We start from the raw sequence: 72,089 nt of genomic DNA on the forward strand, positions 1-72,089 counted from the left end.
GTACTTGCGTTGTTCCTTGCCCTCTACCTCTCCATATTCTTTGTGCGTGTTGCTCGCCATGCCTCTGTCTTCCCCTCTCTTTCTCTGTATCACTTTGTATTTCACACACCTCATACAGTTTCCCAGATATCATTACAGAGTGCTGAGCAGGATCTAATCTGAATCATACTTAATGAGGAGTGACGTCTATAGGAACACACCGACACAGAGGTGGGCTAGGGTGAGGGTGAGAGGAAAGGAAGGTGCAGACTGCAGGAAGACAGGAAATTGTAGAGAACGTAGTAGATAGTAGAGGAGAAAAGAAAAAGGTGTAAGACAAGGATAGATAGATAGATGACAGCAGTAATGGTTGTTGTTATTAGAGTTTTGCACAAAATTCTATGTGTTGACTTTGTAAGATTTGTAAGTTGTTATAATAAAGGGTGAATGTTATCTAGATTACACCGGATCTGTGGATGGGAATGACCGATTGACAAGTTAATCTAATGCGGGCCGTGGCCCTACACAAGGGGGGGCCACTGGCACCTACCTTACTTCCTACCCCCCCCCTACTTCTGGCACCCTTGCTAGGACTACACCCATCTCTGAATTCTCATCTTTCTTCGTCATTTCATCTTACCTACACACCTGCAGAGTTTCATGACTGCATCTTGCGCAGTTATGACAGACAGACATGTATAACACACACACACACACACACACACACACACACACACACACACAGAGACTCAAGGTGAAAACAATACAATAATGCCACGCTGTCACAGCTGTTCAAAACAGGAGCAGCACCATATTTCACTTCAGCTACACCTTAGCTATCTGTGGCAAAAATGTCTTAGTTATTGTGACTCTGGACCACAGTTAGGGCTTTGTGGTTCCACTCACCATTGCAGACACGAGTTCTCATACTGCCCGCAAGGTGTCTGTTAGTTAGGAGAGGCAAATCCTGTGCTTTGATTTCATTTTTGATCTGTGAAAATGCCACCTTACAGAGGGAGTCATTGTAAGGCTTGACCTTTAGTGCAGAGGAGAAGTGAAAATCTTTCCCTTACTTACAAATTCCAAGAAGTCGTTGCCCCTAACTATAACTTACCACCTCGTGCCGCTGTGCAGTTCAGTCATGTCCACTGAATGAATAAAACTGTTTAAACATCCTCCTTTACAATAAGTTGTCAGAATGAGCTTTTCTCACATTCCGCTCCATCCTCTCCAGCTTCGGGAAGCGCGTCAGTCTCCCGCTTCTCTGTTGTGAGGTCCACAGACCCAACCTTGCCTTGACTGCTGCTGACAGTGCTGATCATGTTTTTGCCGTGTCTGGGGCCTCAAGTCTGGAGGAAATCCAAAGTCTAGGAGCACTTCTTTGTGCCCCGCGATACGTGACTCCTCAAAGGAGCTAAATAACACACTGCTGCATGAGGGGAACAGGCCAACAGAAGCTGCTGCTTCGGCTCTTTTGTTCCATAACAGTAGTTAACAAAGTCCACAACTTTGCTTTCAAGTGCTTTTGAATAATTCACACAATAATAATTGGCTAATTTGCAGCACATAGCCAGAAAACTAAAGAACATAGACGTCGCTGTCATTATGAAAGAAGGTCCTGTCATGTACTACATTCACAGGAAGCCCTGACACATGTCAATGTTAAAAATTAGCTACATTTGTTATTAGCTGTCCTACACATTTAGACTATTGTTTTAATATACTACGACTATATGTTAGTGTACCACATTCAAATATAGTCACTGAAATGTTGCTGAAACAACCTTGAAAGGGAGAAGACCTGGAGTCGCAGTTGTCCTGTTAAGCTACTATTTCGAAGGTCAAGTATGAACTCTTAAGCCAACACGGGTAAGAAGTCTTAAAAGCGCCATGGATGAAATCACCGCAGCCTACAGAGCCTGCACGGCAACCCATTCATGTCCATGACAAATGAAACAACTTCGTCTGCTGATGAATGCTTCATAGACGGTACAGTCAAAAGCTCTCAAACAAGCTTGTAATTACGGCTTAAGTTGGAATTGTTTTGTCAAAGTACTTTTCCAAAGGTTGAGTGAATGTACATTTACAAAAAATATCAGGTTTCAATGCTTAGTTTTACTGGCTTTTGGAAGTTAACACTTTAGTTCTTAGAGGTTTGTAGTTCTTTTTTTAAAATGTTTGTTGAACCAGCAGGACCTCCAGACTACAGGCTGGTTTAACATTCTGCCTCATTGGGCCATTTTCCCCCTGCAGTGCCCTTGCTACTTTAGGCTATTTTTGATGTTATCCTTTGCTATATTTTGCTATATTAATGTGATCCCTGCTACTTTTGGATGTGTTCTTTGTGTTCTTAGCTGCTATTTGCTCCACCACTGTCTAAGGAAATCAGGACATAGCATTAAAGCTCCTAAGTGTGGTGACAGGAGGCTTAGTAAACTGGCCGCTCTGTCGTAAAGCATAATGCTGTCTGGTGGATTAATAGTGAGGAAAATACAGTACAAGTCTTGTTATAAACCTTTGAGACACACATTGAGACACACACTGATCCAATAATAAGCCGGCGAGATCCTACAAGACCCAAAAACAGACTGAGAGGGATTGGGAAGTAAGCAGAGAGGAAGGAGGGAGACAGGAGGTTCATTAGCCATGAAATCTGTGTTAGATTAGTACATAACAAATATGTACATGCCCTGTTAGAAGATCCCAGAGAGAGGAGGAGGAAACGGAAGCGGATAGATTAGCCACAAAATCTGTGAAGAACTAGCAGCAGCTCAAAGGTAAAGCAGCAGAATTTTCACAGGGAGTTGGTTTTTATGGAGCTAAACAGGTGTCTGCTCGTGTTTTCAGCTGGGACACAAAAACATGAGGGCCAGATTGTGCTTCGCGGAGGTAATGCTGTGCAACCAGGCCGACGAGAGAGAGCGGAAGGCAGTTTTTAGCTGACGTGAGTCGAGCACAAAGTAAAAAAAAAAAAAAAAAAAAAGAAATCCATTTGGGACACGGTCAAGGCCAAACCGACCGTACCGTCCTTCACATCTTTTTGCTGTGATTTAGTAATTTCATGACACATGACTTTTGAGAGATTTCTGAATGTGTATTTGAGTGAGTGTGTGTGTTTGTGCGTGTGTGTGGGGTGAATTTTTACTGGCCCCTCGTACAATGTGACCATCAAAACTGAATACTTGGAGCAGTGAAATGAAAGCATGGGGGGTGTCTTTCTTTTTTGCCTGCCAAAGTCCACTTCCTTGTGCACTAAGCTGTGATGATCTCCCAAGTTCCTTATACACCTAACCCTAACCCTAACCCCCAATTTTGTAAAAGCCTGAATACACAGTTTGCAAAGGTTCATTGTGGTTTAAGTTTTACTGTGATATGTTTGGAAGAGTTTGATCAATAAAGTTGAGAAGATAAACACTTTATTTATCAAGAATAAATCACATTGTCACAATCATTTCATGAGAACATTTTATTCCAACTTCATGGGCAACAGTGTATATGGTGGAGAGCATGTTGCAACCACTGGTGCTGTTCTGTGACATAACTCTATTTTCTAATGGCATCAAGTGTATTATAAGAGCCAGCACTAGATTGCTGTAAAAATGTAGACGAAAGTCATCGCGCACGTTTGTTTTATGCTCATTTCACTTTGTAATGTTGAGATCTAAGAGTAAATTACAAAGCTTACATGGTAATTAAGTTGGTTGCATGCCATCAATTAGATTCTAGTGATTCTAGTACTTCTACAAGGCCATTGGAGATAAGTGATGTGGAAGTGCTTGACCTGGGAGTTGTGAATTATTGTTAAATTATCAGAATACCTGACAATAACGCAGAGCATCAGCAGTAGAAAAACCTACTTTTGTGGAAGTTATGTTCGTATAAATGTTCAGAAAATCATCAAAGACGCAGAAAACGTGCTGTACTGAGTGTACGTGATGGATTGTGATGGTTTGAGAACAGCGTCAGGGGAATTTCTTGTAATTGTTGAGGCTGCAGATGATGGCGGGTAGCATGTCACTTCATATCAAAATTAGAAACTGAATCAATATGACTCGATATTTATGTATGAAGCACATATACAGCAGGTATACAAAGCAAACAGAGTACAAGTCAAAAGTTTGGACACACTTTCTCATTCGATTGTTTGTCTTTATTTTTTATTATTTTCTACATGGTAGATTAACATTGAAGACATCATAACTACTACCAGTGGGTGATCTCTAAAAACATTAGTTATCTCAGTCAGAACTTAATAAGAATTAATAATAATAACTAATCAAAAGGAAGCTTGATAGGGCTGACCCACATCTACTGTAGTGCCAGTTAAGCTCTTTTTTATTGTATAGATATATACAGTTGTACTCCCCCCATTGTAAATTAGGTGTATCGGCCACATTTACAAACTTCCAGCTGTGTTCAATGAACAACTCAAACGATAAAAATTGAAATAGATCAACACAACTAATATTACAGGTGGTTTCTACAAATTCAACACAATATGCCACTTTTAGTGAATACAGCAGTCCTAAAATTATTTAACCCTCTCTTGACAAACATCTTTGGAACATAGTAGAGCACCTTTTTGCTGTTATGATGAAATGTGATGCATAGCCAGACACCAAACACTCATATGTTATATAGTATTATAGTATATTATATATAGTATCATCCAGGACTTCTTCTGAAGCCAAGCCTTGGTGGACTTTGAGGTATGCATGGGATCATTGTCCTGTTGGAAGGTCCAATGACGCCCAAGCCTGACGTTTTCTCCTCAGATTTCCTGATACTCGACTGAGTCCATCTTGCCCTCCAAACGCTGCAGGTTTCCAGAGCCAGAAGAAGCGAAGCAGCATCACTGAGCCACCGCCATGCTTCTCTGTAGAGAGGGTGTTATTTTCAGCGTACGCCTCATTCTTCCTCCTCCAGACGTACCGCTGATCCACAGACCAGAAAAGTTCCAGTTTTGTTTCACATGTATGCAGCACTGTGCCCCATAGTGTAAATCACATCACAGGGGAACCTGCAGTGAGAGGGTGAAGCTCCTGTCATTTATTCGTCTTGAGTTGTTGTATGCACAAGAATCTGTCAAAACAGCAGGGAGAAGCGTCATCGATGCACCATGAGGAAAAAATAAATATAGAAAACACCTCAAGCGATATAGTTGAGCGACGCATGCAATGCATGATTGGAGAAGTTTCTATCACTTAAAGGAAGAAGTCATCCTAAAACAATTTAATTTTGCCAAGAAGTCGCTAATAGCAAAATACTTACGCATATCTGGGCCCATTTTGTTAGGGCCAAAGTAAAGGGAATAATCCACCAAAAAATCTATATTCTATAATATTCTTATTATAAACAAATCCTATGAAAAACCAAAGCTAATAATGAACTGATCCCTGCACCAAGTAGACAAAGCATGATATATGTTGTTCCCACATGGACTGCCCTGCTGATGGAAATACTCCATAGACCACCAAACGTGTATTAATGTGCAGTTGAAAATAGTCCCAGTTTACTCCTTATATTACCAGTGGTTTCATGGCTTGAAAGGTAGCATTTTGTGCCCAAGTGACTTTTAGCAAAAATATTATTAACATTACAATATTCAGCCAAATATTATTTTATTCCTGCTTCTTCAATATAAGAAATGCTGCTTTTCTCTGTCATATTTATTCCTCATAGAATATATATATATATATATATATATATATATATATATATACTATTTGATAAAACATCACCTTGGCAATAGTCAATTTTGTCATTCTATTTTCTAATATCTTTAAGGCAAAAACAATTAATAAATGAATTGAGAAAATAATTGGATTCATTGGCAATGAGAATAACTAACAAAGGGCTGAACAACAGATTAACGATGCTGAAGTGGATTAAGAAGTTTCTGTGGAAAATACAGGGAGAAATCCTTTTGAGTGGAAGCAAAGTGACTCATTTCTTTTGCTAAAGGAGTTTCAACCATCTGGAATTCAATGCAGCCATGGGAACTGTTGAGTCGTGTAAAAAAAAGTGATGAAGTGGGCGCAACAAAAATTGCTCCAATTCATCACAAAATCCTTTCTTAAGTGCACTGAACATTGTTGATTGGTGTTTTTCTCCACATGTAAAATTGACCCCTTGGCCAATTTCTCAAAAACATGTCCTGATCCTAAACACGGGGAGTGATTTCAGCGAGAGCTTTCAGCTATGATGGTCTTGTTTCTCTTACCCATTTCTCTCATGGGGTCTCCGAGAGCAATCCATTGCCCAAAGCAAAACACAGGCTGCGCTTGTCAGTGCAGAGTTGGTGAAGGTTAGATGTTGATTCTTGGACTGCTCAATATGATGCCTCATCGAAAAGTGTGTGGTATCGACTGCTTGTTCCTCATACACTGTCTGACTGGTTGAGCTCCCACATGTGCGATTGTGTGTGGCTGAGTGAAAGTGTGATGTGTTGCCTTCTGCATTATGATGTGGTTTTATTATTGAGCATGGATGGAATGGACTACATGTACTGGTGTATGGACTGTTGATGAGTCTGTTTTTGAGTGAGGTCTTGCTTAAGATCACAAGCCAGTGAAATTTAAAGTGAGACTATTAAACTTTTGGCCTCTGCTGCCACACAATAACAGCACACTAGCCAATGTAATCCTGGCAATATGTGGTTACTGTTAGAGGTAACGTTTTGACAAAAATAATCCCCAGGTGTGCTTGACTAAGAGGTGGCTTGTGTAATTTAGTGTTACCTGCACTTCCTCTAAATGAAGCTTATACTTTAATGTTAGTTTACTTTGTATACTGCTATTTCAACATGGAAACACATAATGGTAAACGTTACACTTACATGGAGGACTCCATCTCTAAGGGTTTTTCTAGGAAACCCAGCTGCTGCTTCACTTCTACCGTCTATCATCTAATTGTAGACGGGGTTATTCTTGTCATTCTCCGCCTTGTGTCACTTTTATTTTTTGGCCTCCTGTCCCTTTACTGATCTGACCTCTTTTTACTTGTTAACGCTCAATACTTCAGTAGATGATGGCAGCCTAGTCCCACATAGAACCCATTATCATTCTGGTATAAGAAAAACACTGTGGCTTGTTTGCATTTCTTTAAAGCAGTAACAATCATCTTGGTATTGTCATGTAAAAACAGTAAGGAAGTATGTTGACTATGTGATTCAAGCCCAGGAGGCGCTCACTGGACTTAAAAACCATAAGTGATATAATAGTTATGTTAGTATATGTAGCTCTTGCCGAATGTCATTGATCTGATATCACAGAAGCTTGTGAAGTGGAACAACACTGGCACATTGCAAGACTCTCACGCCTGTTGACCCCTTTTGTAACCATCGTCAGCCAGAGTTGATGTCGCACATATTTTAAAGACAAAAAGAGCATGCAACTTATTTTAGAAGCACCTTTTGTTATATTCATTGAAATTATTATTGAAACAGCAATCAATAAATGAAATACTGTCACAAAAAGAAAATAGAAAATGGTGTCTGTAATAAACTCCTGACCCATCTGTCTACCTATGTACCTGCCTACCTGCGCCCTTACTGCAAGTGCACCCATTGTGCATGACCGGAGTCTTCCACAAGGCTAAAGCTAGCGAGCTTGTCGCACAAGAAAGGCAGAGAAAGTGCGGCCTAAATTGAAATTACAGCTCAGTGACAGGCCGCTGTGGATTAGCAGCGCTAAGTGCACACACCCACTGAGCCGAAGAACGACAGAGAACCTCTGCAGAACGCCACAGACCGTCGTTTAGTGAGCTAACAGCACAAAGCTCAGCCTCTGAGACCAGTGAGCAGTTTGCTATGAGCTAAATGCAATGTTACATTTGTGTCGGCTGTTTTGCTCGAGTTAATGTCATTGCGGCATTTAACAGAGTTGTTTGTTAAACTGAAAAACTACGAGAGGCTGTCAGTCAGTGGTGGTGTAATGAATGAACGAGGGACGAAGGCTTGAGGGGAAAGGGTGGGATATTTTCCAATGGATATTGGAAAATCTTGCTACTCTTGCTCATTGCAGACTCTGCGTTTGACTCTGACAGCAGCATGTAACACTGACACTGACTGTACCAATGTACAAATCTGTTTCATATCACACAAGTATCTGTGAAGTTATCACGTTCTGCTTGATAAGTTAACCATGAGAAAGATTGGAATTTGTACACTGACCTCCAGATATAAAGATGAAAATGTACACTTTTGCTACCTCCAATCTCTGATCCAATGAGTTATTCAGAAGACTGGCTTCATTCCTTATCTATCCCCATCTATACATCCATCAATCCATGCACTCATTCTGTTGTCCTCAAGAGAGAGAGGCTTTGTGGCCTCTACTAATTCACCTGATTCCTCCATCCAGACGTCCAACCATGCTCTCTATCTCATCCCTGAGGATAAGTTGAAAGCAGAGAATATATTCTCTTCTATCATGGAGGATTTAGGAGACCATCTCAAGTTAATGAGGGGTTTTAAAAGTTGAGAGTAAAAAAGAGCAGACGATAATAGAAAAGAGTTATTCTAGGGGAGAAAAGTGTACATATGTGCAGTTATGTGTAGGAGAGTACGGCTGATGCATTGTTATACACTGTGAGTTTTCAAACTTTGAAATTAGAGGTGAGCATTTGTATTCTGATTCTAAAAGTGATTCACATTGATGATCGCAGCAAGTCCCATGCTCAATACACCAAATTACACATGGCCATGTCCCATCTTATACGACGAGGTGATCCATATCAATACATTTGATGCTCATTCAAACCTACCCTCATGCTTACACTGCTTATTGACACTTCTGCTCCGTGGAGAGAAGGTTTCAATTCAAACCTCCCCCTTCCAAGTGCTTCAGTATTCAGCGGTGGTTTCAGGAGTTGTCGCTGCTCATGTTCATTCAACGTTGTGTATCTCAGGCTCTGCCGGAGAGTTTGTGAGATCAACTTGCTGAAATCAGTTCCAGAGCATCGTATCAGTGTATCCATGCGGCCAAAATGAAATATGTATCATGTTGCTATAAACATTTGCGATCTTGACATCAGTGTCTTGCTGTGAATAAATAATATGATGAATTGAACACAAACAGAGCACCAAAAAGGGGTGAAATAAAGTTTGTTCAGATATGTGGTCATTTGTAAGGCATGCTGACATGTTCACAATCTTTGGTGTTTAGCATTGCTAACATTTTATAATCAGCACTAAACACAAAGAACTGCTGTCAGTATCAGTAGTTCTGCAGTTGTTAGTTATAAACTAAAGTTTTGGACCAATTGCTATTTTTGGTAGAACTAGAGGAAAAGTCAGAGGATCATCAAAATCATCTCAGTTCATCCCGTGGAAGACATGAATGTGTGTTCCAAATGTCATGGTTATTCATCTATTTAACATAAATGTGAAAGTCAGGTTGGAACTGGAGGTGGCACTAGAGGAAGAGTCCAGGGATCATTTTCTTCGGGAGGATACATCTGCTGGGGACCAAGATTGTCTACAAAATTCTAAGGCAATCCATTTAACATTGTCATACTCAGAATTGCCAGTGTTGCACAAAACTTACTTATATCCTTGACTTACTGTTCAATCATCCATCCTTCCATTGTCTATAATGCTTATCCTTAAGGGATAATCCCAGCCCACACTGGGCGAGAGGAGGGGTACACCCTGAACTGGTCGGAAATCAATCGTAGGCCCAACGCATGGAGACAGACAACCATTCATGTTCACACTCACATCAACGTGCTATTTAGAGTCACCAATTAACCAAACCTGCGTGCCTTTGGACTGTGGGAGGAAGCGGGAGTACCCTGAGAAAATCCATGCAAGCGCGGGGAGAACATGCAAACTCCACACAGACAGACCGTAGGTTCAAACTGCAAAACCTTGCCTCAATCAATGGCAGTTTAAAATTCTGGACGTAGGTTCAGATTTGATCAAAAATATCTTATTACAATAGTTGCACGTCCATATGTAAATTGGTTAGTGTTATTGGACAATGTAATCTGTATTTATGGCTACTCGTCCTTGATACGTGTCTGGACATAAATAAAAGCTTCTAATGTTTAATTTCATTTTTTGCATGTTTCCATAATTGTACAATCTTGATGCTTATTTGAGGTTAATGACGCACTGAAAATCTGGCTTAGATTTATTTTAGTGCTGGCACTTGGTAATGCATGAATGTCTACAGAGAAAAATCATTGGACTGGACTACACAGAGACAGGGGAAAGAGAGAAAGAAGAGCGTGAGAGATCACCCATTCGGGCGAGACAACAAAGTCATACAGAGGAGTAATTCTGGTTAGGCCAGAGAAAACAGAAAGGAAATGAGTGCCAGCATCTACAGATGGTAATAAAGAGCTTTTTGTGAGTCAGAGCCGTTGATTTACAGTCTGGTCAGTGCAGTTTAATGCGGCTGCCACATTAGTGACGCTGCTTACTCAGTGCTTTTGATTAGTAACTCATTGTTTTTAAATTTTAACAAATTCAGTTAATATTTAGTTGCGATGTTGCTGACAGGACTACAGACAGTGACAATCAATGCTTGCTGTCGCAGACGTCTACAGACATTACATTATACTGCACTGATTATATGTCACTGTTGTGACAACAATCTACTGAATCCGAATTCAAAAGTCAATAGATGCAAAAATCATCCAAAGAGGCTACATAGGTTTTCCTTAAATGAGGGCCTGTGGATTTTATGTTGATTTTTGAGGAAGCAAGTGGTTTTTAGAGGGAGCAATGGATAATCAGCAATGATTGATCTTAAAACACTGTGGATGGATCATGTGTCTGAAGTGAATATCAAACAAGTGCAGTGAGTGACAATATAGACAATTAAATCTGTGGGTGAGTTGGACATAAGTGGAAATCAGACAATCGTCTTGGTATAGAAGACATAGCATAAAAAACAGTGAACTGTAATGTTTGCCTTGTGGTGTCAAAGTCACAAAGACACAAAAACCTTCGCTGCAGATTTCTCTCCCGCTAGCACAGACAATGACAGCACATACTGTATGATTACAGGGGCAGAGTTGAAGGTTCTGGTCTGCGACATGTACAAATGTAATCAGAATCAGTCGATTAGTTTAGCAGATGTGAAAGAAGCTAACAGTATAAGTAAAATCAACCAACAGGCCATAAAAAATATAATATAACTTAACATGATAATATAATATTCAATGAACAGCATAGCTCAACACAATTAATATTACAAGTGGTTTCTCCAAATTCTACACAATATGCCACTTTTAATGACTACTGCAGTAAAACAAAATTATTAAATTATAATAATTAAAAATTATTCAACCCCTTCTTGACAAACATCTTCAGTACTTAGTGGATCATCCTTTTGCCGTTATGACCTGCTGCAAATGTGATGCGTCGCCAGACACCAGGTTCTGACAACGTTCCTGAGGAACCCAGTGCCTCCAGTTCTCTAATATTCTTGGGTTTGCATGCTGTAACTATCTTCTTCAAATCCCACCCTTGGTGGATCATTGTCCTGTTGGAAGGTCCAATGAGGCCCAAGCTTCAGCTTCCTCACAGACGACATGATGTTTTCTTTCCTAGGATTTCCTGATACTTGACTGACGCCAAAGCAGCATCACTGAGCCACGGCCATGCTTCTCTTTTCAGTTATACCTCATTCTTCCTCCTTCAGACGTACTGCTGATCCATAGACCCAAAAAGTTCCAGTTTTGTTTCATCGTTCCACAAAACAGAATCCCCAAACTTCTGTGGGTTATTTGTATGGTTTGGTTTGTATTTGTATTTGGTTTTGAGCATATTGGAGCCGACTCGTCTTGTGCTTTTGGGTCAGTGGTGGTGTACGTCTTGGAGTTTGGGCATGGAGGCCTTCAGCATTTAGTATGAGCCTCACTGTAGAAACTGAAACCTCAGTGCCTGCTGCCATCAAGTCCTGCTGCAGGTCTTTTACAGTCACTGGAGGGTTTTTTGGCCTCCTGCCTCCTCAGCAATCTGGTGGCAGCCGTTGATAACTTCCTCCTAACTTCTGCCACATTCAGGTAGTGTAGCCAGTATTTCTAGGAACATTCAGTGCATTTGCTATCTTTCTGTATCCTTTTCACTTGTTTGTGCAAGACATTGGCTTTCTCTCTTAACTTTTTGGACAATTTTCTTGATTTAGAGATATTTCTAACATGAAACCAAATGTCACTGTGAACAAACCCCCATGCAGAATTCATTCATGGGATTGAATCATTTTGAGACGGCAGTATTAGAAGTGTCATTTTGTGTCGAATTTAGAGAAACCAATTGTAATATCAGTTGTGTTGTTTGTGTTGTTCATTGAACACAGCTGAAAGTTTGTAAATGTTGCTGATACACCTAATTTGCAATGGGAGGGGGGTTGAATAATTTTGAGTACTGTATATATCTATAAATGCCAAATGGAAATGGCACTACAGTAGATGTGGGTCAGCCCTATCAAGCTTGCTTTTGATTAGTTATTATTGATAAGTTCTGACTGAGATAACTAATGTTTTTAGAGATCACCCACTGGTTTCTCTAATGTTTCGAAAGACATTAGTTAAAAAACAATAACAATATAAATTGCAGGTCATAGCCATTATTCTCTACCTTAGATCTGCTGCTTTCTATTGCTCTTTTTTTTTTTTTCTATTGTAAGATTAACTTTCTATTCTCTTGTTAGATTCACCTTAACTATATTTTATTTAGCTCATTTTTAGATTGCAGGTTGTAGTTGGAGATAAGCATCCAAGCATTTCACTGTATGATTGTGTGGGTAACAATAAAAGTTAGATTTTTCTTTGCTTTGATGATGATTTTTGAGATAACATCAGATAAAGTGTAAATTCAGTAATTGCAGCAATCATATGCATCCCTCTTTTATGGCTTTCAGCATTGGCAGTTTTAGATGTAAAACCGTTTTGCCAAGCAGCTTTGAAATCAACAAATGTCTGCAGTGTTTTCCTCATGAGCTATATTTCTCACGCTGTGGTGAAAAAGCCCGTGAAAGTGCATTAAGACCACTCACCTTTGGAACCAATATTAATGGTATTGTTTTGAGTAGGATGGCCACTGCTTTATGTTCAAGGAAATATTGCACTTCAGCGTTTTATATCACAGATCTTTGACAATGACTAATCTCTTCCCTGGATTGCCCTTTGCAGCTTCTCACAGCCTGTATGGAGTCTAGCAGAGCAATGCGAGCCGAGCTTTAGAAAAAGTGGGGAAGTTATTATTCCTCTTCTAACAACTGTAGATGAAAATCTGTCTCAAAAGTGAGACTCCAAGTTTAAGGCCACAGAGCTCAGACCCCCTACATTCGCTCATGCCCATCACTCTTCAGTGCAAGTACAAGTAGAAGTTTCAGAATTTACCGAAAACTTTTGTCAGTTCTATTCAAGGGCACATGAAGATAGACTCTGTCCCAGCATGCATTGGGTGATAGCCGGGGTAGATCGTGGACACGTCGGCAGTCTATCACCGGGCTGACAAAGACACAGCATAACGGTAATGGTGTTTTATATGCATGTGTAATTGTGCAGTGGCATTTTGTCAGTCAAAAGACTATTTGCACTGTATTTGTAAAGTAAGAAAAGTAAAATAATCCAACAGATGTCCTCTAAAATCTGTTAACACGCAATGTAAAAAGCACTACTGTGGCATGTTCACAAACTAAGGCAACATATGGTAGATAAAACCCCTGAAAGCTGATTTTAAAAATGTTCTACACTCACAGCTACACTGGGCTACAATGGACTGGAGACCCTATGACCAAAAAAAAAGACACTGGGTAACTCTGTTAGGATTAAACTGAGACAAAAAGAGATGATGAATGTGCCAGCAGCTACAGATGGAAATCAGTGTCTTTGGTCTGGGCCCAGGCTGAAAACCATCCAGCTCTCCTCATAGACGATTGCCAGGCTCTGAAGCAGCTAGTGCACTTCAGCCTCCCACCAGTTTAGGAGGAAAATGTTCACACTTGCCAGCTAGTCTTGAATTTTTTTGATATTATATCCCACTTTTCTCGTTCTTTCAGCACTACAGTCTTGTCGTGACTACTGTTGTTCCTGGTAAACTAGTACTTGTGAGTGGATGGCTACAAATATGTGAAACCCCTTTAATTATTCTGGTTAGTCTCCTTTGTTACATGCACTGCATTTGCAGCCTTCAGTATGGCTCCAGTGTTTTTAAAGGTGAAGGTTTGTGAGAGCCAGTCGAAGTAGTTGAAGACCAACTCTGTCTGGTAGCGTACGTGAGACGTCTGGATTAAGGCTCCAGGTGCTTGAACTGTGCCTTTTGAGACTTTTACACATATTAGTGTTGGTTGATGGTTAATGCTGCAGGCTGTTTTACCAAAAATGGAGGGGCGAGATGCTTCATTGATGATGAAAGGATATATATAGATCATTGTGCGTTGTTTATATCGTTTCTCAGGGTAAAAACACTGGTTGAAGCAAACTATTTCCCATGAACACTGGTAGTGTGGCCGAGTGGTCTAAGGCGCTGGATTTAGGCTCCAGTCTCGACAGAGGCGTGGGTTCAAATCCCACCACTGCCATCTTTATCCCCAAATACAGGGACTATCAAAAACGGCAGGAAACTTGGGGAATTCATCTGTGCCAAAGGCATTCAAACACCACCAGATAATTCCTCTATGACCTCCTCCTGGGTGTTTTTGGAATGCAATTACTCACAATTTTTACCTGTTCCTGTCACTCGTCACTTTCAGCAATCACTAATTCACTTCACTCACAAACTGATGCGGAGGTTAACACATGACGCTAACATTTCTATTTTGGGTTGCAATGGTCCTTTAAGGGGGCAGCATGGTGGTGCAGTGCACTACTGCCTCACAGGGTCCTGGGGCCTTTCTGGGTGGAGCACACTGTGGCCAGCGCTGGGGCTTGCGATTATAGAGGGATTCCCTGGAGGGTAAGTCAGTGATGATCAGCAAGTGTTAATGTTCATTTATGTTTCTGCTTTGACATCTTAAGGTAAAAATCAGTGCAAACTACAAACACACAGCAGCTTCACATTGTGCATTTACAGCCAGTGTGTCAGACATCAGAACATGTCTGAACATTAAAGCCAGTTTTTCTTTCAGACTGGAAAGGGGTGGTTGTATTGGTGCGCATTATTTTGTCTAGTTTTTCTGCACAGTTTCACTGCTGCACTGATTTTCCACCTCACCTGAATCATATAGCTCTAATCAAAAGCTGAACAATGCCAGTTCTAGACACACAGAGCTGTAATGAAAAGTGACCTGACTGAAAGTGATCAACAGAGATGCACTCTTAATGTGCACAATATTCTGTCAATTAAATAATAATATGTGAATCTTATTTGCCTGCTTTGATTTTCAGACATTTAAGCTCGACGCAAAATGCATTTGGCTGATTTAGTGTGTTTGTGTTGATAGGTTAATGATTTCTTTAGAAGACCGACCAGCAGCTACATTTGCTGAATCACCGTAAATAATGTGTTGGTTCTCGGATGTACAATATTGCTTTACTTTGTGTCAGAGTGTGTGCGTAAATGATAAAAATGGTGAATGCTCTGTATTTGTATAGCACCTTTCTGGTCATTTCGACTACTCAAAGCGCTTTTATATTACATCCTCATTCACACATCATTCATACGCTGAAGCTATGCATGCTTGCATGCTTGAGGTCGAGCAGGTCGGGTCATGGACTAAAGAATCAGGAAGCGACAAGTAGTGGTCATGAGTTGGCACTGCAGCTCACAAATACATTTTTCAGAGCATCATAAACACTCAAATAAAATGACTAAGTTGGGGTTCAGTGTCTTGCCCAAGGACGCTTCGATGTGCTGACTTAGAGGAGCCGGGGATCAAACCTCCAACCTTCCGATTGATGGACAACTCAGCCCACCTCTGACCTCTGTGTGTGTGTGTGTGTGTATCTGTGCATGTGCACATAACACAGCCCTGTAGCTGCTGATGCACTAAAGAGCTGCACACTGTACCATGTGGGTCATTTTCAAGGTGCGTGTGCCTGTAATTGTGTACAGAATAAATATGCCCATACACTACACACCTCAGTCATGTATTTTACAACTAGTGTTTTTTTTTGCTGGCAGTTTTTTTTTTTTTGTGGATCGAGAGTTTCATCTCTTTGATCCTAGTTTTCATGACAACATCGGTGCTATTCTTTATATTTGAGAGTGTTTGTGTGCACATGCACAAATGCAAGAAACAAAGCTTCCGCTTTATTTTGCGTTTGTGATTCCCAATAACTGTTGACTCAGCAGCAGCTACTTTGCCCGAGATCCATAGGACAAAATAAATACAACATAAACAAATATTTTCTTTTTACGCTACATGCATAATTGCAGCAATGACCTCCACCCACTACTTAGAGCTTCATTACTAGTACACCAAACACAATGTAATAACATTTAAAACCCATTGACATAGATAGACAGACAAGGCATTAACCTTTGAATCGTACGTCAACATCCCAGCAAGACTTTACAAGACTGTAAACACATTCAAGTAAAAGGAGAAGCTGGATAAAAAGCGCTATAACATTTTTGTGTGTGTATGTATATATGTGTGTGTGTGTGCGTGTGTGTGTATATAAATGATATACTGTCTGTTATGAATAGAACTTAAACCAGAGAGCCTAATAAATGTGTGTGCTGTGTAGCATTGTTTTCAACAAGCGATGCACATGTTTGCGTGTCTCTCACCCAGGTCTCTGGAGCGTTTCCTCCGACTGCAGACTGTTTACCAAAGGCAAAGTGCCAAAGAAAGGAAAATAATCAGGAGTGGACCCCCACACTCCCCACTGCTCCGTGCTCCCACTGCTTTCTAAACAAACACACATTTTTTGGCTCTGGCCAGAGAAAAAGCTGGAACCGTCATCTCTTTTCTCCTCCTCCCCCCCATCCCTGTGCTATCTTTTGGAGAAAAGAGAGAAAAAAAAAAAAAAAAAACCTTTTGTAACTTACTGACATCGCCTCAAAGGATTTCTGGGAATTGGTGTCCAAACGCTTTTTAACAGTTTAACAGTTACCAGCTGCTGCCATGTGGAGCCGCTGATGTGCTTGGTTGCCAAGTGTTGCTTTAAAATGTTCACATCTCATCGATTACAAAAGGCGCATGCATCAACAGCATGAAGGTAGACTCTACATTATCTGCTCTTTCTTTTCCTGTGAAGGGCATTTGAGTAGGTGTGAATGCATGTGTGTGTGTGTGTGTTTGCCTGAGGCCTCTGCAATTGGCATGCCAGCCGACGTGTAGCCATTCTGTCTCGCTGATTGACCCTGTTGTCTAAATGAGGAGCGGTTAATTACCTCCTCACAGCAGCTCCGTTCACCATGCAGCCTACCCACCAAGACCACAGAACTGAACACAACACGACACCTCTGGTTAACAAATTAGACGGAGAGGCGGGGAGAGGCAGGGAGAGGCCGACGATGAAACGACTGAACGCTGTTGGGGAACAAATGAGAGGAAGAAAAGAAAAAGGGGAGAAGGAGGGGATGAGATTAAAGAACGGGACGCCGCAGCTAGCTAGCGAACGAAAGCGAAGGAAGCAGGGAAGGGGAAAAGGAAGAGGTGGAGCAGGAGAGTGATGGGGAAGCAGAGATGTAAAAGAAAGACAGAGAGAAAAACCTCAGGAAGCCGTTGAATAAATGAGAGGCCAAAACTAACAGATGACAGGGAGAGGTTAAATCAAATGAGATGCTCGTACTGTACGAATGGGAGGCGGAGAGGGAAATAGACGAGAGAGAGAGAGAGGAAACCAAAACGACACCGAAACCGCAGGAAGCAGCTTTAACAAATGGGGCTGTGCCGCGGCTTACCAGCTCTGCGCTGCGATACGGCCCATTTTTCATCAGCGCTGTGATTTATCAACACAGTTCTGAGAGGATCGTCGTGGGGGCTTTTGATTAAGGCCATTAGATGTTAGACATTAGCCGTGAGATTACTCACACCGCTGGGGTGCGTTTGATTTTTTTTTTTTACGCCAGGGCTTGCCCCGGGGGCAGCCTCTGTGCCCTGCTGACTGCTCTCTTTGATGCAGCCCTTGACAAATGATGGGGTGTCCCTGGCGGCTGAAGGAGCGCGCCATAGGTTAAGTACACTGCGCTGAGTTTGACCTTTGTCATGCCTTCCATACTTTTTCTCTCTCTGTTTTTTTTTCTTGTCTGTCTTCTTTCTCCTGCTTTTAACACAGAGGCGCACGAGTATGGATACATACTGGATGTGTTTGTCTACATTTTATTATGTTTTAGTCATGATGGAGAGCCAGTGACAGATTTAAGGCCTGGACTCTGGCCTTACAGGGTCCATTATCAGAGAAAACTGTTCAGATTACTGATTGATCATTATCTAAACGTGTAACTACAATGTCTAAGTTGAACAGGAAACATAGCAACAGGCTCTTCGGCTTGGAACATCGCTACTTTGCATCTAACTGTCTGTTTGGGCCTCCCAGCTGACTGCTCTACCGTGGCTCTTTACCTTGAAAAGAAAATTGATAAGTGTTGGCTGTGGTTAGACAGCTTCTGCTGAGTGCAGTAATTATTACTCAGGCTTCATCAGATCCGATAACAGGGTCATTTTTATTCTGCACTGACACATTTCCGGTGAAAAGGGTCTGGGATTCATGAGCCCTGATCTTAGCTGAACTGTATGTTTGTTTTTTTTTAGCTTATTTCTTCAAATCTTTGTGAACCTGCTTAATGAAAGGTCCTGCTGCTTTGGCAGTGGCGTCGACAACACTGGCAGTTTTTCATATCTGTTCAGAGCTCGTTGCATTATGCACTCATATTTGTTCGCACTGCTAGTCGAGACCCTCCGCCATGTTTAAAAAAAGATGACCCCTGTGAGTGCATTGTCCCTCCCCGTGGAAACTTTACCTCTCTCCCAGCAGGTCTCTGGTCGGTCCACCTTTCAATTCTGAGCCGCCCCGCGTCCACACAGATGAACCAGATCTGCTTTTATGTCGCTCACCGATCAGACCACGACAGGACATCTCGATTCTTTCATCAGCACTATGAGTGGGTTTCGATAACCACTATCTGCTTGAGAGGCAGACAGAGCTGTTGCCATAACGATAACCCTGTAATAAACAGAATAATGATGCCAAACTCCAGCCAACGCTGTCACGCGGACCTGGCACGACTACGAGTTGGCTGATACAGTGTGGTTATCAGAGGAGAGGCTATTAGTGAACATCCCTCACCCACTTGACTTTTTTCTTTCTCTCAATTTCTAATTCTCCTAATTTGCAGCTCACAACCAGCCGGCGTAATATTGTGTTGTACCTCTCACAAACAGCCTCTCTTCTGCCTCTCCTTTCCTGCTCCCTCTTGCCTCTAATTCAATTACTCCTTTGTCTTATCTGGCTCTTCACTGCTCTCTCTCGCTAATCTGATTATAAAGGAGAGCTTGCAATTAAAACACAGATATGAGAGAGATCTATCCTTCATGCTCGCTGACTTAATGAGATCCAGCTTCATGCCTCTCGTGCAGCTAAAGTTCAATTAGGTGAGGAGGACGGTCTCCTTGTGGAGTGTACAGCATGTCAGCCTCTCCAGGATCATTCCACTGTCTGGGTCTCCAGCTGGCTTATAGCATCTTGTAGAAAGACTGACTAAAGAAAAGACTAAAACACTTTTGATGTTGCACAAAGTATGAGAATGGTGAGAAGTCTTCATTTGCTTGCTTTTGCGCTAAAAGACAACCTACGACGTAAAAATGTGACTTTGCTTCTGTTTATTGCTACTGATGTACTGATGGGATGTTTGCTGCAACATCAGTTTCATGTTTCCTTGCACGCTCACGATGTAACCACCTAACTCCACGTTGTTGGACCTCAGCAAGATCCAAAAGTGAGCCTTGCCTGTCCCTGTGATCCGTCTCTGCCTGCATTTCTCTCTGACTTACTGTGTGATCGCAGCTTCTCAAACGCAGCCCTCTAGTTTAATTTTGCAATAATAAATAATTGTATTCATTTGAAAACAGATGGCAGTCTGATGGCAATGTTCTCCGTGCTGCCCTCTTGGTTATTAATACAGAGCAATAAAACTGAGCATAGTATTTCAATGACCAGTTGCGGGAACCCAACACTGACAATATACCATATAGGCAACTCCCAGGATTTAGATACTCACTCAGTTTTGGCTGCTGCACGGTTCAGGCCTCATATTAAAGCTAACCTGTGGAGTTTTTGACCACGAAAAAGGCCCATCGGTAGCTATGATTAATCTATTTACAGTATTTAGAGGTCTGATATGTGTTTGATTTAAACTCATCCCTTGATTTATACCCACAAATGGATTTTTGTAGCATCTTGATGGGAGTCGGGGATATAGATGGACCCTGTGGAGTTCATCTCTGCTGCAGCCCGATGGCTTTCTGCCACCTCCTGCCCAGCAGAAATATTTTTTTACTGCTGATATTTACTCATCTGGCATGGCTTGCTCTGTGTGTGTGTGTGTGTGTGAATGCAGGGGTGTGTATGTTTGTGATATTTACTCATTTGGCTGCCTGTGCCCTTCATATTTATGCGCGAGTGCCATTGTGCACATGTGTGCACTCATGCGTGATATTTGCACAACTGGTCATGTCGGTCAGGTCGTTTGTGTGTGTGAAGTTGAAGTTTGCCGTGTGGCTGGTTGCCTCTTCCCAATTCAATATGTTGCGTTATAGTATTATACTCACACACACACACTCACACACACACACACACACACACAATTACCACACACTAGGTGTCACTGTCATTTTAACCAACAATGGCCACAAATTCATAACACAAAGTATGAGGAAATATAAAGCACCAGATGTGATATTTATTGACTTGTGTGCACCAACTGCCACTGAAAGCAGCAACTAGTGGTCTTTTATAGATTCCAACTGGGTGTGACCATATAAGATAACATGAAACCTAGACCAAAGATGAGCAGAGTGCATATTGATATTTACATAAATACAGATTCAAATTACACTGTTGCCCATGAAGTTGGAATAAAATGTTTGTTTTTTTTTTACCTCTTCTCACGAAATGACTGTGATAATGTGATTTATTCTTGATAAATAAAGTTTACATCTTCTCAACTTTATTGATCAAACTCTTCCAAACATATCACAGCGAAACTTAAACCACAATGAACCTTTGCAAACTGTGTATTCAGGCTTTAACTAAATTAGGGGGTATTGAACAACTATTCCAACTTTATGGGCAACAGTGTACAAATATCACGCTTTGGCCTGTCAGAAAGTTCTCATCACAGTCACAAGTCCACATCTTTGCAACCAGACACGCCTTTGTGGTTACTCTCTGAGTTGTGTCGCAGGGTACTGTGGTCCTCTGGGGAAATATACAGTCAGACTGATTTGACTTAATCCGACTATTATTTAATTTCTACCCCATATAGCATTTTAAAGCCACGGGTAAGGACATGTTATATACTTTACGCTGCAAATGAAGCAAATGCATTGTTCGGGCAGTTCCTTTGACATGGTTCCCACATGAAGCAGTTGGTTTGTTCATTGGATGTCCAATTCTGTCAAGCTTTGTCTCCCGGCCAAGTGATTAAAAACCTGCGTTTCATTCTAGATTTACTGCATCATTACAGATTGCAGCCTCCTAGTGGTAATAACAGCTAGTACACGTTTTTTTTTGTTCTGTCCCATTTCGCAAAACACAATTTGCAAATATCAATATTAGAAACATGAATACAGGTGGGATACATCACCGCAGATTGACTAATGGAGCATAACTGCTGCTCAAGGCCTTTGGAAAGAAGCTATCATTTGTTGAAACACCTTCTGATATTAAGAAAGAGCAACCCAACAAGTGAGCGTACACATGAGAATAGCCACATTCTAATGAGTTAAACATCAACTCTAGGTACACACAAATTATCATCCCATTCTCCATCATCCAAGATGACTTGAGTGTGACGTAAAACCACTGTTCTAGTAAGCCTGAATGTGTGTTTTGGAAGATTAGATTGTAATTGGATGGGGGGGAGGGAATCCATAAAATCCAAACCTCAGATTATGTTCTCAGGCGAACAGAACATCTTCTCACACACCCACCTACAGAAGTAGTCAAATAAAAGGGCTTGATTTAATACCTTAGTCTTATGTCCACATTAAGCGCTAACACCATGACCATTGCGCGGCTTTGATCAGAACATGCTTATCAATACTGGATTTACAAGTTACCCCTGACTGGGGAGCACAGTAGGCCAGAGGTTTACTTTTTAATTTCAAAAGATAGATTTAATACGGAAGTAATATTAGGAATCAAAATTAGCAGCGTCCCAGAATCCCAGAGCTGAATATGTTTTGCAACACACTAAATGACATTTGGGATCCATTCTGGATGATTTCACCGAGTGGTTGATCCCAAGCCATCAGGAAATGGATATTTAGTGAGGTGCATTTTATGTCATCTATTTTTTCTGTCAATCACAGACAGGAAACTTAAAGGTTTTTAATAACTTTGACATGACCTTAACAAACAGGCGTCTTGCTGCAGGATGAAAGCAGGTGTAAATATTCTACGGAGAACATTTGTGCCGTGCAGGATGTCGACTGGGTGAGGCGGGCTTGGGAGAGGATGAAGAGAGAGAGAGAGAGAGCTAGAGATCATGGCTCCTTGAGAGTATTCACACCCTGAGTATCGAGCCATCTGCTATGCTAATGCGACCTTCTCATTTACAAGAATAAGTGGTACACACGCAGATGTTTAATTCATGCTAAACTAATGACTGCAGGCTAAACTGCAAAAGAAAACATTAACCTGTTTAGAACATCAAAGTAATAATGAAACAGATGCTCAGGACGGGGGAGACATCTTTGTTTTTCTTTTGCATTTGTCTTTTCTTGCCTGTGTGACACCTCACTCGGTCCTTTTCTTTAAAGGACTAACCCCAGGACCCACCCGCTGATTGACAGTTTTGATTTATTCTTCACCCTGGAGATCACCAAAATTGTCACTGACTACACCAACCTGCACGGGAGAAGGACGGTCCCCGAGTGGAAGGACCTCCATGCAACCTACATACTCTGCAGCTTCTGCGTTGAGAGCATCCTGACTGGCTGCATCACCTCCTGGTACGGCAGTTGCACCGCCCTTAACCGTAAGGCTCTACAGGCTTTTAAACTGCCCATAATCTGCACAAACACTTTTGCACTGCCCTATTTTGCACCTCTATTTATCTATTATCTATTTCGCTGTACATTTTATTTTCTTTACCTTACACCTTATTTTAATATTACTTACTTGCTGGTGTGTTTTTCTTAATGATACTGTTAGCAGTGTTACCAGGAACCAGAGACACAAGAATTTCACTGCCAGTGATTGCTTCATGTAACTGCTGAGCATGTAACAATAAAGTCTTTGATTTGATTTTTTTTAAAAAAAATCACCTTGCAGGCTTACTTTGGAGTCCTGCTGTTGGCCGGCCGTCTATCGGTCCTGCAGTGAAGCAACCTGCAGCCTGTGGGATGACCGGACAGGCCGGCACATCTTTCGGGCGACCATGTCTGTGAAAACTTTTCAGTTGATCAGCAGAGTCCTGCGTTTTGACAACTGGCTGTCCAGAGCGCGGCGCCGGGAAGGGGATAAGCTGGCTGCGGTCCGAGAAATCTGGGCTCTATGGACTGCCCAACTCCCACTGATGTTCAACCCTGGTGTGGACATTTGTGTGGACGAACAACTGCGACTTCCGGCAATATATGCCCAAGAAGCCGGCCAGGTACGGACTAAAAATGTGGGTCACCTGCGACGCTCGAACGTCCTACGTATGGAGGGTGTGTGCTTACACCGGCTGAGCAGCTGGTGAGCCGCTACTTTAACACCCCCTTTGTTCCCATACCTGGCCAGGTTGCATCCTGACAGACCAAATGTTTTAGCACCTCTTTCTTCTGTGGTCTGGTCGAGACACACCCTGGTGGATCAAACTGTGAATTTACATTTCTTTGTCTTCTGACAAGCAAATTCCCATCACACCTGCATCCCAAAGCGGGGAAAAAACGTTGTCCTGCTCGGCAGCAGGGAGAAAAGGAAGCCCCAGGTTGTCCTAGACTACAACCGCTGCAAAGGAGCAGGTGGATGAAAGCATGAATCCAGATGAAAAATAATGTTGCTCCATAACTTCTGGATGTGGAAGTAAGGCAACTATTTACTCCAAGTGGCCAAAACATCTGTTATTTGAGGTTTAATGCAAGCGCAAGACTTTAGCTAACTGGTATGTACCGCTCATGTTTGTTGGGCTTCTACGCATTTACATAACAAATACACGCAAAAATAAAACTATTGTTGTGTTAACATAAGGTCATCTTTATAGATTACCTTAAGTTAACACAACAATAGTTTTATTTTTGCGTAGGGGTCATTATTTCTTCTCCAGGAAAAACACAGGCCAGCATATAAAAGTAAAAGCAAACAAACAAAAAATAGCATCAAGGCTGTGATGGGTAACATTCTTGGGCCAGGAGTGAAGCAGGCGTCACTGGACCTCAATTGTCGTGCTGAAGAATGGCTTTATTTTAACAAACCAGGTCATTGTAACTGAATGCCTGTGTGTAAGAAAACACATTTACATTTCACAATTTTTACAGTTTGTGTTTGACTTTGATGATATTATTTTGTACAAATTACATAATGCAAATATTCTAAATTAAAACATAAAAATGAATGCTTGTCACTTGCTCTTCTTTAACACCTTCATCAACCAGGCTGAGCTCCTCGCTGCTACCAGCTTTTACTGTATTTTACTGACACCAGACATGACCGTGCTACTGAGCGCGTGTTCCTTAGACAGATTAGTCAAAGTCAAAGTGATTTTTTTCTCCTGCTAGTTATGCATCCAGCCACAGCCATTAGCCCAAAGTTCGACGGTGCCGCTCTGTGTAGAGTAGCAGCCAATTAGAGGTCTGTTTGATTCAGTGCCATTATTTGGGTTTGATTTGATTGGCTCAGGATCAGAAATGTGCTGCTGTTACTCTCAGCCAGCAGCTGTCTGTAGCTGATGTTAGCAGCTGGCATTGCAGAACGACAGGGCTGCTGCGGTGAATCGTCTCATCTTGGCTCCGGCATGCTACAGAGTCAACAGCTTGATCCACGAGTCCAAAGTTAGTCCAGCAGTTATGATGATCCCACCACACTCGTGCAAATGAAACTCATTCACACAAGAAACTGGTCAACTTTTCAGTTCATCCCTTTCGTGCACAGAGGTCACTACAGTGTGCAGTTATTCAAAAGTTGTTTTCTTGTATATGCATGAGTTTTGATGGCATAGTTGCACATCAGCCACTACAGTGGATGCTACTGCATCATCTCATACACTGACTGCTACCTAGTGGGAAGCCAAGATGGCCGACAGACAGACAGAAACACCAAGTTGCTCATTTCTTTCTGTTCAAATCTTCTATAAAAAGAAACCCATGCAGGTAAGAAAAATATGAAGACATCAAGTAACATCTAAGGAGTCATGCACTTGCTAAATTTTCCAAGTATTGATTTTATATTGGGAGGAAATTATGATCAATCACATGCCCACTGAATTGTACATCATGCATCATTAGCTATATTTCAACTACTGGACATGTGAGTATATCTATAAAATATGGGTTGAAAAAAATAAAGTTCAAATCTTGTTTTTCAGCCTGAAGATGAAGAAAAACACTTGGTAAAGAAATCCTGACTGAGGTCATCATAATTCATGCATGAAAGGGTTACTGCATAATAATTATTTATTATTTGTGGTGCCTACAGACCTAACAGAGGAACACTGGGAGCATCTTTGACACCCTGGCCAAACTGCCAGCCTCTGCCTGGTCATGACACTGACAGACAGTGCTGTAGCACCAAAAACCACCTTAACTGTCCCCATTTAAGCTGTTTGAACCAAAGACCAGTATCATATTTGCATGACTACAGGAGTAAAATCATTTAGCCGCTTGAACAAATGACCATTGGTGTTTTTTTCTGTCAAAACCTCGGTTTTCACGAGTGCGGGGCATTTAACTCAGTGATAAACGCTCATCCTCTTTTCATAGCATTAGCTCTATGTCTGACTTCTTAACTTTTATGTGTGCCATTCAGATTAGAGTCGTGCTTTACTACCCAGTTTATTTCAGACTAAGGTACACATATACACCTGATATATAGAAAACACAGAAACATCACTGAGCACATAGCATTAAACATGTTTTAAGTTGAATAATAAAAACATCTCATTACACATTAAACTCTAATTACAGAATGACCTAGCCAGTCTAACTAACCTTGTGTGACCCTAATATCTGCTGGTGTGAAAATACACTGAAACAAGCGTTACAATCTATATTTCTACTGACAGGCTTATAGGTGGGAAGTCTAACTGCCTGTATCATTTACAAGATGCCGTAAAATGCATTTACCAAAACTGAGAAAGATACATTGTTTAATGAAACATTACACAAACACTTCTTTTTTTACTGAGTCAAAATGGCCAGTGGTGAAACCAGGGAGACAGAGCTGTGTCCAACGGAGCCTGACCTCCTAGAAATACACGATAAGCTAGCTAAAGTTACAGCTCAGCAGAGGACACCAACACTGTTCACATCCTGCTTTGTCACAAGATGTCAGCTCAGAATTTTTTATTCATGAACCAAAATGTTGGTTTTTTTCCCCTTCATTTTGTCTAATACATAATCTGCTAACAGAGACAGGTTCAATAAAGTTTTAAGTTTAAGACAGAGTTTAGTAGAGACAAACAGAGCAGAGAGAAAAAAGATAGGTAAGGAGAGAGACACCCATAGCTGAGGAACAGCCATGAAAATCACACATTTTTCACCCTCTCATACATGGATGCACTGTTTAGACACTTTGTGACATATAAGTTTAAATGTGTTACTTGAGATATGCTGAAATGAGATTTCTCCACCTCCTGCTTTAATGGAAGGACTTGGGAATGTGTACAGCAGTGGTGGGATTTGAACCCTTTGACATATGTCTACATGCAGTGTAATATAAGAATTGTTTTAGGAATGTATTGCTATATAAAACATGTAAAGTGATTGACTGAGCTGATGGTAGGTTACGTGTCAGCTGAGACATCCACATAGATGTGAGATGAGCTCCTTGAACTTTGCTGTAGGTCCACCCCGGCACAGACTGAATGAATCTTCCAGGTCGGAAAAGTGAAGTCAGTGCTGAAGGGCCTTAAGCCCTCATTCTCGCGACTCCACCGGCTCCAAAAACAAGTCTGATTGTATGGAAGTCTATGAGAAAATGACCCTACTTCCACATGATTTACTACCTCAGTAAACATTTTTCCGAATGAGTTCATGGTCTTAATCACTAGTTTCAAGTCTTAGTCAATACAGCATGATGTTCATTTGTGTGAATTACCCATTCGGAGTAAAAGAGGCAATAACAGAGAATATACTTCTGGGTGGGACTACCTTGTGAATGATCAATCAGATGCCGGTAATGACTGCAGGTCTTTGTGGAATGAATGTCACTTCTGGCTCCAAAACCAAGATAGCAACGGCAAAAGGGCCATAACTCAAGGCTTTCGAATGGCAGTCCACGAATGAGTCACCTCACGTTGGCTATGTTCTTTCTTCCTGGCCCAGTGGACTCAGGTTATGATACTCATGCTCAGTATTTTCCTCTCTGCCCGGCTTCTGTCCCCTGCTGGCCTGGAGAGACATGACAGCACAAACATGTGACTTCCTGCATCACCTCTCTCATGTCGGTCAACCCTCTAAACAACAAAGATGTGTCAATACCTTAAGGTAGAAGCAAAGGACAATATTCATCAACAGCAGCGTCAGCGACAGGAAGACCACTTTGACGATAAGACCTGTTGGATCTGTTCAAACACACGGTCAGTCATCACATCACAGAACAAGTCCAACAACTTCCATATAACGCAATCTGTAGTGACAGTACTCTACTTTAGTCTATAACCGACTGAGGAATAAAACCATAAACTGTGTAAAAGGAGTGGATGTAAATGATCTGAAAAGTCCAGAAAGAAGTCTATCCATCCGTCGTCTATACCGCTCATCCTTCAGGGTCGGTGGGCGCTTGAGCCAATCCCAGCTCACTATGGGCGAGAGGCTGGGGACACCCTGGACTGGTCGCCAGTCAAGCAGTCAGTGGTAGACAACCATTTACACCTGCCGGCAAATTACAGTCACCAAATAGCCTAAACTGCTAAAATTTGGAACCTTCTTGCTGTAAGGCAACAGCACTAACAGTGCTAACCACCACACCACCGTGCTGCCTTCCAGAAAGAAGTCTATGAGAAAATGAACCTATATCTCACTCGATTAATTCACTTTTTAAACATTTTTCTGATGAGGTTATGGTCCCAATCGTCTTTTTAAATATAGCATGGTGTTCATTTAGTAAATTATGGTCCCATTTAGAGTAAAATAGACTATTAAGCAAGAAATGCTTCAGGGCTTTGGGCTCCAAAAAGCTAAAATGGTGATGGCCATGAAACCAAGATGGCGACACCCATAAAACCAAGTTTTAGGCTTCAAAATAGCAGATATGTAATAAACCATGGGGAGGGTTACGGGTGTACTCCTGCACTTTGGGAGTGGACCACATCTCCTATTGTGAGACATTGAGTGAGGGTGAAAGATACATTTTTGTTTCCAGCGTAACCCTAGGTCTCTGAGGACACCACCATTCAAAATGGTGAGTTAGGAGCTCATAGGTGATATGACAAACGTTGCGTGATTGGTCGCATGCTTCTCATAATGCATTACGTTACTTAGTTCTCATGGAGCCAGACTTATTCTGGTAACCACATCTGCTCTGTCTTACAGTATATTGTTTGCTGCTGGCATCTATACACTGCCTACAAGTCTGGTTACCATATGACATATGTAACACACTGACAGGCGTCATAGTGTCATTCCAGAAAACACAACATGCATTGACCCTGATCATTTTCACTCATTTTGGACAGATCATTGTTTTCCAAAACTGAAAACAGTCAGTGTGACACTTAAGTTTCTCTGCTTCAGCTTACTTGAGACAGTGAGGGACAGCAGAGGGCTCTCCGAGGAGAAGTTATGAGAGAAAACATAGACGTGATAAACGCAGCTGTAGGTTCCTTGATGGTCGGGCTCTGCAGCAGGGAACAGGAAGTGGGCTGAGTGGTTGACAGCTTGCTGGGTGAAGTTGTGCGACGTTTTGGATGAGGTGAACGTTAGCTGGAAGGAGCCTCCTTGGTACTGCGGTTGGATGGAGCAGCTGATGGTGAGGGAGGAACCTCTCGACACCTGAAACTCTTGCTGTGTCTCGGAGACCCCGTCCGTGGAGGAGAACGCAGAGATGACTGGCTGAAGCAGCAGGTCTGCAAACAAAGAGAGGTGATGAAAGGTCCGTTCAACCTCTATTAAACGTAATGGCCTCTGTCACAGGTCTGACATGGGTAATAAATCTGGAGGGGAGTTTAAAAAGAGAGAATCCACAAAGAGAGACAGACAGACAGACAGACAGGCAGGTTCTACCAGGTGTGTCCTTTCGGGTAAAGCCTATCTATCTCTATCTATCTATGTTTCTTGAAATAACCCCACTTTTCTACTCTTTTAGGAGGTCCTTGTCCTGAATACCTCTACAGTTCACTTCAATGGAAACCACTGACTGTCGCTGTGCAGAGGACAGAGGACACTGAAAACCTCCCCGTCACAGACAACATCATACATGATGTCACTGGTTACCTGAACAGGTAAGATTGTGGATGTAGGGGGAGGACCACGGTTTAACACATTCTCTCAGAGCAGATCCAGACCTCACACAGCCAGACCAGATCCCCCACACAGATGTGCCTGTGGGCACCTTTTGCTGCCCTACAAAAACAGCAGAGCCACAGTGCAGCTGTCTACAGACGAGAGCTGCTGTCTTCAGGGTCCAGAAAGAGTCGGCCACTGGTCTCCAGTGTCCCTGATGTTTCACCTCCAGGACTCCCGCACAGCGGCTGCCTCCTCCTACCAACATGGCAGGCTCTGAACAGACACAAGAGAGTCATCAGTAAAAGAGTTTCATGAGAACAGAACTGCAGAACCTCTTCTACCTGAGCAGGTGAGTCCAACAGCTTTGCCTGGAGAACAGGTACTTCTAGCTGAGCCTGAGCTTCTACAGTCTAGGAGAGCAGACTCATGGCCTCCACAGTGAAACTCTTGGGTCCACATCAGCGCCTGCTCATCTCCATAGAGCGCCCCCTTGAGTACTGAGGGAGGCCCACAGCCAAGCTCCCTGCAGACAACCGCCGCATCCTGCTGGTCAAAGTCATCTTCACACACTGAGGACCACCACCGGTCAGTCTGGTTAGACTTCACAACCAGTCTGCCTGAACACAGACCAGTCCCATTCACCAGCCTGACAGAGTCTGGACAGATAACAGGGGACAAAATAGAGAGAGAGAGAGAAATGACAGCAGACACTCAACAGAAAGATGCCATGAAACGATTCAGTTACTCAAACTCGACTCTCTCAATTCGAAAACATTAGTTCGTCCTGAACAAAGGAGAGCACGTCCATAACACCACAGACTGCAGCAGTGTTGCAATCTCAGTTACGTTTAATACATTGTAAAAATTGTTAAACACTTCCAATGCGTTTTTAGCACAATAGCACGACATCATCGCAATCTACAGGCTTCTCTGCTCTGTTCCCTCTTCTCAGGGATCCACTATCTTTGATCTCCAAACAGACAGACTCAAAGGTTTTCATTATTTCTTATTTTTCAAAAGAAAATCTGAGTCCTGGAATGGCAGTGTGCTGTCTCTTGGCTGCTGGAGACAGTATGTTGACATTCTCCAGGTGTGTGTGTGTGTGTGTGTGTGCGTGCACATCAACACAGGTACATTGCTGTCATAAGTTACGCTGAGGATGATGTCACTAATCTGCTTACTTGAACAGGTGAGATCCTGCTGGGTGAAGGAGAATGTTGATGTTGCACACTCCGTCAGAGCAGATTCAGACTCAATACAGTCGGACTTGATCCTCCACATGGGTCTAAAACTGACCGGTTCTCTCGGTTGTAGAGAAACAGCAGATCCACAGTCCAGGTCTCTACAGATGAATGCTGCTGTCTTCAGGGTCCAGTCATAGTCCTCCACCGCTCTCCAGTCTCCCTGACGATTCACCATCAGCGTTCCTGCACAGCGACTGCTTCCTTCCACCAGCCTGACAGCCTCTGAACGGAACAGAGAGTAAATCAGTAAAAGAGGTGAATTTAATTTTTCAAATATTTTTTAAAAAAAAAAAGGTGAAGTAAAGCTGCAGATTCTGCTTTTTTTTCTCTATTCTTTGTTTCTCGTTTCTGTCTCTATTTACCTGTCGAGTTGTTGTCTTTTCCTTCAGTCTGGAATGCTGAGGAGAAAATCAGAAAATAATCGGAATCAGAATTCCTTTAATAATCCCCAGGGGGAAGTTGCTTTTTGTTACACACAGCTCCAAAAGAATAAGAATAAACTTCAAACACAAAAGTAAAAAAATATAGATATATATAAAAGTATGTATTAAAAATTATTATTACAAATTATTACACAGAAGTAAATTATTGCACCAGGTGAGTCCAGAGTCTTATAATAATACCACTACTAATAATAATAACATATAACTCGAATCCCAGTCCCTTTCCCCAGATCAACTCTTGCGCTCCACAGCCATCCAGCTTTAGTTCTACTTATGTCACAGTTTAAAAAAAAAAGCACAACTCAGGAGGCAGTTGTAAAAAGGTACTCAGAAAAGTTCAAGGATACAAAAATCCAGGCAGGCAAACAGTGACGGAGTGTTCCAATGAGCTTCGTTCGGACTAAGAGCAACATTTGTAGAATGTCTATCAAGAACGAATTGGCTCAAAGAAGTGGTCTTTAACTTTGATCTCCTTGCTGTGTCTGCAGCCCTTGACGAACACCTGTACTCCCTTCTTTGCGCCTGAAACCGAAGCCTTCACCTTTTTGTCACTGAAAAGGAAATGATGCTTCTGCCCCGCCTCGGCTGATGTGGTCTGATTGGCTTCACAGTGAAGAAAAACAGTGCACTGCTTCTTTTGCCTTTAACCATTTTCTCCAGGCTTGATCCCAGAAATGCTTACCACATAATTGGGATCAGATTAGAGTACAAAGAGAAAACCGCCTTCAAAACCCCACTGACATTACAGGTACCCTCTCAAGCCATTCGCCGAGTAACACCATGGCAGTGATGAAGAGGGTTGCCTACAGACTGGTCTTGGATCAGGGGCCAAAGCTCAACTCAGGATTTTGGAAGGAATTCTGTTATTTAATCTGTAGCTGGATGGAACAACTCAAAAGGATTTGTTCTTGCCTGCTTGCTCGATCCCTTTTTGTGTTTTGCTTGCCGTCACCTACTGACTCCCTGCTACCAACCTCTGCTCTGAAAATTGACCCAGTAAACTTCTTTTTCTTACTTCATCTAATCTAAATCCTGGTTTTCAGTTCTCATGTGTGGAATCACAGATTAGCTGGCCAAACAATAACGCAGTATGGGGGCATATCACTATTACCTTAGACCAAACAGTGGTTAGATAATGACTGGGTAAGAGTCTCCAGATGACTCTTCTTTCATTGTGGCCATCTAATAAAGTGATTAAAGACTTATTGGTTGTGTCTGTTCAGTTATTTGATTTACACAACCTAATGAAGAGGTTATATGCACAGCATGTGTTATTAGCATTTTAGATTACTCTGTTATGTCACATGTAACTATGCAGAATAGACAGAACAGGCTGAGTTTTCTTTAATAAAGGTGCTATATGCATGGTCCATACAAATAAACCCCCATGCTCCCATTTTAATGACCACACTTGAGCACACCTGAACATCTGACGTCACATCTCCAACCAGAACGGCAATACCAACCAACCAGAACTGGAAGAGGAGCTCAGCCACTTCTTTGGTAGACACAAGGAGGGGGGGGGGGGGACCAGAGAACACCACCCCAGCTCCTGATGCCAATGGCGAGGTCGGCTGATGTCACACACACACACTAAGGAATATCAACGTGCAGAAAGCAGTTGGCCTGGGTGGTGTCCCAGGGCGGGTTCACAAATATCTTCAACCGATCCTTATCACAGTGCACCTGACTGTACTACCTGGAAAGACTGGACCTCAAGCACATCGAGGCTGCTCTTCCACCCACTCTTGACCCTCACCAATATGCATACAGACATTTTCACTGCCCTTCACACTGTAGCGCTCAACCTGGAGCAGCATGAGACGTACGCATGGCTGCTGTTTGTGGATTACGTTTCAGTTTTTAATCCCATCATACAGAGCAGACTGGTGTCTGAGCCAGGGTTCTAGCAGAACCTTTGTGTGTGGTTACGGGGCTTCCTGACAATGTGGCCTCAGTCACCCAGGATGGGCCCTAACCGCTCCTCACCCAGCACAGGAGCCCTACAAAGTCGGGTGTTGAGCCACTCTTCCTACACTCTCTCCACACATATCAATGCACACCAGCCTACGTGAATCTGCCCACAGAGATGAGGCAGAGAGAGACTGACAGTTTGGTGCACAGACAATAATTTGGCACTTAACACCAAGAACACGAAAGAATTTCTTAGAGATTTCAGGAAGAAGCATAATGACCAGACAGAGTCTTTAGTTTCACATCTCTGCAGACCTCACCACAGAGACTACACCCTCAGAAAGGTCCACCTATCACAGCAGCTCCAGGTGTCTTTCCACCGTGGTTGCATTGAAAGTGTCCTGACCTCCGGGATTCTAATCTGGCATGGCAGCAGCTCAGTAACTGACAAAAAGGCTCTGCAAAGAGTCACATAAAAAGGCTGAAAAGAGGACAAACACACATCTGCCACTCTTGGATGACATCTACACCTCTTCATGTCTACAGAAAGTATCTAGCATCATAACGGACTCTTATCTCCCAGCACATGTACCGTTTGGACTTCTCCCCTTAGGGACGACATGCAGGTCAACCTGTGCACGGGCCGCGTGACTGATAAACAGTTTTTACCCTGAAGCCATCACCACACTGAACAATGCGCAGAAATCACACACCTCGTAGACCCCTATTTTAACCTGAACACATTTTAAACTGTGCAGTATCTTGTATTTATTTCATCTGTGCAATACACACTGTCTAAGTGTAACCGCTTGTACAATAACTAATATCAAAGCAGTATTTATATACATGTTTATAACACATTTCTACTTTTATATGCATATGATTTGTGTGTGAGCTGCATGTGATTGCTGTATATATTTTTTACATTTCAGGCAGTGCACAAGAATTTTGTTGAATATATATATATATCCACTGTTGCCCATAAAGTTGGAATAATTGTTCAATACCCCCAATTTAGTTAAAGCCTGAATACACAGTTTGCAAAGGTTCATTGTGGTTTAAGTTTCACTGTGATATGTTTGGAAGAGTTTGATCAATAAAGTTGAGAAGATATACACTTTATTTATCAAGAATAAATCACATTGTCACAATCATTTCACGAGAAGAGGTAAAGAAAAACATTTTATTCCAACTTTATGGGCAACAGTGTATATACTGTGTATATATATAGAGAGAGCTCTGTGGGGGCCACACTATCACTTCCAGGTCTCCTTGTTCCTCATGACGTTGGCTGTACGTTTGGGGTCGTTGTCCTGCTGCAGAATAAATTTGCGGCCAATCAGACACCTCCCTGATGGTAATGCATGATGGATTAGTATCTAATTAGTATCTGCCTGTATTTCTCAGCATTGAGAACCATTAATCCTGACCAAACCCCCAAACTCCATTTGCAGAAATGCAGCCCCAAACTTGTCCCCCGTGCTTCACTGTTGCCTGCAGACACTCATTATTGTACCGCTCTCCAGCCCTTCGGCGAACAAACTGCCTTCTGCTACAGCCAAATAGAGAGAGAGAGAAAGAGAAGGAGAGAGGAGGAGGGGGTGTGCACAAATAAACAGCAACCAAAAACGTCCAGTTTCAAAGGGAAATAAGTATAATGTGTCTTTCGTCTGCTGCACTGAGTTTCCTTGGCAGATCACTGCGTCTGCCGTCCTCAGTGTTGCACATGTATTTGTGCTTCTTCAAAAGAGCTTGAGCAGCACATCTTGAAACCCTAATGTGCTTTGAAACATTTGCCTGGCAGAGACCTTGCTGATGCAGTAGAACTACGTTGTGTCTTGTTGCTCAGTCGTGCCATGATGACCTGATGACATCAAACTGTCTTCCACGTCCTCACCGACTGTTCCTCCCCCAGTTTTGAGCCTCCTGCACAACTGTTTCTGTTTCAGTTACTGACTGTGTTTCAACCTACATATGAAATCAGATGATCATTAGCACCTGTTTGGGATAATTGGTTAATCATACATCTGACTATGATCCTACAAAACCCCCGACTGTGTGCAAGTGTACCTAGAGGAACTGATGCTGTTTTAAAGGAAGGCAAAGAGTGGTCACACCACATATGTATGATGTGATTTGAATTTTTCTTTCTTTCTTTCGCTCTCTTTGCAGTTTGTATGTAGTAAAATAAACAATTCAATTTGACATTTTTGAAAGCAATCTTAATTGATAGCATTTCATCACACCCTTAAGGCCTTTGCACAGTGCTCAAATGACCTGAAGCATCAAACAGTGAATCATCACATGTTGCTCCCTAGAGATGTGTGCCCTCCCCGCTACTCTTCTCCAATTCCGCAAATGACTACATCTGATGCCGATCTGTTAAACTGATGCCTCATCAGTGGTGGTGACGACAACCATAGTCAACAGCATTTTCCGCTGAGGAGACCTTCAGACTTCCGGTATCCACATTCTCGCAGGACTCAAAGTAGACGTCCGACATCACCTCCATCGCCAAAATGCCCAGCAGAGCTGATGATCCAGTTCCACTGTGCAATCATCCAGTCTGTTCTCTGGTTTGGTGGGGCTTTCGAACAAGACAGGATAGACTACAATGGACAATCAGGACTGCAGAGAAAATCAGTGGTTCCAGCCTGCCCACCATCCAGGACTGTCTAGCCCTTTCATGCAAGAATTATGATAACCTCAGTCAGGATTTTTTTGCTAAAGTGTTTTTACTCATCTTTTTCCACCCATATTTTTACATGTCCAGTAGTTGAAATATAGCCAGTGATGCATTATGTACAAATCAGTGGACATGCGATTAATCATAATTTCCACCCAATATAAAATCAATACTTTTACCATACGATTGCATGACTCCATAGATGTTACTTGATGTCACCATATTTTTCTTACCTTCAAGGGTCTCTTTTTATAGAAGGTTTGAACAGAAAAAAATTAGCAACTTGGTGTTTCTGGCTGTCTGTTGGCCATCTTGGTTTCACTCTTTTTTTTGTTTTTTTCACTTGCAATGGCTTGGCACTGGGTAGCAGTGTAGGAGATGATGCAATAGCATCCACTGTAGTGGCTGATGTGCAACTATGCCATCAAAACTCAAAAAGAAAACAGCTTTTGAATAGCTGCACACTGGAGGGAGCTCTATGCATGAAAGGGCTAGAGTCAGGAAACATGACTGCAGACCCGTTACACTCTGGACACAACCTGTTCCAACTTATTCTAACTCACTTATTCTAAATTATATATATTATATTATATGTAATGATATATTATGTTATATAGTATAGGTTATACACTTGGGGTTACAGTTATACCTAAGCATAAGCATATTGTATATATTTTAAATTGTATTGATTCATATATTTTCATATCTGTTTCCCTAATGTATATAAGGTAATCTGTCACATTAACCACTATTGCCTTTTTGGTTCCATTTTTCATACATACTAAGTACAAAGTTTACCTCTGTTCTGTTTACCTCTGGCTGCATGCACATTCTGTACAAGGTACACTGAGCAACAAAAAAAGTGCAGTGAAATTCCTTGTATGTGTCCACTCGAGTCAGAATCATCAATAATTCAGAACTGGGTTTGATTTGATAAAAATCTGAAGGATTAAAACATTGATGAGTATAATTTTGTAATCTTTCCCCACCTGAGCTCCACAGCAACAGCAACAACACCAACAGGTAATCCATGTCCGGGTAGAGCCTCCACCTGTCTGTCTGTCTGTCTGGATGTCAGTCTGCCTGATCTCTGCTCTGTATCTCTCTATCTCTGTGTATATCTGCAAACAGGAAGCCGTGGAGTTGGTCATGGCAGAAATGTTGCATCTAGTTAGGGTGAGCTGAACAGCAATTAACTACTCAAAAACGATATCTATCTTTTCTCTCTCTCTTCCTCCAAGTAGATATTCATTTGTCGCAGACACACATGAGAGACTGCAGACATATTGGTTGTTTTACAGTTTATGCTTGAATCTTTATTGAATTCAATGAAATTAAAGGTTTTTAAAGTGATCTTAAACAATTTTTAACCTGGTCCACGCATTTTATTTCTCTACATTTTATTATTATTCCATATAGATTTGATCTATGTAGCCCCAAACTACAAATTGCAGTTTGCCTCAGGGGGCTTTACCATCTGTACTGCTGACGACTCCAAATCAATTTTGGACTTCAGTAAAGTCCCTTAAAATGATGTTAACACTCTGTGGCCTGTGGTTAACTTCTCTGAACTGCGCTCCTGTGAAACGCAGTCACACTGATAAACTTTCATTTCATTAGAAGCTGCTGACAGATTAGAGATCAAGGGGCTGTGGTTCTGCTACCATGACAACCGGGAAAAGACGATGTGTTTTTATAAAATGCTGTTGGTGGCTTCTCATTAATTCTGGTACATGTGTTAATGTTGGTAGAGTCATTTTGAGGAGACTTAATTACAGCTGCAACTGACTATTAGATTCATTGTTGATTAATGTATTGCTGATGCTTTTCAAGTAGGCCTAAACAACCATTGAGTCTATTAAACATCTGCAGGCACATACAAATGTTGAAAAGAATAAACCCATCAAAATACAACCACCGCAGCCTGCACATGTGGAACAATTTGTTTGAATGGACTCTAAGCGAGTACTCGGCCATTAAAGCTGATTCTAATTCTGAATCCAATCCTAATTCTGTCAGCGGTGGGCCTCGCCAGCCCTGAGCACGTTTTGTCCAAAGAGTCCAAAGTGACATCTCTAACTGTCGTGTCTGAGCAACAGTTTAAAACCTGAAAATATTCAGTTGACGGAGGCTCAGAGCCGCTGATTCCCGCTGGATTCACCTCTAAAGCTTCCAACAGGAAAATGATGGTCTGAAACCCTGCAGTATAACATCTGAGTGTTTCAGTGAGTTCAGTGAGTCTTCCCTGGTAGCTACAGTCTGTGTGTAGCTGCTGCTGCTGCTGCTGCTGCTGCTTTTGTGCCCGAGTGTTTTTTTTAGTCTTTGGACTTGAATTAGTCCTTCAAAATTCTGCAGGATTTTTTTAAGCTCTGCCACTTTCTTTACTCATTTCAGCTGATAGTTTATCACTCTGTTGCCATGGTGATGCACATTAGTACATTAGCATGTGAAACAATTACACTGACTAGTTAGTTAAGTTAGCTAAGTTAGATGGACACGTTTAATGTGTACTCTCCAGGGCATCAACTCAAACACATCATCATGGTAAACAGTGCCTTTTACCGTTGCATTCTGTTGAGAATGTCTTTCTTTGTGTCAGCACAGCTTTAATGGTTGTTAATGCTCAGCTTGTCTCCCCCCTTACAAAATATCCAAAGAAATCCCCAAACCATCAACAACTGACGAAGACATCCTCTTTAGTTACTGAAATTAAATTGGACATCATTATATATGTATATATACAGTATTTATTTAAATTTTCCTTTCCTTTAAAAGGGATTCTCAGTAGTATTGCAAATCTTTAGTCTACAATTCATGTTTTAAGGGATACATAGATGATTTCTCATGGCTTCATCGACATTGTCTATCATTATTATTTATTTAATGGTTAACTATACTTCAAACAGTAATATCAACAAGAGGTGTTCCCAAGCAAATGTTTGCTGCAGCTTTACTGCAGCTTTTTTCCCGCAGAGGCTACAACCTTGTTTAGGCAACAACACATCACAGAATAACAAAGCCACAAGGACGAAACACATCATTTTGATCTCATGATTGAATTCAGTTCAGCACCAGTATTGCACAACCTCTCCCTTTATATCGTTTTCTTTATCACCTAAAGGCAACAAGGCCGACCACCATCCGTTTGTGCTGCAGGGACCTTATACGAACACAGACTCGAGGCATCACAATGGTATATTTCTGAAAATGGGAGAAGGGCAACTTGCACCTTTAAGGTTCATTCTCAAAGCACAGCACTATTTCACCTCCCGCAGCTCTCTCCTCCAGGCATGACAGCGTCTCCAGGCCAAAAACCTACACCAGGCTGTGGGCTATCTTTTCTCAGCACACAACTTTCCAGCTGTGCACAAACAATCCTTTGTAAGTCCTCCGTTGGATGGCGGCAATTTCTATCTGCCTCCATCTGGGCACATTCGCTCCAAAGGCAGATGGTGCCTTAACAAACAAGGTGTTTAATAGACTAATTCATTTGAAAAAACAGTCAGGGTCAAATTGACCTCTGAGTGTGAATTTGAGAGAGAGCGCAACACTTGTGCGCTTGACATGACTTTGACTTAACATTTAACCTTCTATCTCATTTGAATAATCACCTGCAACTTGCAGAGACATGAAATTCAATATATAGTAATCAACAATATTTATTCCATGAATGAGCTTTCTCCCCTTGAGAGAATTCATCCTTCGCAGTGTAGTAATATGTCATGTAAAGTAGATGTGTGCTTTAATAACCCACTTCATTAGAGACCACTTACTAATGGCCTTTGAAATGTATATTTATGCCCATATGTAATTGCCTTCTCATTGACGGAGAGATGAAACAGACATGGAGGAAGATAATGACCAACTGGAATAAGGATGACTGAGGAGACTGTGTAGGCATTACATTAATTTCCATACTTTCTACCTATTCTCTCGGCGTCTTGCCTTTCACTATCTCTTTGTGCAAATCTTTCTGTCTTCTTGGCCATGTGGCTGACCCACAGGGACATGGTCGGGCTTCTCGGTCGTGGGGAGTCCCCCCGAGGCTGAAAGTTTTCTCTTAAAAAACTATTCATGAATGTTTATGCATTCAAGAAAAGCCCAATGCTGAGGCAAGAATTCTGATTATCTTCAAGTGTCAGAATTTACTCGTGTGGCCAGTCGATATCGTTACATTCAGCTTAAGTTCTCATGTTTATTAGATGGGGAACTATAGCATTTACATAGATTAAAGCTGAAAACCTGGTTTCAGTGTTTTAATCAGAATATCAGCGCTGACATGCGCAATTTAATTTCATCACCTCATCATCCGTCACAAATAAAATCATCACAAAGAGACTTTTTCCAACCTGGTCTCTCAGAAATACATTACATGAGCCCGTACTCTTAACAGCACACCACGGGGTTGTGGCACATAATGTGTTGAAATAATGGAACAGCGCCACGGAGCCTTTATATATGATATGTCATATACGGCGCAGTTATCGTCATGGTAACAATAATGGTTGTGAAATTGTTGCGGTTTGGTTACATATAGGCACCAAAACTACTTGATTAGTTTTGGGAAAAGATGACAGGGTTAAAATAAGTACATACATTAGTTTTGTTGGGAGACAAACACCAGTCTAAAGTCTTACGTTTGACCCATCAGCCACCTGGGTTCCTGCCCACACACAGTTTTTCGCTCTGTATACTACATCACCTGACTAACACTGTCAACTGCTTAATGTATGTCTGTGTGTCCACCACTACAAAGGATTCTGATCCTTTGCACTGTGGCTATTGTGCCAACACGCACATTTAGCGCATTATGTGCCACCGCTATATAATTCACTTTTAAGAGGTTGTGGTAAATTCGAGATCAGAGATCAGAATGCACTGCTTGTAAGCTTTAAGACTCTGCCGGCCAGTCACCGTCGCTTTAGAACACAATTTTTTGAATGCCATCCAATCTGAGGGGCTGATACCTCGCGTTCCCTGCAGTCACACGGTGCCACGTTTCCATGTCGTAAGTCCACGATGGCCACCACACGATTCAGAAAGATTTACCCATCCTCTTAACAGCTTCTCGTCTTCCTTCTCCGTCCGTCTGACTCGCCCCCTGGGACGAGGTGAAGGTCACATGTCACGTGGAGCCTTCAGAAATGCTGCACAATACAGTATCTGTGCGTCTTAATCTTGAATGTCACATTTCAATGTTGAAGGGCTGCGCTGCAGTGGGGGAAAGACACTTAGCTGCTGAAATGTCAGTTATATTTGTATAAAGGAAGATATGGATCTATTGTGCTTTGAGGGATTTTAGTTACAGTTTTCAGCTTCTGACTTTAAAGTTGCACTCATCGTTATTTTTATGTAAAAAAAAAAACACCAACCACTGTACGACTTCTACTGTAGGTTTAGACGTTTAACATTTTAATGGAGGCAATCAGCTTATTGAAAACCTAAATCAGAGCTTCTATGTATTGGCCCTTTTGAATGTTATCTTTGTGTTCTGTATTTCCTAAAATCTGTGGTGTCAGATGATCGTGCCCGGCGATCATGACCATTTGTTTCTTCAGTGACCTTCCAGAGATATTGTGAGCAGCACTGAGTGGATACCTGGCTGCTGTAAGTATGATCAATGTGTTTTTCCCCCTATTTTATTTTATTCATCTTATTCTCTCTCCTTAATAAAAGAATCTATCACGGCTGAATAAAGTTCAATGATCATTTAGCGCTGCCTCAATGGAATTAAATAAATAACCATTCTGATTGAATGGAATCCTTACAAAAACAATCTCCACACAACGACTCTTTCCAGACGAAGAAGTTTATTGTGGAGTTAAATACAGATGTATTTTGAAGGGAAAAGTTGCTTGTGGGCTTAGAGATAAGTTTTGCTGGCGCAGTGTTTTAACCAGTATCTTGTCTCTGTACCTGCAGTCATTAAATTCCCCTTTCTGAGCCCCAGCGTTGTGTCCTGAGGAGTGTCCCAAGGAGACGCTGCTGTAACCCAGGCGGCGAACAGAGCAAGAAATAGTCATACCTAGAAATTTGGAAAAGAAATAAAAGAATAAGTAGAAATGAATAATTCAGGGTATTAGTCATTTTACTTATACCATGTTTAAATCACATTCTGAGTGAGGTTAGAATGCAGAGCCAGGATATTTTCACCTCTAAGTCTGTCAATCGAAGGTTAATTCTGAAAAAAGCCTGACCTGAGTCTGGTGAAAGAGAGAAAATAGAATTCACATGGTTGTATTTATCTGCTTAATAATGGCTGTGAGAGTATTTTCTATTTTTGTGAGTTTATTTCCAGTAACTGTGTAGAAAACAAGAGCCAACAGTGAGAGCAGACTCTGCCACAGTTGAAGTACAGTTTTATGGAGTAAAACACAGTGAAACGGTATGTTTCTTTTGTTAAGTGCTGATACAAGTTGGTTTTCTGTCGGACAGATGTTGTTATTATTAATATTATTTTAAACACAACTCCTAGTCATGTCACTTACAGAAGTTTTCTGATGACTCGGCAGTTGTAGGGTGTATATGAGGTGGACAGGAGGAGGAGTACAGGGCTCTGGTGGGTGATTTTGTGGAGTGGTCTGGTCGGAATCACCTGCATCTCAATGTGGCCAAGACCAGAGAGATGGTGATCGACTTCAGCAAGAAGAGGACAGCTACACAGCCCCTGAGTATCCTGGGAGAGGACATCGCCACTGTGGAGGAGTACAAGTACCTGGGCGTCCACTGACAATGGACTGAACTGGAGGTCCAACACTGACGCCGTTTACAAGAAGGGGATGAGCCGCCTCTACTTCCTGAGGAAGCTCAGATCCTTCAAGGTGTGCGGCAAGATGCTGGAGATCTTCTAGCAGTCTGTTGTAGCCAGCGTCCTGTACTGGGGGGCAGTGGTCTGTTGGGGGGAGCAGCATCAGAGCCGGCGACACCAACGGACTGAACAAACTGATTAAGAAGGCCGGCTCTGTGATCGGCTGCAAACCGGACACTTTTGAAGTGGTGGTGGAAAGGAGGATCATGAACAAACTGTTGTCCATTCTGGACAATCCTGACCACCCACTTCACCCACTACTGGACAGACAGCGGAGCAGCTTCTCCAACAGGCTGGTTCAGCTCCGCTGTCACAAGGACAGATACAGGAAATCTTTACTGCCAACTGCCATAACACTGTTTAACAAGTGTACTCTGGCTGGCAGAGAGCTCTCAGCACCCTCTGCTATTTAACAAATATGTATTTCTGTTCTTTAACATGCACTGTAGTTTTTATTTTATTTAACTCGCACTTTGGTTTTAATCTTTTTAGCAATTTATCTGCTTATTTATTGTTGTATTCATGGTGGTGGTCACTTTTACTCGCTTTTGCTGCTGTAGCACCAGAATTTCCCCTCAGGGATCAATAAAGTATTTCTATCTATCTATCTATTAGTATAGGACAGGGGTGCCCACACTTTTCCGGCTTGCGAGCTACTTTTAAAATGACCAGGTCAGAATGATCTACCTACATTAAAAATGCTAAACATATATTCATTTCTATATATACTGAATTTACTTTATAAATACAATATATGTTGGCATACACTGTATAACTGCAGCTAATGTAACCCTTGGTGTTACACATTAAACTGACAGCTGTAATGCACATAGGTGACAAACAGTGATGTAACCATCAACATTGCACACAAGTGACAAGAGTAATTGGAACATTCAGTGCATTTATGGTCACTACCTTACTCTGATGACTTGCACTGAATGGAGTCAAATATCCCTTCCTATCCTATTCCCCATCCCAGAGTATCCCTTCTTTAGTAGATATAAATTGGAAGGCTAAAGCTGGAGTTTTGCAGTAGCTAGCGCGTTTGACTGTGCATGTCCCTGCCCGGGACCCGTAGCAGAGGAGAGCTCTTAGACTGGCCGCCCTGTACGTCAATCAATTTGCAAATGCGATTCATTACATATGTTCCTTCATTCATTTCCTAATTAGGGATGACAGATGATGGACTAAAATCTTTTTTTTTTTAATGTCATGCAATCTACCCGCACTGCCTTCACTGCCTTGACGTATTGGGCACCCCTGGTATAGAGTATAGTATCAGTAGGTATTACAGTTCCACTGATTGAATCCTAATGATTGAGTCACTGATGCCTGCTGAAGGATTAGAGAAGGTGAAATGATGATATGTTTACTGGCTGACAAAACTATCACAATATTTGCCTCCATTTTTGATAAACTTATATTTGTACACTGTCGTTGCATGAAGTCATGGTGCATTACACAGCCTGACTGGAGTTAGCAAACTAGACAAGAAAAAGCTTTGAAAAGCTCCAATTTCCTGATAAGAATAACTGCTCTTGTTGAAAACACTGGTTGCATATATGCATTATGTGTTTTATTCTCCTGTTATTGTTAGTTTGTTGTTAACTATCCTGTTTTTGAATGAATTCATGATTTACTCTGAGCGAACTCCAGCGTGGCCTCCTCTTCCTACCGCACAACTGAAAAGCGAGTCAGATCTTCGAGGATGGACGATGGCTCCGCAGAGACATCAACTCACCTAAAACCATCAAAGCACCATGTGTGACTGACAGCAAACTGAAAATGTAAAACTACATAATAGCAGTAGTCTAAAACTACAAATACCCTGATTCAGCTCTGTCGTGGCAGAGTGTAGCACAATGTTTCAACGAATGACGTAGAAATCACGAGTCTCCCTGCGCCCCTTGGTTTGCATGTCTGCAGACATATGTGAACGAATGATTTCTCTGAATATTTATTCTAATTATCTTAACGCTCCTCTCGTACCACCTTTCCTCCAATCTGTCAACTTCAGCTGCGACTCGTCTGCGTGAATAAATGAATATGGCGAGGGAAGAAATTGATGGAATATTATTCCGTCACTCTTGTCAGTCTCCCCATTTCTACAATTTCCGTCAAGCGAACCTGCGCAGATCCACAAAAGAAAAAGAAAAATCCTTTTATTTTCATCTTTATCTTCCGATTTACTTCTCACGTATCTCGTATAATGAGCTTATATGTGCCTCTGTGAAGAGATAATTGTCTTTTGTCATGCCTCCACGGCTGTTACTGCATGTGTAACTGTGCATGAAATAATGGCTGGGTCTCCAATAACTGACTGGCTGACTGACTGGCTTCGGTCTTGGCGCGTTGGATGTGCCGCCGCCTCTGCTGTGAGGCGAGAATTAGAGGAAAGAACTCCTGTGTTTTCCAACGAGACAATCAGTAGCTTCTCGACATAACGTTACTGCAGCCAAGCAAATGTAGACGCAGACGCTTCAGATGAGGAGACGTCTGCTTGTTGCTCTTACGCTCCTCAAGAAAGGCAAAAAAACACACAAGTATGCGTGATGTTTTATGCTGTTTAATACTCTTAAACATTGTTGAAAGGTGGTATAAAAGACGCACAAATACACATCTTGTATACAAAAAAAAAAATACACATTCCCAACGCGTCAGTAAGGGATTTTTAAAAAGCAGAATGAACACACACACACACACACACACACACACACCAGATCTGTATGGCTTTTAGGCAAGTTCCGCGAAACGACAGACGCACAAACAGACACACACACTCTGTTTCACACATTATCCGTTGCCTGAACAAGTGTTTGAAAGGCGAAAGGCGATGCATCACACATTGAGTGAACAGCAACTGGCTCGTTGCAAATGCGTCTTCAAAGAGAAGTCTCCCAGAGAAGTTCTGGAAAGACATTTTGTCCTCAAACTTGTTCTAAAAGTTATTAAGATGTCTGGATATCATGCCCCCTCCCACACACACACACACACACACACACACACACACACACACACACCTGAACACATCACATTCTCTTCAGCTCATCTCATCATTTCCATTCAGGTTCCCCTCCATTGTAATTTCCCACAAAGGCCAAGGTGTGTCATATTTGCGATGCAGCCAGTGAGCAGGAGGATTTCCGCTGAACATTGTGGGCTACGCGAGTGAAATGAAACAATTCGGCTGGTGAGAAGTTTTGCAAATAAAGTGCAAACATGAAAACTGCAATTGTGTAATTGCATTTGTGTCACGTGTAAAGCAGCGGAGGTTCTTGTGGAAGCACTGCTTAGGTTTTCTTCTGCACGAATTCTCAGTCAGCGGAGTGATTACAACACTACTGGATGACTACAAACCCGGTTTATGTCCTGTGTCTCTCCACTTCCTGCGCTGCGTCAAGTTGTGCAGGAAGTCACGAGGCACAAGTGCAAAGGCACACGCCTTTCCCTTAACCCTTAACCCCTTGTTGCCTGTTGTTGCAAATTCGCCTCAAACCTCTTCCGGTCTCGATGCAGCCGAGGTGGCCTCTGTATCCCACTAATGCCAGTTGATGTATATTCTATGTATACATTATATATACATAGATGCATACACACATACATAAATATATATATATTCTATGCATAAGTACATACATATATTTTATTATACTATTATTATATTGTACTATTCTATGCTATGCTATATTCAAATTAACAATCTCCACTTAATTTAGCATCTGCTTGAATGCAAAAACACAAATCATTTATTTTTCTATATAATTATAAATAAATTCAGGCAGTAAGGGGTTAAAGTGTTTTAGTTTCCTGATCGTAATCATATAGTTTGCCTATAACTGAAATATTTCCCCAGCTGTTAAACATTACATTACGTCAGCAGACGCTGAGATATCCTGATTTTTAGTCTCTAATGTGGGTCAAGCTCCAAGACTGCTGGATCCCTCTATTCCCATAATGCAATTAAAAAGTAGCTTTTTGTTAGAACCCTTGATCTGGGTTATTTTCTTCTTCAGAGTCAGCCATTCCTTTCCTTATGATCGATGTGGTATAGTAGAGATCACTGCACTAAAACATGAGGCTCACCTTCACTCTGATCTGTTCTGGTTCCTGTCAGATGTTAAGTGAACGCTGAATGTTGAATGCTCCAGACAGCCACGTGTCTTCAGCTGACATATCTGTCATCACGAAGGCTGGGCGTCCTCTCTTCTGTAGTTCCACTATGAGCCTTCCCACTCCTTATCATTGTTATAGTTGTTGTAATCACCATCATCATCATCATCATCCCCAGGTTCTCTGGGCTCGTTGCTTACCTGCTGCATCTTGGACTTTTTGGAATTTGAGGTTTGGTGACCATTAGAGTCGTGAGCGGTTACAGCAGCTGTAAGCGGCCACAATACACTCAGTCACCTCCACACACACACACACAATTGCAGACTGTGAGTAATCCCTTCACCTTTCTGTGCTCTGTCACAAACATTCACAGCCTTCACACACACACACACACACACGCACACACACACACACACACACACACACACACACACACACACACACACACACACACACATTCACTGCTACATACACACACATTCACAAACACTATTAGGGGTCTCTACTTGCCCTCAACTTCAGGAATGATTGATAGACCCTTCACTGCTCCTCACAGTGTGTGTAGTCATACTGATTGCCCTGCATGTGTGTGTGTGTGTGTGTGTGTGTGTGTGTTAGTATGTGTGTGTGTACCATGTGGGGTTTTTCTAATGGCTATTGCAGGAAAGAAGCTGTGCATTTTGTCACTGTCTCAATAGAAGCGATCGTGTGTGTGTGTGTTTAAGACTTATTTCGATTTAAGAAGTGCGCTTGCGTGAGAGTGAGAGTGTGTGTGTGTGTGTGTGTGTGCGTGCATGGGAACAAAATTGTGCATCTTTGGGACTCAAACAATACTTTACAGTTAAAGTTGCAATGTCACAGCATGATGAATGCTGACTGGTGCCACGCTGTGACTTCAGGGTGTGCACAAAGTCATACGCAGTGTTCATTCAGGACGGCGTTAGAGTTACAGAGGAGAAGTGTTTTCACTTTGATTGTTTGTTTCTTCCAGACTGCTGCACTGACAGTAAAAGTGACCTTTGCTAAATCAGCTTTGGTGTGAGCTACCTGAAGCATTAGCCGGTCGTTGGAGTGAGTGCTGTGCACAGGAGAGCAGGGATTAGATATAAAATGGCAATTTTTACAAGGTTGTTTCTGTGAGGTCACGGGGTCACATGTTTATGAGACATCTCACACCATCCAAAGCCGCTGCTCAGCGGCCAGGTAATAAAAGGATCACTGAAGGACAATACCTGTACCGACAATGTGACAATGTCTTATGTTTAGTTCTTGTCGTAATTTCCATGGTTTATTGTAACACTTTACTCGCAGTAATTTATCTGGGAAAACAGAAAGCCACAGAAAGGTGCGACAATTAACTGAGCGGAACTCAGGGTTGCTACCTGAGGCGTAAAGAGGGCATACAGCACCTGAAGTAAGGGAGGCCACGCGCAAACACAGTTGCCGTACAAAAGCGCTGTAGAGATCCGCGGCCAACTGTGCAGGACTTCATTCATGTCTTCAACAGTTGTTATCCAGTCTCATAGCCCTCCTCTGGTCGTGGTCCAGGCCTCGTGTCTCCATCCATCCCAACTGAACAGGAGTTAACTATCCACCTACTGACAACTTACAGAAAACATTTTTGTGGGAAAAGGTATAAACAGTAAAATGAGTGGTGGTTGAATTGCAGTCAGAATTTCTGCCGCGGAAAAAGGCCTGTTGTTCTTTTTGCAACCATATGTCTCCCTCCTGTTTCTCTTTCTTCCCTTCGTGTCCACTATCAGTCTGTTCAGCACCAGACGATCAAGCAAAAATATCAAATGAGCATTTTTAATAGCCTCTGTCTCTTTATTTCTTTCTGTGTCACCCTTTTTCTCTGGGCTTTTAGCGGATTAAAAATTTAATTCAGTCAGTTTCTCCTCTATCTCTATCCACCTCCTGTCTCTCCCTCCCTCTCTCTCTCTCTCTACCTGGGTGGTGTCTGCAGGTGTCTTCGGGGGTCTGACTGACTCACGGGTTGAATAATTCACTCAGTCCAAATGAGATCTCCCCGGCCTTAATGAAGCCATTAATGAGACTCCGTGGATTCAGACTGCTGCCTCACACCTATACAGTCACACACGGACACACATGTAAACACAAGGAGTGCTTACAAGTAAATGTTGGCATACACACACACACACACACACACACACAATAGAGCAAAAATACATAAACCGTGGCCACCAGCACACACGCTGTGAAAGCAAGGCTGTCACATGCTCAGACACAAGCATGCACTCAAATACCCATAAATCACCCATAGGAGTACAGCTTGGAGCTAAATAGGTCAACGCGAAATCACCGAGGTGACTGAGTGGTGCCGCGTTTGCGTGTGTCGTGCAGTGTGTGTTGAAGGAATAAGAAGCGAAACGAATCAAAATAGCCTCCCGAACAATCTTTTATCTTTTACATTGGGGCTTTGGAGCAACAACATCGATATCATCGCATACAATTTTGCCGTGGCTTTAATTTCTTTCTCCTGAATCGGGATTTTTGCAAGCAAAAATGTACATAACATAAATACGATGATAAATCTTTGTATATCGTCATCTTGCTGGTTTAATAGAGAGAGAAATATAAAATTCTGGCAAGCTGGCAGTATTCAAGTATGGCAAATTAGCTTCTAGCAGTTCCTGTTTGCAGTATACCCATGGATGTACTGCCAACTGCCACTGGGTTACTTTGACACTCAGGAAAAAACGTAATGAGTTCTAAGGAGCATCTTTTTGTCTGGTTTCTAAGCTGAATTATAGATCTTTATTTGTGACTGGAGATTATGATATCCTCCGAGAGGGTAAGTCACACTGAGGCTGCAAATACCATCTAGGCAAAACTACAATAACTAACCTCATACAGCATCTTAACCTCAGGTCTCTCCCTTTGCACCCCCCCCCCCCCCCCCCCCCCCTTTCCTCTTTTCCCCCCTCAACTCCTCCTTTTATTTGATCTTACGCTCTCTTTCACTCTCCCATCCCACCTTCCTTTGCTGTCCATCCATCAAAAGGGAAGACACAAATCAAAAACAACATCGACCCTATATTCTCATCCACCTTGCTCTCCATATATAACCCCCGTCACACCCCCTCAAACTTCCACATCTCACAGAATGAGAACATCCTCAATGGCCTCTATAAATACATGCATAGCACAATAAGTAAGACCAACTTCACCCCTTTTTTCGTCGCTCCACTCCACCACATGTATAACTAAGTGAATAAATAAGAATCACCTCAGAGTCTTGTTTAGGGGACTGAATCAATTTTCTGATTACATGGTTCAAGGTATGAAGAGGAGCCACTAAGCTTATTAGCCTGGCTGGCTGGAGTTTGGATGCCTCTGTTGATGTTTGTGTGTGTGTGTGTGTGTGTGTGTGTGTGTGTGTGTGTGTGTGTGTGTGTGTGTGTGTGTGTGTGTGTGTGTGTGCGTTGGTTGGTTTACACACCTGGAAGACTGCCAGTGAGCAAAAGCACTGGGAGGAAGTCCATAAACCTGGGTCTGGGTGGGTATGAGGAGTGGAGATTGAGGGAAATGTGGTGGAGAGATTGCAGAGGAGGAGGTGCAGGCTTGGAGGTATAGAATAGATTTTTACATGTGGGTCCACTGAAACTACAAAAAGTGAAAGAACTAGGTAACTTTACTGTTAGTTACCAAGTGATGGACCAGGTGAATTATAATTTATGTTAGTTAAGTGATATGGAAGTGATTAACCCTCAATGGTACGCATTATGATGCCAGTTTGGAAAAAAATCTTTGGAGTGTTTTTAATGTCTTAAAATAAACAAAATAAACATAATCTGATAAAAATTTTTTACATCTTTTATTTTTTGGAAGTTTAGGTACTCAGTTAGTTTCTAACTGAGGGACGTTCAATGTCACCGAAGTCTTGTCCTCCACTGCATCTGCTCCCCCTTTCCAGATCCTGCCAGAAGATCACCAAGGATGAATCAGTCAGCCTGATATTAGTGTGAAATCATTATCCGTCAAGATAAAGTCAGATCGTCCTACAATTCATGTTCATATTATCCACGGCCAAAGCTTGTCGCATTTTTTGTAAGATATCTCAAAGCCCTGAATAGATTGTGGAGAAAACCCACGCTAGCATGGGGAGAACATGCAAACTCCACACAGAAAGACCCCAGGTTCAAACCAGGATTTGAACCCCGGACCTTGCTGTGAGGCAACGGTGCTGACTACAGCGCCACCATGCTGCCTGAAAAATTCACTATGTTTACAGACAGACAGACAATCACTCACTCACTCTCACACTCACACCTACGGGCAATTTTAGGGTTACCAATTAACCTAATGTGCATGTCTTTGGATTGTGGGGGTAAACCGGAGCACCCGGAGAGAACCCACGTTAGCATGGGGAGAACATGCATTATTTTGTTGGTGCATAGACTCGTTCTCTTGTTTTAGCACATTATAGGTGAGTTCAAAGTCTTTGAGTTCTTGCTTAATATCTTTGAGCTCTTTTGCTTGTTGTTGCAGATCCTCACTTTTATGCCTCATGACCTCTTGTCCATCACACAACTTTTTCATAAGCTCCTGGAGTTCTTGTTCAAGGGCCATGTTGTGTTGTTTTATAGATGTGTTTTCTTGGTTCAATCCTGTGAGCTCTAACAGAGTATTTTTTAACTCCTGATTTTTTTGTTGAAGAGCCTCATTATTTTCTGTCATGGTCTCTTCTCCGTCATGCAATTGTTTCCTGACCTCCTTGAGTCCTTGTTCCAAAACCATGTTTTGTTGCTTAATAAACATATTTTCTTGGTTCAATCCTATGAGCTTTTCCAGTAAATTGTTGAGTTTCTGAGCCTGTTGTTCAAGAGCCTCATCCTTTGATGTCATGGTCACTGCTGCGTCATGCAACTGTTTCTTGACCTCCTGGAGTTCTTGTTCCAAAACCCTGTTTTATTGCTTAACAGACACAGACTTAACAGTTCTTGTTCAAGGGTTGTGTTTAAACAGATGTTTTTGACTGGCGGCGGACCCTCCACCACGGACCGATGTGGACTGATGAAATAAGGGGAAAACGAGGATAAAATCTTGTGGTTAAATGTTGAGTAATGCAGCGGTTACAGTTTAAAAACTCACACAAAACGAGGAATGACAGAACAGCTTCTGTGTTCCCGGGTCCTACAGTAGTCATTCATAATGTACGCAATCATTCTGGAGAACCATGGACACCTAGGGGAGGTCATTATATACACTTTTAAAACCAGCCATTTTGTTAAACGAAAGCTGGGTACGTAACTTTTTGAATTATTAGTTGAGAATACTTCTACAGCCTTTATTTGCTTTTGCTTTTATTTCTATCGTTTCATTGACTCATCTGGCATAATATTCACTACTGCAGAAACTCAATTTCCACACAGGAGTGTATTTATATATCAAACGTAATCTCGTACTCAGTGTCATTACTTTGGATCTTGTCCTTGACTGTTTGTTGTGAGTATCCTCCTCTCGCTTGCAGATTTTCACTCATGCATGCATTACAAAGACATCCCAACAAAACTAATGTGAACTCTCTCTTCTCTCTCTCTACCCAGCTCTATCCACTCATTTTCATTATGCAGGACAAACTCTTCAGACTATTCATTACACCAGGGTTATAGCTCTACTTTACATATGACAAGAAAACAGTAAATAACATGTAATCATAGAAACATCTGGTGCATCTATTTAATCCCCATGGGATGGGACAGGATGGGATTGGTGCTTTTTGTTTTCGGGCCATGCCAAAGTTAAGAATTGTGTCATTTTTTTCGCTTCTGTTAAGGAGACATGCAGTGTTGTAGCGCACCGTCACGTTATTTGAGGACAGATATTTTGAAAGTCAAAGTCTCCATCTTTCTTCCCATCACTTTCTACTCTGTGTCGGACTTACACAAAGACTCAAGTCTCAAAACCAAAACACAAACACGACTACAATAGTTTCATTCCATTCCATTTCAATTAAACATAAATGCAAATCAAAGCTAAATATAAACAACATAAATGACGAGTCTGGGCTTATACGGGCCTTTTCTACTCTGGTAGAGCTCTTTCCCTTTGGTGTTTTGAACGTTTTGGATATTTATGCAAATAGAATTTCACAGCTTAAGATGCAATAACACTGATGCTTTTGTCAGATTCAATTTCACCTCGATTTTCACCTTGTTCGAGTGTGCATCTTTTGATTCTGAAACCAAATCCTTTAATTTAGGTTTTGGACTTAAAATTGGGGCTGATCCTCTGACTGTGTTACTTTAAGCTTTGTAGGTGAGCCAAAGCAATCATATGAGCTGATCCCTCACCTAGAATGGTGCAGCTGCCGCAGTGCTTAAATGGCTGGGCGTTGATCCAAATGCTTAATGTGAATTATAACGCAGAAAATGAAAACCAAAGAAAATGGCACTTTTTATCAAAACCCCATAATATTGTCATGTTAGTCTGTCAGCAGGCTCATACTGACTACGCTAACATCCTGATGTTTAGCAGTTATATTTACCATGCTCCTCATCTCATTTTAGCATTTTAGCATGCTAACTTTTCCACAAAACACAGAGCACAGTTGAAACTGATGGGAATGTTAATAGTTTTTCAGGTATTTGGTAGTAACCCAAAGTATCAGACAAACTGAAATGTTGACCTGATGATGGTGCTAAATGGAAAAGGCACACTGTAAACCCAAATAAGTTACCAGAAATCCAGAAAAAAAAAGTCGGAGCGGGGGTCTGCGCGGACACCTCCTCTCGTTCGTCTTCACGCGCAGCATCCACTTCATCCTCTGAAACTGGAGTCTTCCTCAGAATCAGAACGTTCTTCCCCAGATTCAGCATCTTCTAACTCGTAGAAGAGCTGTAGTGCGCGACTTCGGCTCTTCATAAATTTAGTCTTAATAGGCCGATCGACAAAATTCAAACACAAGTTTGAAGTGTCCGCTTTCCAACAGTCTTTGAATTGAGCACCTGCGAGCTTATGTCACAGCTTTACGTTTTCAAACGTGCGACATGTGACTTTGACGCCGTGTGGCGGTCCTAGACTGCGAAGGGTTAAAACTGTCTGCTGCCCTCCATCAGACTTTCATTCATCATGTTGCAACAAAGATTTGAACAAAAAGTGACAGCCCCAACTATAAATATTTCAAATTAACTCTGTAACAGTAACTTTGAGCAAATAATTAAAGAATTTCTGTTCATGTCCAGACTCACCAATTATCTAGATAACATCAACACTACTGCAGCTCAACATGCCCGATCTCAAAATATCAACAAATGCCAAGAAACCTCACTGCAGGAAATGGCGCTTTCCCTGTTGTGGAATCCAATACATTGTTTTTTTTCTTTAATTAAAATCTTTATTTAAAACACTTTCAAATATACTTGTATTGCAGATATGTGCTCATCACAATGTCATACAGAGAAACAGGACAATGAATTCAAATAATGGAACAAAATAAAGATGTGAATAAAAAGTCCCAACACACCCACACCACATGCACGTTTAAACAATAGAAATAAGTAACATTTTACAAATAACAAATAAGTAATATTTTAAGTTGTGTTTACTCAATCCATGTAATAGTTCAAGTTAATAAAAAATTATCAGTTTAAGTAACTCAAAAAGTTACAGGAACTCAAACAATGCAAGTTTGCAGTACTTAATATATTCAATTAGTTTGAACATTTGGGTTTACAGTGCAGAGGATCAAAGTAATTCAGTTTTACTTGCTGCACCTTTTAAAAGCCAATTCAAACCAAACATAACCTGCTGCAGGCCAGGTTAAGCTACCACGGTGATCCAGCCAGGTTAAAAGAGAGCCACTGAAAACCAACACCTCAACATACCTCACTAGATGTTGGAAAAGGCGTGTAGATGGAGTTGGGCAGTCAGGTGATGGAGAAAGGGGGGTGGGGGGGGGGGCAAAGTCCGAGGACATCTGATTGACAGCTTGAGGATGGCAGGTCTCGGGAGATGGAGGAAAGTACATGGCTTTGGATGAGAGAGCGGGGACTGGAGACAGGGAGGGAGATGGATGCCGAGGGCTGGGGGTGACAGAGTGTGGCTGAATGAATTGACTGAGGAGCAGATCCTGACACAACAGGTTTATGTGGACCCCCGAGCCAAAAAAAGAGTAAGTCTCCCATCCATCAAGACCAGGTTCAAACAATTTACAGAGCCAATTTCAAAATGGAGAATGATAAGGGACACAGCTAGTTGTGTGGATAATGTGATAATATTAAGGATGTGCATGATATTAATGATCAGCATTTTATTGCTAATATGATTACGTTCACCTGATTGATTCAGCTGTAACACGTTAATCTGTTCTTCCACTCGCTGTAGTAATCGAGGGTATTCTGGTACAGCGGCTTTCTCTCCAACAGATTTCTGCCTCTTCGGATGCCAACCATCCTATTGTTGTAAAGAGTTTCCATAACCGAAGCAGCCAAGTCGATGGCATAAGCTTCTCAAGCCTTTCTCCCTTCTGACACACACACAGAAGAGTACAGTAGAAAACCCATGAATCCACACACACACACACACACACACACACCAAGCATGTGTTTAAGCATACTGATCTGTGTCCTCCTGTCTTCGACCAAGGTGAGCACTAAGATGACGTGAATCTACCACTGGTCACATTATCAGTCTTTCTGACACTCTGAGCCTCCGCTGTCAGACTAAAACCTCCTCTGCTCAATACAGTTTGGTTTGAATGACATCTTTTTTCGTTGCATCTTATTTATAATGCTTACAAATGTTCTATGAAATTAGTTGAAATTTAACCCTTCGGAGTCTAGGACCGCCACACGGCGTCAAAGTCACATGTCGCACGTTTGAAAACGTAAAGCTGTGACACAAGCACGCAGGTGCTCAATTCAAAGACTGTTGGAAAGCGGATACTTCAAACTTTTTACAACTGTTTGAATTTTGTCGATCGGCCTATTAAGACTAAATTTATGAAGAGCCGAAGTCGCGCACTACAGCTCTTCTACGAGTTAGAAGATGCTGAATCTGGGGAAGAACGTTCTGATTCTGAGGAAGACTCCTTTCAGAGGATGAAGTGGATGCTGCGCGTGAAGAGGAACGAGAGGAGGTGTCCGCGCAGACCCCCGCTCCTCCAAAGATCCAACTAGTTCCTACTCGGATTTTGTGTTTCTTTTGCACTTTTACATACAGTGTGTCCATATATTATGTCAAAATAAATAAATACTTGTAGAATCACATAGGTGAGGTTGTGCTGAAAAGAAAGGCACAAAGAAAGGCAAGCTAAGCAGTTTTAATGGGAAACACAAAGGTAAAATGAAAAGTAGTAACAAAAAAGCCGTTTTACCCCAGACTCTGAAGGGTTAAATTCAGGTATATTCCAATAAAATCATCTTTATGTCTCTGTAAAAAAAACAAAAAAAAAAAAAACAGGTTGTTTGATTTAAACATGACCAGAAAGTTGAACCCTACCTTTTTTCCACAAATATGATGAACCATAATTGGTTAATCCAAGATGCTACTTGTGTTTATTCCAACATGCTACTAAATCAACCACTTCAGGTTAACTTTTTACACCACGCTATAGTCTATAGTCACTTTTTAAAAGTTGCCTAAGTAATTGTATTTGATGTGTTTCTGGTAATCTAACAAATATCTTTCCCTATATCTTTTCACTTCTAAATGCTACACCATGTTCACAAGCTAGTTGCTAACTGCTGAGCAGGAAGTATAAAACTCATTGGTCAGAGCTTTCTGCTGAAATCAGCTGCTTATTTATTTGTCATTTTCACCCAAGAAACTTCCCAACAAATTTTCTATTCTGGCATATGTGGCTGTTTTAGGTCAGTGTGTTTAAAGGGTGGATTTGAAATGCACTTTCAAAAAGAAGACCACCAAGCTAAAATGTAAATATATTTCAGTTTTAGTTTGGCTAAAGACTTTGGCTAAGACAGTGAAATGATCCTTTAGAGCTTAATCATTTGTCTGAAAAGACAAACCGGGTTCAGATGTGAGTGCTAAAAGTTATAAAAATAAGTTACCAGGGGGAGCAAGCTATGGCCTGAGAGGCCAAATATAGATCAAACATACACAAGGACATTTGAAAAGTAAAGAAGAAACCAACCTTCAAATCTCTGAGTTTTACTCAAGTTAGTGTTTATTGAACAGTTGACGTTTTTTGAAAAATCTTTTTTTTTATTTTGGTCTGCACCATCACTGAGGACACTCACTCTAGCTCACAGATTTTCTCCGTTTAAATTACCATATTAATCATATCGGTCCCGTCTAAACACCGGTGCAATTATCTGTCGCTGCAGCAAGATGACCTGATTTGGAATAGATTAAAAATAAACCTGAGTATGTGAGTAAGATAAAAATGTTTGTTTTGCTTGTCACTGTAGCAGCGTCTCTTTCTCGCTTCTGAATTAATGTCACTTTCATATCACACACTACATCAGGATCGCTGCTCATTTCGTGAAAGATACTAGAGCGGCCAACTTTGTAGTGACATTTAGTCACCAACATATTTACTCAGGTAAATGAATTGGTATAATATGTACACTCTGAGAGATGTAGAAACTCTGCCTCTTCAGTCTTCCCTTCGATTTGCATACACACCGCTTCATAAACCATCATTAGATTGTTCTCAGACCAGCATTACCACTGCGTCACAGAACACAGACACCTCATTCATTTCAATGAGATCCATGGCTAACCAATGACTACCAGACGCAGTTTCTCCAAAACTTCTTCAGTATGAAGTGTACAGTTTTACCTGGCCCCAGATTTACTGTGTGGTAATTTGATTAAACACACATTCAAAAAAGTCTTGGAACCTGCTCAGTTGTGTGTGGCGCTTTGGTTAATAAAGACTTTCTATACCAACACAGTTAAGTATGATCTGTTTTTGTATTCATTTCATGCAGCTGTCCCTTCCTTTGGTTGCCGATCACTCAAACGAGCTGATCGCACGGCTTTTTTGGGCGCTCGATCTGATCGGTCAGTTACATTATTCTGTGATTTCTGTATAGCGGACCAGCGCCATGTATAACAGACTGTCTGCGACGCAGTTCCGATTAATTTAAATCATTTTCAAATAAATAAAAAAACATTTAAAAATGTATATTGTATATTTAATGATTGATTTCTTTAGTACAGAGCTATGTAATAAGCTGGATAATGTGCAGCAAGTTGATCATTATTGCATAACGAACCCCTTCAGGTTGATTCAAGACAGCTACAGACCTGTGGATTATCCTACCTCCCAAGTCAATCACGTGCCTCAAAATACTGACTCAAAACAAATGTATTGATTTTAAAATGGTTTTATTGCTTCTGCTATCAGAACTCCGTCCATTGCAACAGTCTGTTATACAGAAATACCAGACCATTGAATGCCAACCAATCACCATCAAGTATTCAACAAAAGCCACGTAATAAATAAGAGATAATGTACGGTGATGGCTGGTGATCATTATTGCAAAACGAATCCTGACACTGTGCTGCAGGACTTGACTCATCAATCAGTCTTGAATCACCCTGAAGGGTGATCGAGGACGACTGTGTCAGGTTCGTTTTGCAGCAATGACTGCCATATTACCAAAACTTTTGATATCTATACACCCTCTCTGTCATCATGAAACAAGATGTGTGTAAAAGCTGAGAGGTTGGAGAAGCACGCTGTGATCACAGGATTCATCAGCTCTGGATTCAAAGCAAGGTCTGATGCTGGATGGCTGACAGTTTCCTCAATGAAAGTTTCCTCGCTGTTTGTTATGGGGGAGAAAAAAAAGGCAACCTTCTGCAAAGTTCCACAGGTCTGTGGCTGTTGCTTGGAAACTAGTGGAAATGTCCAAAACTTTTGAGTAAGCAGGAGATCACATAAATTGTGCTTGAGTATGTGCTAAGAATTAATTGCCTGTGCAGGACAAAAGTAAGGTATTTTTGAATTTCGATTTTGATTTAAAATAAACTGTGCGATATATATATAGCACAATCTCAATACTTTTACTAATTATTCTGGTTTATTGACTTTTATACTCTGATTTTAGAGATATCAAGGATTTGAAGATACTCCAATAAAGCTAGCTAAAAAGACAATAGTGATAAATCAAGTTTCCCCTTTATATTGTAGTTTGTAATGTGTGTAGTATTTATTAATATTAATATTCATTAACAAGGAGACATATAGCCTACAGCGTGTGTCTCAGAAGCCGTGGCGGATAACAGGCAGAAGTAAACCCAACACCGGCAACACGGCGAATCGCATGGATTACGGCCGGTTCCAAATTAGGTTCGGGAAACGGCACGGAGCCCTGCCGGTGTGAAAGCGCTATTAGTGACTACGTCCACTTCTTTTATACAGTCTATGTCCATGTTAAGAGCTGCGTGACAGTTAGAGCTGGTTATTAGGTGTGAATACATAGAAATAGAAACAAATAAGCTCTACATAAGAATTTTGTGCGGAGCCACCCATTTCAGGTTAGTAATGCAAAAATCTAAATTTAATGGACACTTACAATGTAACTAGGCCAAGCTTAACCTTAGGAATAGCGGTACTGGCTATATTGCAAAGCCATACATACTGGTCGGCCTGGATTGCTCCCGGATTCACTGAATGGTCTGTAGGGAGTTACAGACCATTTTAGAGCAGGAAACAATCAGGGAAAAACAAACACCATTGAATCAATCTCTAAAAGCCCAAATTGAAAATTCACAAAGCCCTCAACACTGAATACATCATACAGCAGTTACATCTTCCAAAATTGCAGCATCTTACAGTTATTGGCTAGCTTACCATCTCTTTCAGTGTCTTATTTAATGGTGCACTGGCAGGCCCTTTAAGTCATATTGAAAATGAGTAGATTAGCTCAGTGGCAATCTTATTAAAACCTCTTCATCCTAATTCAGTAATGTGCTTCGGGCTTGTGAGCAGTCCATTGAGTTAAACTGTGCTGTCAGTCATCGCTCTCATGTGAAAGCATGACTGACACACACACACGCATACACTTATAACTGTCATCTGTCATCAAAAACCATGACTGTTACACTAATCTCCTACCACACACACACACACACACACACGCACTCACAGATTGAGACTGGAAACACTGAAAACACACAACCGTGCTGATTTTATGATTTTATTTTTTGTGTTCTACTGACTAGAAAAAGTACAATTTAACTCAAGGACATTGTGGAAAAGCACCAACACTGCCAAAGTGTCCACTATCGAAAACATAAAGCCCTAGTTACAAGGCTGTAGTTGACCCTGCCCCCCCCCCCCCCCCCCCCCCCCCCCCCCCCCGTCTGAGCAACACATATTCATATTACACTAAGTAAATGCAGGCTTAGATCCTCATCTTGCAAAAGGAAAATTTATATATAGAAAAACAGGAAAACAATTAAGTAGCAATGACTCCTAAAGACGGCTTTGATTTTAAAATAAATGTAACCTTAAACATTTGCAGAAACATTGGGTAGATGGTTTATTACAATGTTTTGTAACCACATTGGTCAGACCCCATTCACATCGATTGGTTTTTAAAAAAAGATCCATGATCTACCGCGATCTTTCCCTAAACCTAACCAACTTGCTTTTTGCGCCTGAACATAACAAAAAGTTAACCGTAGCTGTGTCAGGTCGTAACATTTTGGAAGGCGCTGACAAATGCTGTCATTCGGCCACTAAAGGCTAAACTCATTGGCCCTCACAGTTTATATGGTTGTTGGATAAAGCAACCCAGAAAATCATGGCATAACTTTAGTGATTTTATTGTACTTTAAATTGATGTATACTCATTAAAATATTGTTTTCACGTGTATGCGTGAACAGAAAGAAGTGTGTAAACTGTATGAAACACACGATTTGGAGGGCATCTTTACATCAGCACGAAAAACCATGAAAGAATGGTGACTATATACTCAGTGTTTGGGTCTGTGTGTGTGTGTGTGTGTGTGTGTGTGTGTGTGTGTGTGTGTTTGTGACTCAAAGCCCAATCTTCAGTTCAGCCCCACCAACCATCCAATTTCTCTTGGGTGTTTAGACACACACACACACACACACACACACACACACACACACACACACACAGCAAAAGATAGGTGAAGGAAAAGAGTTATCCATCTCTTGAGGCTTCCTTCCATTTATCCATGGATAAGGTGCAGGGGGGGTTCTTGGGTGTATAGAATATATCAGTAGCTGAATCACAGCAGTAGCCTGAATGGTTAAAAGAGTTTTCGGTACATTGGCCCACTGACTGAATTAGTCTCTACATGATGAAAACACAGACACCTATTCCACTTCCAGTGCCGTGGACATTCAGAAGCTAATGGACACTCAGAAGCTTGTGACGGACTAAGAAAATGGATATGACAACCATTCATGCTAAAATATTCCACCAGCAAAGTCAAATTCACACATTTTCTGTTCGGACTAAAACACAGGTAAGGGAGAGGAAAGGAGTAGCTCACTATTTATGTTTTTTTCTTTTTTTTTAATGAAGCATAATTTAATTTTATTAGATTTTCTGTGAGCAAAATGAAATTGAGACCCAGCTTTTCCCATATTGTCCTACTGCATAATAACATTTTTAATAACAATTTTTATTTGGCTGTGCCACTTGGCTTCTACTCTCTGCCTGTGGTTTTCTTGGCTTTCTCAAAAACTGTAGTTTAAATGGGGAGAACAGACGTGATTGTGAGAAGAGATATGAGGTCCAGTCTCTCAGTAAACCTATCATTGCCATGGTTTTTGCAAGAACAAAAGGTGATTACATTGTTTCACTGATTACAGTTGTTTGGTGGTTGATGCTGTAAAGTGTTGGACCAAATATAGAGCAGTAACTTGCTTCGGTGATCATGTATGTTTGAGGTTTCTGTCAAAGCAGAGAGTTTTAAACTGCCGTTAGCGTCGACTCTAGATGGCAACAATGATTTAAGTAGACATTGCTACGGACAGTTACTGTGTAGAATCCCGTTGTTTTATAGCTTTTCGCTTAGTGCAAACATTCGTCAAAGCAAACCACAGTTTAAAAGCAGGGGTAGTGTGGCCGAGTGGTCTAAGGCGCTGGATTAAGGCTCCAGTCTCTGTGGAGGCGTGGGTTCAAATCCCACCACTGCCATTGTTATCTTCAGGTATGGAATAACCAGCCACTACCCGTGGATTATGACAGGAGGCTGGGGAAATTATGAATTCCTGATTGACACTGTGGTTTACTATTTACAATCTGTCTAAGTGATTTGGCGTATACGACCCAGGGGCCCTACAGAATAGTAACTAAAGGCAGAGGAATGCTGGGCCCATGACCCTGAAATTTTGATGGTCAATAATTCTGTTACCTCCAAAACCACAATAAATAATGCATGTATATTTAAACCAAAATCTTGAAATTAATTAGCTTTTACCTAAATTATGACCAAAAACTAGGTAAAAACTCTGTCTATGTTATACCGTCTATGAATACCGTCTATGTTTTTACAGCAGTACTGTTCTGGTTTAGTCTCACTACTTTCAAAGAATCTTTGGCCACAGAAGGCAGCTGTTTTCAATAGAACCGCTTTAATAAACCACCAAAAATAAAGATATTTGGAGGTCCTTATTTCTCAAAAAGATTATGCATGACCGCAGGCATCGCAGCAACATTGTTGTTGTTTTTTTACGCTGCAATATATATTGTATCAGCATTTACTTAAAATCTAATTTTGCTGAAGGATTAAAGCAAAACTAATCACCGTAGTGCTCTAACAAAGCTACAGTCACTGCTTTACCTCTTAAATTCCTCTATTCTGTTTAGAAACAGCCTTCGTTTCCCTACCTGCCATCTGTGTCTCCCTTTCATTCGATCTTAATGCAAGAAGGGCCTGAATAGCTCTTAGCCCATCATAGGCACATTCTGATTTGAGCTTCAGTCAAGTGATCAGAGGGTTAGCGTGTTTGTATCGCCCCCGATTCACTCTGCAACAGCGCTCTCGTGTTAGAGTGGACTGAGAAATGAGTTCATAGAAAAAGGACATCAAGAGGCCAGAAGTGCAACACACATTAACGGAGAGAGACAAAGTACCTTTCTCAAACTTGATGTGATAAACGATTGCACGGACGGTCGGTTCGGTGCAGTGGATTGGAGCCTGTGGAGGGAGAAGGCAGTGTCCACTGAGTTTAACAACAAAAGGCAGTCAGGAGTAAGTAAAAAAGGTTTAGAGTTTACAGAGGAGACAAGAGAAGGTCCTGAGCTAACTCAGGTTTTAGGTAAACACAATAGAATAAAATTACTTAATCTTCCATTATTTTAGCGAGGACGTCATTGTTCCTTTAACCAGGAAACAAGAGATGAGGGTTTCGATTAGAGAGGCGCTCATCCATCGACAGCCAGCTTCACTGTTGTACTTTATAAAGCACTTCTCACAAAGGCCAGTTCCTCGGGGTGGGTATTATCCTGATTTCATAAGATTGGATTCTAATCAAGGCTGCCAAGATGGGTATTACATTGAGAGCGTTCCAAAAGATCACAGAGGCACTCATATCTGCTGTGAGTACAGGGAGTGTTTGGTTTTGTTTATTTCTCCTAATTTTTTTTTTTCTTTTTTATAAAATTGCTATAAAAGATGGAAGTAAAAAATGTGAGGAAATCCGTTAAGGAGGGGCGTCTCTATTAGAGCCTCTTTCGTGAGGCCTTTATAGAGAAAGTCCAAGGGATAATAGGGTGACTGAAGTGGATAAAACAATAGAAGAGAGTCACTTGTCACTAATGGCTTTATTGACTCAGTCTCCAGGTACACAAAATGCATTTGATCCTTTCCGAAAGAGTTTTGGCATGTTGACTGAAAACTGGAGACAAAAGCTTGAGAAAAGAAGAGAGAAGGCCACGAGAAAAAGGATCCAGTTGTTGCAGAAACATCTAATTGGATCTTACAATAAAATGAAAAAAAAAAAAAAAGTTCACTTTAGCAGCAAAGGTTTTTTGTTGAACAAAGGTTTATTTAATCCAGAAGGATTATGGGAACATTCTGTGATGAACTTGCTGACTAATATCTTTGCACGAGTTACCATAGGTACTGCAATGCACTTATTAATGTGAAAAATGCAAAGGCATGCTTCAAGTACTTCACCGCCTAAACATTCTTAAAGGTAAAAAAAAAAAAAAAACAGTAGATGCTATTATTCACTCTACAAGTTTACTCAGCATGCAGGGGGTTTATAACTGCAATGTCTGAAAACCTCTGATAATTAGATCCATATTAAATACCCACAATGCAGTGTGATATAAATGATGGGGAAATCTGCCAGCCACTGAAATGTAAATCATCATGTTGCTGCTTTTGCATTACCATCAGGAACAGAAACGTGCCCTGTTCGCCGAGGTAAAGCACAGTCAACTGAGACAGTAAATTGTATTTGCACAGCTTTTGCACAGCAAGGGAATTTCAAATGACTGATGCTTTGTGGTTCAGATCACTGGATGTAGGTTTGAACGGGACCACAAACACTTATTGGAGCCAGATGGCCAAAACGGTTATGAAAGGGAAAGAAAAGATTTAAGAAGATTTAAAACAGACTGACTGCATTGTAGGAGTTCATACAGCATGCGACATTGCTCCGAATCAAATTGTTCAAAGAAAGAAAAGCAGAGCAATAATTTATCAGACAGGAGGTAAACACGCGCGCGCGCACCTACGCACACACTCTCGAAGATAGATGGCCCCCGGTGTTCCCTTGTGTATTTTAGAAACAACAGAGCAGAGTGAGCATCCACAGGGCCAGATGGCAAAAAAGCAACATCATTATTCAGACCATTACCTCGGCTAATTGAGGCACTACACACGTGCACATGGCTTCATCAGCTCAACACAACTCCGGCACACATCTACACACCTATACATAATGTATACTATGTGCATCTGCGGCTGCAGATGTGCCGTCAATGGGTTTGTGATATGGAGATCATAAGTATGTATATTCATGTTTATGTTCCATCAGAAGTGCACCTCTTCATTCACACACACACACACACACACCAATGACCTGGTAAGCAGCATCATGACCCCTGAAAAACAGCGGATCAAAACAGGGTTTCACAACTCCAGGTGTAATTGAAAAGTGGTAGGGCCCGCTATAAGGCTGTCACTCACACACACACACACACACACACACACACACACACACACACACACTACTGCTGACATTACGATGGATTTCTAAACTTCTAAAATGACCCACGTGAGCATTTTTCTGATTTGGCACCATTGTCTGCTGGACAACAAGTCCCCATCCCGTCATGACAGAATGGGCCGTTTGTCGTTATTAGCTTCCGAAAGTATCAGTGTGACAGTTACAAAAAGGTTTCATGTTGGTGTTTCCTGGCCCGCCCCTGGTACGGTTGATGTTCTATAAAGCATGACATCCAACAGGTTGCACGTTCCAGGATCGTGAGACATAGGAGCGAAAAATCTCTGTGGAACTGTCACAGGCACACACTCAGACCCATCGCTTCTTTATTCTCGACTGTGACTTCTGTTCATAGCTTTATTTTCTGTGTGAATTGGGTTGCATGTCCTCCCTCCTTTCCCCCTGCAGCTGTCCATCAGACTCAGACCGCCAGCTTTCCTCCCCAAACTGATGATTCATGCAAATATCAATCACATTTGAAATAAAAATCAGCTCGGTTCAGAGGCGGTTTATCCTTTTTCCGGTTGATGATAGTTACACAGATGTCCCTGGCACCAAAGCTCTTCGTTAAGAACTGCAAACAAACATGTCATAGGTATCCGGTTTTACTCTCTGGTTAATAAAAGTGCATCCAAACCTTCCAGCCAATCATAATGCGGCTTTCCCAGAGTGGCGCAGCGGAAGTCTGCTGCACCTGCAACCCAGAGGTCGATGGATTGAAACCACCCTCCGCTAATGAAAAACGATGTCAACAAGCTGCAGTACATTTAATCCCTCCACGTATTGCCAAGCTTTCAGGCAAATAGACACTCACTCCTTCTTAACTGAGACATGAAATCCTTCTGTTGTTGTAGTGGAAAGCGTAGCTGTGCTGAAAGCAATTGCACCAGAAATCTCAGTGGCCACGATATTAGTTTAGTATTGGTAGGAAACACATGTGTGAGTCCCCACTGTCAAATCCACACCCGTCGTACAGCTACAGCTGTCCGACCCGTTCGCTCACGTCTGTGGGATGTGGCTACATTCTGGCACCACAACGCACGTTGTGCATCTGCGGTGGATACTTGCCGTTCGTTTGTAAGCGTTGCAGCAGTGGAGCCTCTGAATTATTTTGCAGAAGTGTAACACGTGGCACGCGGCTCGTTTTTCCGGCGGTTTGCAGCTCATGAATGATGAATATAGTAGTAGATAGTTTGCTGCTTCGCCGTGTGAGCTGATGCACACGGCATGCTGTTTTATCTTCATTTTGTATCTTTACTTTCTAAATAGTATGCACTAGCAGAAAGAAAACTAGTTTTCCCATCTCCTGCTTTACAGTTTAAGGGGATCATCAAAGAACAAGAAAAACTAGGCCCAACCTTTGATTAAGTAACAGCTGACGCCTTAAAATCACCAACAAGTACATTCCAAACTTCAGAAATGCTCTACTAAAGCATCCAGTGGACGTAAGAGCTTTTTGTACCACTTTACTCTTCACTTTACTTTAGAGAGAGATCAGTTATTATTTGCACAGTGACAAAAGATCGCTTGGCAAGAAATAGTAAAGATACAGCAGATCAATGCTTTCATTTTCCTGGTGAGGACGGACCTGTGTGACCATGTAAACACCTGAAAGATAACATTTAATTTTACAACATTTTAAATAATTCAAAAATACTGAAAGGGGACATGCAAATTGCACATTTTAATGTATATTCAACATAAATTTGTTTCCCTGGCGTGGCAAGAGACAACAGACAAGCATCTGTTTTTCTCCTTCTCCATCCTCCAGTCAATGTGTGTGAACACACAGATTTCATCCCGCTTGTGACACACTGCGGGATCTGTCGAGCTTGTGACCTCCTTCTTCCCTTCTGCAGACTGACTGCCCCCCCCCAGTGAAACCCTGAATCCACCGCACTGTCCGCCATTTTGTTATCTCACTAACGCAAGACGTCAAAAGGCCCGAGCAAAGCATGCAAAGCATTGCTCTGCTGTTGGCTGCCAAAACCAGCACCACAGTCCTCGTGTCCTTCCACCATCTGAGGAAGTGAAGAGCGAGCAGCTTTACTCTATTTGGGATGAACTTGCCGCGGGTTGATGAACAACATGATTGTCGTGTGTGTGTAACTTTCTCATTGAAGGCTGGTAACAGCACAAGCATGGATCAATACAGATCAGTCTGTTGAACTTGACCTTGGCGTGTTGCTTTGCTAATGCGGTGCCCGTCCGTGATGACACAGCTGCTGGGCTAATGTGATAACCTCAATATTGCAATATCGCAATGTATGAAAAGCCACTGCCACAACCACTATGTGCACATTTTTTCCCAAATAAGCTTCCATGGCCTATTTTGGCCAACTTAAGTTAAATCAACTTAAGGAATGTTCTTCTTGTATGCACACCATGTGAAAAAACGAGGTTTTGGAACACCACAGCTTGTAAAAATAGTATCTCCAAATAAAGGTATGAACCTGAGAACAGCATGAAACGTAAACAGAAAGCAGTTATACATCTATTGTAAGGCCAAATCTTATGGTGGATTTCGCTGACTATGCTATTTAGAGTACAAACGTTTTATTTCACGTATCGACTCCGTCGTGTTCTGTGCAACTGAGTGGTTTACGTTTAATGATCCTTTTAAGTCACATATGTCTTTAATGTGACAGTTAGCGCACCTATGTGTGCAGCAATCGCAGTTTTGTACCACGAGAGATAAATGAACACAGCTGCGTTCCAATATTTTAGGACAATATGATAATTTTACAGTTATGACACGAAATATTTGTCCCGGGACTTCTATTCCTCATATTCTACTCTTGTCTGCATTATTTAGTGACTACTGCCTCCCTTTCATCAGAGCTGAAAATATTGCTCATCTACAGTGACTCAGATGTTTCCCATGTGCCATTGCCTTACAGTTTATGAAGAAAATAAGATAAAACATATCTGATTACATTGGTGGTGACAGTCTTGGTTTTATTTGCCACTGCGGGGAAAATGAAGAACAAAATCAATATATGCCTGTACTGCCCAGACTAATCTCCCACCATTGGATGTTGCAGCGAATGTGTCTCTCTAGGAGTATGTCCCCACTGTGCACTTCTTCTTCCTGAAAGGAAAAGATCAACATTTCGTAACACCAATTATGACAGGGTAGGGGAAGCACTTACAAGCTGCAGGGATTTATCTTGGAAATATACTAATTTACTGGTAAACCCATCTCCTGGGGAACATTAACAACATGGCGTTGAACTCAATGAACTCTCAAATGCAAAGCTTTTATTTTACCTCCATGATATTGAAGTGATTGTGGCTTTTGGCTTAGAATTTAGTTTTTGCTTTGTTAGGGTTTCTTGAAGTGAAGCGGTTTGACATACTAGTCAGTTTAACAGCATGGCCCCTAGTTTAACCCCTTACTGCCTGAATTTATTTATAATTATATAGAAAAATAAATGATTTGTGTTTTTGCATTCAAGCAGATGCTAAATTAAGTGGAGATTGTTAATTTGAATATAGCATTGCATAGAATAGTACAATATAATAATAGTATCCACCTCAGCTGCATCGAGACCGGAAGAGGTTTGAGGCGAATTTGCAACAACAGGCAACAAGGGGTTATGAGAGGCAGATAGGAGCCCCAACACAGACGCTAATCTATGTCTTGTTATGGACGGGGTCAGCAGAAAAATTTATTTTAGCCATTAGTTTAAGTGTATGCTATGTTTAGAATATTTACATGACTTTACATTGCCATCACACTTTTTGACAGGAGAATGAAGCCGTTCTCTCTCTCTCTCTCTCTCTCTCTCTGCTGTCGTCTCCATTGACAACAGTCATTTCACCCTGAAGAACACGATACTTGCCGGTCTACCGATGCCTCGATCAGTAGCTTTGTTTACGCTGTTTCGTGTTAGTCTGTGTTGATCACAGAAACTCCTGTGTTCTGTGAGGTAAAGTGACTGATTGTTTCAACAGAATCTGGCAGCTTTGATGAGAGCAAAGAAAGACAACGGCTTCGGTTCCCCATCCCCAAAATTTTCTAAATATACCGTACACTTAAACTCATATTGATTTTTTTGAGGCGAGCTGACTAAAATCTGTTTTTCTGCCGACCCCATCAGTATGGTGGGACTCCTGACTCTTCTAAGGATAAGTACCTCATACAACCCCACTTTACCTCCCTTTCTTTAGAATTCATTCTTAAACAATGTGCCACCTTTCCTACTATTAACCAAAAGGTCATACTTGCATGTTGGAATGGGTACCTTTCTAACCACCGTCCTCCAATACGCCACAGTGTGTACGCTCACCCCTCTCTTTTTCCTCTCTATGCAGTTTCAGGGACTTCTTCTTGTGACATTCCTCACCATTACTCACCAACATCCTTTTGTTCCCTGATGCCACTGATGGGGTTGCAGTTCACTCCAGACAAACAGCACAATGGATGGTTTTCTTCACTTTCAGTTAGAGAATAGCAACTAATCACTGAAACCTGTACTGCCTGACAACCCCGTTTAACGCTGAATACAAGGAACCAGTTTCAGCTCAATACCAGCAGGAACAAGAGGATAGTTCATTAATTGGCATTTTTGCAAACAGTTTGGAATCAGTATCCCATGATGCAATCATCATTAAATGACCACTGCACAAATGCTTTTCCACAGGACACCGTGGATAGTAAAAGTTTACCTTGATGAGAGTGTCGGCGGTAGGTGTTGGCGGTGTGACCCTGTCACCTGCAGCTCTTCATCTAGCAGCACACTGTTGCTCTTTTTTCTTGTACCTAGTTTTTTTGTTCACAAATTAGCGGTAAAAAAAATATCTAAATCTGGTTAAGTTGACTGATTTTTACTGAAAATCTACTGCTGCTTCAAAATAAAAGTATTTGATAGTGACAGTATACATAAAGACAGAGAACACATCTTGACCACTTGGACCCCACAGAAGTTTTTAATATGAAGCAGCAGCAGGAAGTAAATTAAAACTTATGTAATAAGTAATAAATGAAAATACATCTCTGATATGGCTGCAGGAAAGAGATCAGCAAACAATGAGGCCACTTGTACATGAGAGCAGGAACAAGAACACAGAAACAAAACTCCAAACTACAGAAATTCAGTTTCAAACTGCAGAAGTGTCGTCAGTTGAATGTCACCCTGTCTGTTGGGCCACCGTCTGAGCTCCCTGCAGGCTGATGCACAAAGATTCCACTTGCCGGTGGTTCTCGAAGTGTGCCACGTAAGCCGATGACGGGCCTCGCACGGCCCCTGAAGGTGACGTGAAAAACGTGCATCATACAGTATTTCACAACTCTGCTACTGAGTCGACCTGCACTCCTCAAACAGGTTAGAAATGTAGAAACTGCACAGCAAGACAAGTGTGACCACAGGGCTCAGCACCATAAATATCACGAGACGGAGAAGTTATGTTGACATAGTAGCAAATTCATTATCACTTTGACACTTGTTCAACAAAAAACCTTAACCAAAGATGGCACTTTTTTTTCTCGTAACTTGCAAATCTGCACACGTCATGCCACTCTGTTCAGAGCAAGAGCTGAACCCTAGTTCGGACTCGGCAAGTTTGACTCTGGAGTCCAGAGGACGCAGGATGGTCACTCTGCATTTAGAACGGCAGCTGACTTGATGATGTCATCATCTCAGCTCTTAATACGTATTTGCACAACTCTGCCTGTTTTGTTTGCATTTTAAAAATCACACTAACATTTCAAATGTTTTCAAAAATGTTCAAGTGGAGTCTATTCGGCTGGAGATATTCGGCTTTCAGGTGAAATTTCAGGATGAACCTAAAATGCATTCTAACCTTTCCAGGTGAACTTAATGTGACCTTCTCTAAACTTTTGAATGAACATGTCCAACTGTTCAGTGTTTCAGTACTTTTTGCACAAGTTGCTGTTCTCTAACAAGAAGCTTAACAGCAACATTCACAACAGGTTTGATCCATGAATCCACCAATACATTTCCTGCTTCAGTTAGAATTGGTATTTAAACAGTCCTCCTCATCATGCTGTTCACATTCTGTGGACGTCCTTTGGCCACATCCCAATTTATTGAGACACTGAAAATTTTTTGTTGTGGTATACCCACCACTGTTGTTAGATTTTCTTTCAATAAATTGTTTAATAAATTGTTTGCTTCTACTTAAATGCCCTACTTTCATGATATAATATCACTGTCGCATTAACTTTTTACATTTTCCATAAATTTCACCTGAAAGTCGAATATCCCTAACTTTTTGTGAGTAGTGTGTACGAGTAGGGGAGAACTCTCAGTCTCATCAAGGAAACGCAGACTCCACCTGTGCAAAATGGGGAGTTCCTGATTTATAATACAAGGTCTTCACGGCTCCAAATAATGTGTTTTACACACAGTACATGAGCACAGGTTTATGAAAACAGACGCGCAGGAATTACTAAAGTGATATCTTAACGACGGCCACTGATGCTTCTTAAGTGAAGGTGAGTCACGGCAGAGAGCGACTGTGTGGTTTTTGGGGAGGCTTTAGCTGAATATATGTTTCTGAAACCACCCTGTCAAACTGACAACAAACCTCTCCCACAAAATTACAAGTCTGAATTGCAAATAAATTGCTTTGGCGTGAAGGTAAACACTGACCTTGGGACAATACAGTTTAAAAAAAAAAAAAAAAAAAGTTTTCGTCATGTTCCGCTATCACATCTCTCGTGTTATTTTAAAATTCTAGCATTAAGAATATTTTATAGAAGCTGAACAAACTCTCAGAAGACAATAAACAAGGTAAGGATAAGAATTTTGGATGCCGGGTCTCTCCCTTGTGATGCACACAGCTCTAGGTACTTCAATCTGCCATGTTTAATGCATGAGAGTCTGGATAACAAACAAGAACTGGAGTGAAAGAAACCCACAAAAAAAAAAGAATGAGAGAACGAGAGGAGATGGGAGAATCGTACAAGTTGGCAGAAATCAACACAGCAGGCTTCCCAGACTGACAGAATGTGAGAGAAGTTCTTTCAACGTGTTCCCAGTAGAGCCATGTTCAGAAAGGATCCC

General features: G+C 41.6%; 1 protein-coding gene and 2 non-coding genes across 3 annotated transcripts; 2 read left to right on the plus strand and 1 right to left on the minus strand.

The window, feature by feature from the left end:
• The first annotated feature begins 14,437 nt into the window (after window positions 1–14,437).
• Window positions 14,438–14,519, plus strand: trnal-uag (transfer RNA leucine (anticodon UAG)). Its single transcript has one exon. It is a non-coding gene; the product is annotated as a tRNA-Leu (tRNA).
• Window positions 14,520–27,551: 13,032 nt separating this feature from the next.
• On the minus strand, window positions 27,552–35,809 carry LOC139207592 (scavenger receptor cysteine-rich type 1 protein M130-like). The gene is given in 6 exon segments (XM_070837331.1): window positions 27,552–27,688; window positions 29,685–29,969; window positions 30,038–30,355; window positions 31,052–31,162; window positions 31,303–31,338; window positions 35,716–35,809. Coding segments are annotated over 6 exon segments (981 nt in total).
• A 26,126-nt stretch (window positions 35,810–61,935) lies between these two features.
• On the plus strand, window positions 61,936–62,017 carry trnal-aag (transfer RNA leucine (anticodon AAG)). Its single transcript has one exon. It is a non-coding gene; the product is annotated as a tRNA-Leu (tRNA).
• The last annotated feature ends 10,072 nt before the right edge of the window (window positions 62,018–72,089 follow it).

Source organism: Pempheris klunzingeri, chromosome 9, assembly GCF_042242105.1.
Source record: "Pempheris klunzingeri isolate RE-2024b chromosome 9, fPemKlu1.hap1, whole genome shotgun sequence".
Lineage (NCBI taxonomy): Eukaryota > Metazoa > Chordata > Actinopteri > Acropomatiformes > Pempheridae > Pempheris > Pempheris klunzingeri.